This window comes from Pinus tabuliformis, chromosome 5_2 (assembly GCF_031772625.1).
Source record: "Pinus tabuliformis cultivar Carrire ecotype Pingquan chromosome 5_2, CPIR1, whole genome shotgun sequence".
NCBI classification, from domain to species: Eukaryota; Viridiplantae; Streptophyta; class Pinopsida; order Pinales; family Pinaceae; genus Pinus; species Pinus tabuliformis.
This window is the reverse complement of record NC_142306.1, coordinates 325,499,559-325,571,647: the sequence shown is the minus strand read 5'-3', so window position 1 is coordinate 325,571,647 and position 72,089 is coordinate 325,499,559. Positions and strand designations below refer to the sequence as shown.

The 72,089-nt window shown below is 35.2% G+C and overlaps 2 pseudogenes; both read right to left on the bottom strand.

Moving 5' to 3' along the window:
• Positions 1-42,055: 42,055 nt before the first annotated feature.
• On the bottom strand, positions 42,056-43,682 carry LOC149158823 (serine/threonine-protein kinase ppk15-like; annotated as a pseudogene).
• Positions 43,683-43,869: 187 nt separating this feature from the next.
• Positions 43,870-44,532, bottom strand: LOC149158822 (uncharacterized; annotated as a pseudogene).
• Positions 44,533-72,089: the final 27,557 nt, after the last annotated feature.

The window sequence follows — 72,089 nt, the reverse complement described above, 5'->3', positions numbered from 1 at the left end:
CTTTTATTAATAAATTGCCTGAAGTGGTCGCATGTGGATTGTTTCCCTCTTTGAGGGTTTTAACCACATCAAAATACTGGTGTATTGATCTGTGATCTGTTTGTGAGCGGTGTCCTTTGGTGTTCTGTCTGAGGAACTTACCCTGTAAATTCCTACATGGTATCAGAGCTATTTGAGGGTCGTGTTTGTTGGTGATCCAAATCTAAAGCCGGTAGAACTTCATCCGACAACCATTTCCTAGATCTACTGTTTCTGACTGCTTTCGGTCCAAGAGGACTGCTTTTTTGTGTTGGGAGCATATGTTCTAGTGAGGAACCCCTTTTGTTTCACACGAAAAGGTTTCCGGTAGCCCTAGTTGCGTCATTTTTAAGATCTGGAGGTATATAGTGTTTATTTGCAGTTTATAGTCATTTTCTCTTTGTTTATTTCTGTTTCGGTTTATTTAGGCTTTTTTATTACCGGATCTGAACCTTTCATTTCTGCGTATGCTCTTTTCCCCGCGACTCTGTGCGATCTGGGAAAATCAGAAACAGAAAGGAAGGATTTTTCTCATGCGTATGCTCTTTTCCGCTGCACCTTAGTGTGATCTCGGAAAATCAGAAACATTGAGAAAAATATTTAGTTTCTGGCTAAAGCTAACTTCGAGCCGTAAGGTTCTCTCTCTCTTTGGGCAAATCAGAAACAGAAAGGAAGGATTTTTCTCATGCGTATGCTCTTTTCCGCTGCACCTTAGGGTGATCTCGGAAAATCAGAAACATTGAGAAAAATATTTAGTTTCCGGCTAAAGCTAACTTCGAGCCGTAAGGTTCTCTCTCTCTCTCTCTCTCTCTCTCTCTCTCTAAATTTTTGTATAGCTCACTTGGTCCAAAGATAATTTATGAGAGTAGAGGTCTTGGGTTCAAGTCTCCATTTTGTGGGTGCGGATTTTTAATTTCCGCATATTCCCGCACTTCGTCGGCGACTTCATCAAATTTTCTTCAAAAAGCCATAACTTCTTCATCAGGAAGCCATTTTCAGAACCGTTTTTTTTGAAACAGCCTAATTTTTCGAGATGTTTCCATTGCAACACTTAGTTTCAGCATCTATACCTTCAGTTTTTTTTTTTTTTTTAAATGGAAAGTCCATGCCAAGTTATTCTTGACAGCACCAACTACTTCCAATGGTGGTCTTACATTGTGGATTTACTTAGAAGTAAAGGTCTTTACAGAATAGCCACAGGCCAAGAGACCAAACCGAAAGATGAAGACAAGGCAGCTAAATGGGAAAATAGACAAGACCAAGCACATGGGTTGATAGGGATGTCTATTTCTCCAGATCTTAGATTCCATATTGCAGAACTTGATACTCCTGATGAAGCAATGAAACAGATTACTAAAGCCTTTGGAATTAAAAATGAACTTAAAGCCCATCAACTTGAAAATGAATTGCTTACATTGGACCCCAATAATTTTTCTTGCATTGAAGATTTTTTGTCCAAGTTCAAGACCCTTAGACTTTTCTTGGAAGGTGTTAAGGTTAAGAAAGAAGATAGTAGCCTTATCTACTCCATTCTTACTAAGTTGGGACCAGCCTATTCTGTGTTTGTTTCCACCTTCCATTCTACAAGAGAAGCCTTCATTTCTCAAGGACAAACCTACAAGTCCCCTTCCTTCGATTCCTTTTGTGATTCTTTAATAAGAGAACAAGAAAAACTCTTACACCTTGGTCTTATTCATCTTGGGAACTCTTCTAAGAAAGCGTTAGCCACCCAGCAGCAACCAAATCCAAAGAATCCTAAGAAGTTGTATCCTAAAAAGAAAGTTCCTAAACCCAACAAGGGTCCTAAGCAATTTCAGCCTCAAAATGAAAAATCATTTCAACAAAATGATAAGACAAATAAAAACAAAGGGAGGAAGACTGATAGACATTGCAACTTTTGTAATCGAGATGGCCACTTACAATCGAAATGCTTTAAGAAGATGGAAGCCTTGGAAGCAGAAATGAAGAAGCATAACATCCATTTGGAGCACTCTTCAACTTCAACTTCATCTTTAGGAATGGCACTTTCTGCATGTGGTTGTCAAGCATCTCGGTCTGGCTATGCACTAAATGTATCTTCTTCTTCTCATTCTCAGGAGTGGCTCATTGATTCTGGAGCTTCTTATCACATGGCCAAAAACAAAGCCATGTTTTCTTCTTTAAATGATTGTAATACCAAAAATATATATGTTGGTGATGATAGATCTCTTAGTGTTGTAGGGACTGGAACTGTTCATATAGACAATGGTCAGTTTAATGATGTATTATGTGTTCCAACCTTAGCCTGCAACCTTCTATCTGTGTATTAGATAACTCATTCAGGTGAAGGTAAAATCGTTGAATTTTCACCTCACGATGTTGTAATTAAGGACCTAAGAGATCCTAGACAGATTTTAGCTACTGGCATTGCTGATGATTCTACAAGGTTGTATAAGTTTCACAACTTTGGGTCATTAAATCTTCCCTCAGTATTTGTTGCTCATAAGGATGAAGCGAGCAAACTTTGGCATGAGCGATTTTGTCACTTAAACTATCGCTCTCTTTAGAATCTATGTAAAGAAAATATGGTGACGGGTCTTCCAATGGTATCTTGCAAAGATGGTGTTTTTTCCGGATGTGTACTCGAAAAACATCATCGGGATAGTTTTGAAAAACGTGCCTCTTGGCACACCTCAGCCCCTTTACAGCTTGTGCATAGTGATTTATGTCGTCCACTTCTAGTTGCTTCATTCTCTGGCTACAAGTATTTCTTAACTTTCATTGATGATTTCTCCAGACGCACTTGGGTATACTTCTTAAAACTCAAGAGTGAAGTATTTAACTTGTTCTTGGCCTTTAAGGCCTTTGTTGAAAAACAATCTGGACATCAAATTCTTAAGCTAAGATCTCATAATGGCGGAGAATATGTTAAAAACACATTCATCAACTTTTTCACTGAGAATGAAATTCAAATACAACATACAGTTCCATATACTCCATAACAAAATGGTGTAGCTAAAAGGAAGAATCGCACCTTAAAGGAAATGGCTAATTGTATGCTTCAATCTAAATGACTTAGTCTTAATTATTGGGCAGAAGCAATTAATTGTGCAAATTACATAATAAATCGCACTCCTACTAAGGTTTTAAAGAATATCACTCCAGAAGAAGCATGGAGCTCAATTAAACCAGATGTAAGTCACTTTCGTGTTTTTGGAAGTGAAGCATGGGCCCATATTCCAGATGAGAAACATAAAGCTTTAGAACCTAAGAGTGAAAAATGTATTTTTGTTGGATATTCTGAAGATGTCAAAGGATATAGACTTATTCCACTTAAGTCCAAAAATGTTATCATTAGAAGAGATGTAAAGTTTGTTGAAAATATATCGGCCTGCGAGCCTAGTTCGACGGATGTGCCACCTCTCCCTATCTCTTCTACTTTTGAAAATATTTCTTCTTCAAATGATGAAAGCGAGGATGAAACTCCTCCCCCACCTTCTCAGGATCCTCCTTCAGCTCCTCAGCTTTCAAAATGGGTCCGTGCTACTCAGGATGCAGCAGGTGATCTTGCCGGTGATCCTACAGATCAGCGACGAACACGTTCTCAGTTCGATAGAGCCTCTTCTTTACTGGCTCAAGCTTGAATGAATTATGATCCTGACACCTTTGCAGAAGCTTCAGGCCATCCAGATTTGGAAGCAGCTCTTAATGAAGAATATCATTCATTATTGGCAAATGATACATGGGATCTTGTTCCTCTACCAAAGGGAAGAAAACTTGTTAGATGCAAATGGGTTTACAGAACCAAGTATGGACCAGATGGGAAAGTTGATAAACATAAAGCTCGTCTTGTTGCTAAGGGTTTTTCACAAGTTGAAGGCATTGACTACACTGAAACCTTCTCCCCTGTTGCAAAAAGAACTCTATCCTCCTTGTTCTTTCCCTTGCTACTTCTTTCAAATGGGAAGTCCATCAGATGGATGTTAAATCCACCTTCTTGCATGGGGACTTGCATGAAGAAATCTATATCGAACAACCTATTGGCTTTATACAAACAGACTCTAGCCTTGTATGTCGGCTTAAGAAATCCCTTTATGGTCTCAAGCAAGCTCCTCAAGCTTGGTATGCCAAAATGGATAACTTTCTTTTAGAATCTGGCTTCTCTAGGTGTCATTCTGACAATACTGTCTACACCAAGAAAGTGGGCAAGTCTATTATCATTCTTGTTCTTTATGTTGATGATCTTATCCTGACTGGTCGTGATCCCAACCTTATAAACCATGTGAAGTCTAGCCTTAAAAGGAAGTTCGAAATGACAGACTTAGGACACTTACATTATTTTCTCGGTCTTCAAGTCTTGCAATCCAAGGAAGGTATTTCCCTTTCTCAGTCCAAGTATGCCTGTGATATTCTACGCCATTTTCACATGGAAGAATATAAGCCAGCCCCTTCTCCCTTTCAGTCCAGAGTCAAACTTTCAGTCACTTGTAATTATCCTGAAGTTGATGCTACCTTATACCGTCAACTTGTAGGAAAGCTTTTGTATCTAACCCATACTCGTCCTGACCTTTCCTTTGCCGTTGGCCTTGTTGCTCGGTTTATGCAAAACCCACATGAAAGTCATTGGAAAGCAGCTAAAAGAATACTTCATTATGTTCGAGGTACAGTTCAGTTTGGGATTCATTACAGTGCCGAAGCAGCTCCTCTATTGGTTGGTTTCACTGATTCCGATTGGGCTGGTGACCCTGATGATCGGAAGTCTACTGCAGGTTATGCGTTCACTCTTGGTTCAGGACCTATTACATGGGCTTGCAAGAAACAAGGTGCCATTTCTCTTTCTTCAGCAGAAGTAGAGTATCGTGGTGCCGTAGAAGCTAGTAAGGAAGCCTTGTCACTTCTTCAGATCCTGTTAGAGTTTGGCTTTCAGCAGCAGCATCCGACTACACTTTGGTGTGATAATCAAAGCGCCATTCAGCTATGCAAAGATCCAGTCCAACATCAGCACAGTAAACACATTGAACTGCACATGCACTTCATCAAAAAGCTCATTCATGACCATGTTCTTGAAGTGCAATATTGTTCAACAAATGGTCAAGTTGCAGAAATCTTTACAAAGGCTGTCACAGAGGTGAAGTTCACTAAACTTCGATTTATGGTTGGAGTTCAGGAAGTTGCCACTAAGGGGGGATAGGCTCTAGTGCCTCCTTCCTTCTCCTATTGTGTCATATTTGTAAATCCTTCAATCCTATCCCAAGTTGTTCTTAAGGGGGGATGTTAGGATATTCCGACACATAGGAAATAGTTAAGTACAACTTGGTCTAGTATAGAGTTAGGTAAAGTGTGTTTCTTTACTATGTACATTTTGTAACTTACAATCCGACGGTCACAATATGTAGTGATTCGACGGTTCATTCTCTCCTCGGTATTACCGACACTTGATCCGTGGCTTAACACCCGATTGGTCCATGATCTCTATCTAAAGAGCATGGAGGGTCATTTGTAGGGAAATCTGTCTATGAGAGAAGCATATGTAGATTTTCATTCTTTTATTAATAAATTTCCTGAAGTGGCCGCGTTGTCTCAGGCCGTAGACTGTTTCCCTCTTTGAGGGTTTTAACCACGTCAAAATACTGGTGTATTGATCTGTGATCTGTTTGTGAGCGGTGTCCTTTGGTGTTCTGTCTGAGGAACTTACCCTGTAAATTCCTACATTTTTTGGGTCACGTTTTTCAAATTTTTGATGTTTCAATATATATTTTTATTTACTTGTTTTTATTTTTTAAAACTTTTTGTGTTTTTTTTGTTTTTATTTTTTTCAATGTTTTAATATTTTAATTTTTGTTTATTTATATATTTATTTATTATTTTAATTTAATTTTTTTTTCTACAAAGTTCGTGTCGATCCTCGACTAGCAACTCGATCTCATTATGTGTCAATTTGATAGTTGATTTTAAATATTTCGTTATAATGGATTGACACCAACCCCACAATGTGTTAATTTCACTACAATGAGTCACGTTCACTTACATTGCGTGTCAATTTGATGGTTAATTTTTGAATTTTTATTGTAATGTGTCAAGTTGTCTTAGGATAAGATTTTAAAATCACTATATTTTTAGCATTTAAAAAAGAAATTACTCTTGGTATAATGACTCTTCCATTCAAGTGTTCATTTTTAAAGTATTTTTAGTCAGAAAATATTTCCATAATTCCATGGTTGAAATATGTAGAAAAATTAAGGTTTTTTGTAGACAATATCTTCGGCTTTAATTTCATGGTTGAAAAATTGTCAAAATTTTAAGGTTTTTTATAAGTCATGATATTTTAGCTTTAATACTATGGTTTAAAACAATTATAAATACTTTTTATTTAACACCATGGTCGAAAATTGTTGGAATTTTAAGGCTTTTTAGAGACATGATATTTTATCTTTAATGCCATGTCTAAAAATCGTTGCAATTTTAAGGCTTTTCAAAGAGGTGATATCCTGTGTTTAATGCCATGCTTGAAAATCGTTGCAATTTTAAGATTGTTCAGAGTCATGATATTTTATCTTTAACGTCATTACTAAAAAATGTTGAAAATTTACTTGGAAAAAAAGGTGTTATTCCAGCAACAAAACTTTTTGTTTTTGGGATGTTTTCTACACAAAAAAATTGGTTTGCACTTCCATTTTTTAAAAATGTTGAAAATTTACCCTGAAAAATGTTGATTCAACATCAACACATTTCATTTATGGGCTATTTTTCATGATTTTTGCATCTTTTTGGCTAGAGTTCTCGTTTTTAGTTTACAATTCCCATTTGATAGTTTACAATGTGAGGAGCATAATGTCACATCCTTCCACATATATAGCAGTTAAAACAGATCTTACCTTTCAACCTATCAATTTAACCTATCAGATTAAAAACAAACTTTGCTTCTTCTTCATCAAAGTTAGAGTGTGCTTGATCTTCATGACTTTTATTTTATTTGGCTGGTTAGAATGTTTCTTCATTGATCCTTGAGTTGTCCTCCTTTAGTATTAGCTCATATGTTGAGGGAGTTCCATGAAGCATATCGATGGTCAATTTTTCCACTTATATCAATTCTTCAAGGGATGGTAATTTGGGATTGAATCATGATAGAAGAGATCTTAATACCTTTCATATAGTAAATTTATGCTTGACTTCTTCACTAAGACCGGAAATGGAGTTTACAATATTGCGTACATGAAAAAAGTATGAAGCAATCATCATCTTATTCCATATTCAAACATTCAAATTGGCCCTTGATAGATTATAGTCTAACTTCTCTAACTTTTTTATCCCCTTCATAATAAGTTTGGAGCTTATTTCATACCTCATGGGCTGCTTTACATTGCATTAATTTGACAAATTATAAGTCTTCCAATCCACTTAAGATAACATGAATAACTTGGGAATTGTATGTGTAAAGTCTCTTATTAGCTACATTAGTCAAAATAAAATTAGGGACATTATAATCAGTCTCCACAATATCCCAAACATCTACTCCCAAGAAGATGAGATAGGTCTCCATTCTTATCTTCCAAAATAGATATTTGGATCCATTAAACATGGGTGGCTTACACATTTCTCTGGTCATGGAAATATTCCGTTGAATTCATCTCTCTAATAGTTAATTATTACTAAAGGAAGCATACTCTTATATCACTTATTGGACCAAACATCACACTGAGAAAGGGGGTGGAGGCGAATTAATGTGAGAACCATTTTCCCATATCTGAACTTTTCATGAATGAAAAATTAAGTATTAATGGATCATATCCATTTCCATTATATTAATAAAGAGAATAATGCATCATGAAGTTATCATCGCATTAATAATACATCAAGAAACCATCACATTAACACAAGGGGGACAAGATTTTACTTCGAGCTACATAAGAGAGAAAACCACAAATCGTTCTTCCATGTCTTCAATTTATTACATAGATTTTTAGGAACCAACCTACTGGAGGAACCACCCCAAAAATATACATGTTTTTACTTGCGGTAGGCTCAACCTAATTCAAGAACCAACCTCAAAAATGTGCAAGAAGAAACTCACTGTAGGCTACAACCAGATTGAGGCACCAACCTCAATGATGAGAAATCTTTGACTTTCTCTATGCTCCAACCTAATTAACGCACCGACCTCTACGACAAGAAATATTTGGCTTCCTCTAGGCTCCAAATAAGTGAGGCTCCAACCTTGTTGATAAGCAAGATTTCACTTTCTCTAGGATACAATGTGATTGGCACTCCTGCCTCCCTTTTTAACCTCTTATGCACATATTTTCAAAATATTTAAAATTAGATACACTTTGTCTTAAAATATAAATATTCAATTTGAATAACCTAATGTTATCATATCATTGCCAATCTCTAGTCATGCTCTGTCAACACTCTACTTCAACATTCTCATCAATTTGGTCATAAACCTCATCTAGGAACATGTTTCTGCCATATACCTAAACCAAAATGCAGACTATTTGTAAGCCCAAAATCACAAAATAATGATTATGATCATGAAAATTACAACATCTCTTGGTCGAAATGTTAAACAGAGAGGTGGGTGTGAATAAGTGTGAGCTCAGTTTTACAATTTCACAAATTTTCATAATAAAATAATCAATATAGTAATGAATCATAACCATAAGCATCATGTAATAAACTATAACATTGCATCATCAAGCTACCAACATATAAATAGCATATGAATAAGTGATCACAACATAAGAGACACAATATTTCATGGGAAGCCCATACACGAGAAAATTACAGATATTATTCTTATTTGTCTTCAATTCATTATATATATTTTTATGATACAACCTTATTGAGGAAACCACTACCAATATATGCAAGCTACCACTTATGGTAGATTAGAACCTGATTGAGGAACCAACCTCCAAATTATGCAAGAAACTACTCACTGTAGCTTACAATCTAATTGAGGATCCAACCTTGATGATGAGCATAGTCCAACTTGCTCTAAGATCCAACTTGATTGAGGCTCCAATATTAATGGAGGCACCGACCTCCTCCTCCAACTCTCTATGGACCTCTACTTCATATCATTTTCAAACTAGGTCCACTATCATCATATAAGGCTACTAATCACTAAATCATAAAAAATAAAATCAAGCACAACTTGCAATCACTATCAGTCACTACAATTTTTTTTCATATAAACCAATTTTGAAGTCTAAAATGGGCCTCCTAAGGAATATTATAGAATAATAGTAGAAATACTAAAATAAGATTAGATTACCTCATCAAGTTCTGGAGGTAAAAAAGAAAAAACTACTTTTTCAACTTGTATTTTCAACTTATCTCCCTATGATTGTACTCAAATTTCAAGTGGGAGAAATCATTGGGTGTAGAATTTGATTTTTCATATAAAGATTACCCACATGACATACTTTTGATGGTCCCAACTACATGAAAAATGTGCAATACATGAAAAAATTTGATTGCAATCACAATTTTTCATGTATTTCACATTTTTCATGTAATAGGGTCCATCGAAAGTATGCAACATGGGTACTCCTTTGATGCAAAATTAAATTCTTCATACAATGAGTGTTCCTGCTCAAAATTTGAGTACAATAACAGGGAGATAAGTTGAAAATACGAGTTCAAAATGTAGTTTTTTTATTTTTTATTTTTTTATCTTTTTATATTTTAACTTTTTACTCCAAAAATGGTGAATCATCCCTCATGTTTGACATCTCATAATGAATCTTATTGGTTCTTATAAAGTTGATTTTTGTTGTACATTTTTGTTTTGAGGCCCATTTTTTACCTCAAAATTTCTCTAATTCACTGCAGCTAGCTGTCATGCTATTGTCTGCACATGTTCATCAATGTAGTCATACATACCCCTTCTAAGAACATGTATTCATCATGCATTCCGGTCCACTACAACCTTCTCATAGATCTTCAAACAAAAAATTAGGGATTCTAATCATCAAACATTTAAGAAAAAGGATTTCGAAGTCTCTAGAAGCATCCACCTCTATTCCCTAATCACCCATCTTCTTCTCAATTCCAATTTGGACTAATAATGGGGCCAAAAACACATAAAAACCAAATTAGAGCGCATATTAAAGTAAATGCACTACAAATTGTCCCATTCTAGGTGTGACTTTACAAAATATCCAAATTCTCACTCGTGCAACAAAATGGTCACCCCCAGTGAGCTAATCATTCTAAAAATTGAGTCCCACATGATATAAAAAATAGGCACTATCCTAACTACCATCAAGACTCAAACTAAGGTCTCGGTCAATATAACATTAGAATGCACCAACCACGCTATGTGTGGGACTTGTAAGATAAAGCCTTCGAATTTGTAATTACTACAACATGAACCCAAATTGAGGGTATGGATCCTCGTGCCAAAAATTATTACTTCAAGTCATGATGTGCACAGAAGCATGTATTACACTACCTTTTATATAAATGATGATGTATATCGCTCCATGGTTATCAACATTGGTTTATGTGTGTATCATAATAATTAGAGGAAATTTTAACGTAAAAGTGTCAATGAACTTTTCATGTATTTCCATGTAATAATATGTAAACCAATGAAAACCCTTTAAATTTAAGAAGAGATTCACATAAATATTTTGGAGGGAAAAGAAGAAAAACTACATCTTAAATTGTATTTATGGCTTATCTCCTTATAGTTTTACTCGAATTTCAAGTGTAGAAACTTGTTGGATGCATAATTAAATTCCTCATACAATTAGTACCCATTATGCATACTTTTGAGAAGACCCACATTGATCAAAATTGAAGGTACATTAAAAACACATGTTGAACATGTTTTTCTAATGTATCTTCAAATTTTAGCAATGTGGGTCTTCTCAAAATTATGCATAATGGGTACTCGTTGGATGTGGAATTCAATCTTGCATTTATCAAGTGTCTACAATTGAATTTTAGGTAAACCTATAAGGAGATAAGCCAAAAATACATTTTAGAAAAGTAGTTTTCTACTTTTCCCTCTGAAATTCATCTCTTTATTTATTTATTTTTTTTTTCCTTAGGAGGCCACTTTTAGGCTAAATTTTCCTCTAATAGTGTCCATATCAAAGGTAAGTGATATGAGGTTGAATCATGATCATACGAAGAGAATGAAATATCAATCCTTATCACTATTCTTTGCAACCAAACATAACCTCAAAAGATTCACTCTTTTGAGACTAAGTCGACCAATATGTCACTTGATCACTTTTTATTCAAATAAGAAACTTGGGTGCATATTTATAGTGGTTTGTAGTCCCAAGCTTGTCGAGAGCTAACCAAAATGCCCATGGATTTCACCTATACAATATGACTGACATCCGTTAAACTGTAATCTATGTAATGGAGGGCTAGGCCGATCCCTTGCAACTTTAATCCTATGGATTTTGTACAACCGTTTCTTCGGCCATATAACTAAGGATGGTCTAATCATGTGACCTTTACTCTACCATACAATTTTTTCTTCAACAATATGACCGAGGTTTTTCCCACTATGTGACCACAGTCACTATAGTGCTTCAACTTGGCCTCTTAAACTTTGTGACTTGGTTCAATGTGAATAGGTCCTATGACTATATCCCTAGGGTAATTGGTGATTTGCATGATTTTGTCGACATGAAATTATCATATGACATGGAAACCCTTAAGGGGTGTCACATGTCACCCAATTGTTGACGTTTCTGCCAAACAAAATATGCCATTTTCCCCTACCACACAGAAACTCCTAGTTATGCCATGTAAGTATCTTGATTTCATCAAATGACATGTCATTCCATTATTTCATCCATGTTATAATTTTATGCCATGTGTAAGGGCTACCAAATCATCATGTTAAAGTATTCTACATGTGCCACTTCTTAGGCTACTGAGTCATTACTTATCATTAGAGTCATATGGATACACCACTCTAGGCTTATCACATGTCTACCTCATCATCACTTTCATATACTTCGAGCTTGACACATTTCTACCTCATCACTACCATGGGTTACTCCGGGCTCACCATGTGTATGAAATGTGTTAGTTGAATCTTCAACATGAGCCAATCCTAGATTTTCATGTGTCTACCATGTGTAAATACAATTACCAATGTGAGCCACTCTTGGCTTACTATGTGTTCGCCCAATCATCAATTACATGTTATATCTCATTTTGTGGGGCCCCCATGAGGGGTTAGGGGCTTATTAATTGTGTTGTTAGTTTTCATCACATCCACCTTTCAGTCTCTACTTCTGCTCTTAAATGCATTCAATATGCAAAAGATGAATGATCTTTAAAAATGTTAAAAGTCATGCATGTTATATGTAGAGCCACTCTTTACTAAGTTTATGGACAATGGACGTGCCAAAAAGATGCACACTCTTTAACAAAAATGTTTTGGGTTTTGTTCTATAGTCTTTGTACCCTTAAAAACTGTTGAACTTGAAATGTCCATAACATCTCATCCGGGAGGAGTTTTCCAAAGTATTATATACCATTGGAATGGTATCGATGAGAGCTATGTAATAATGGCATTTATGGGATCATTAGGGAACCATAACTCCATAAAAGACTCAAATAAATTTAAACACTTTTAACTTCAGTTGCCTTGATAGATATACCTATCATATTTCTTCATAGAGAGTCATGTTGCTTCATAATTAGCATTGTTGATGTCTATGAAATCGCCTTTGACATCAATGACATCCTTTTGTCATCAATGACAACACAATGTGTAAAAATATTCACCTTTTTCATTGATTACAACACTAATAGACGTTGATTTTCATTTCATGTCAAACCTGCAAAATAAAAATCTCCCTTTGTCTTCACTTCAAATATGCTCCATATTCTTTGTGTCAATGTTTGCAATATCTCCCCTTTTCACATCAATGGAAAATGGTAACCAATGTTTATCAAGCCTACCATGATGTGAACTTCATCCTGTAGTTATAGGTACCTTTTCTAATCCTATGGAATTGACTAAGCCATGTCACCTTATTTATATCATGTTTCCATTTAAATAGAATCTCCCCCTAAGATCATATGCTCTCTATAAACCTAGCTTATGTTTCCTAATTAAAATTATGCTCACAATTCTTCTTAAACCTTCAATGGCTCCCCTTGAGACCATGCTTCCTATCAAATTTTAATTCTCTAATTTCCACTATTATTGTTCAAATGTTGTCCTCAATCTGCTCATTCTAATTTCTTCTTTAGGTTTTGATTCAATATATTATATAGTATTGAAGAAGCCTTCACCATGGAGTTAGATTTGAGAAATATGATATAATTGACTTCCTCATTTACCTCCTCTCCATATTCATGTATTGATAGGAAGTCCCTCTATATTGTACCATATTAGTTTGAGTCTACAATCTTGTGCTATGTGAACCTCATTGCGACATATGTAACATTCAACATTTTACTTCAATAAATGTGGAAATGGCTAAGGAATTATTTTAATTTGGTCCACGTGCCTCTAGCTAGGAACCTAACCATATCCTTTATATGTCACAACATCATAGATCCTACGATCACGTTCTTTGTGACAAAACTTTGTGCTTGAGAAGAAATATCCAAAAAACTTGTTTTGATACCTCGATGTAGAAGGAGTTGTTGATCTTCTCAAGTTATTCCTTGGTGAAGCCATGTTCCTTATTTAAATTTCTTCATTGTTGTTAGTGGGTGATTTGGATGAATCATATTCATTTATTGATTTTCAATGCCCTCATTATTTCTACTTGTGGATCCTTTCTCTTCATTCTAGTTCCTTGTACTTTGTTCTTCATGGAATTATCTTGAGAGTCATTGAAATGTACATGCTTAGCCTAGTTCATCGCTTTCTTTGGATCTTCAAGAGTGATACCATTGGATGATATGAATGTATAATTAAGCCTCTTAGAGTGATCTTCATCTGTTGAGCTTCGGGGGCCATTTTTCTTGGCTATCTCACAATTTTTTTGATAATTGGGACATATCTTAATAAGGGGAGACATTTTCATGCTAAAAATATGATCTAGGGATTTAGATCCATTTTGGAACTTTGATTTGAGTTGCTCCAATTCTTTTCTGGAGAGGACAAATTCATCCTCTAGTCTTTCACATGTTTTTTCCTTATCGTTTAGATACTTAGAAAGAAAGTTATTTATCCCTTTTACTTCTCTCGTTCCACTTTGAGAGAAAGAATATTAATTAATGTTTTTTTATTGAAGCTATTGCATTAGAAAACCTTCCTTATTGCTCAACATATTTATTTCTCTTTGTGTACTTGTAAGTTATCCCTCTTAGTTTACTTTTTCTTTGGGTTCTTTAGCCTCAACAATGAATAATACTTCACCCCTTTCTCTATCGGTTACACTTTCATTGCTTTCATTGTTACTATGTTCTTTTAAATAGATTGTTTTCTTCTTATTTCCATGCCTCTTATTTTGATGCTTGAATTTTAATGTTGACTCATCATCACTATCATTCATCTTCGCATAAGGAAATTTTATATGCATAATTAACTATACTTCCACATTCAAGCACTACTATATATAGGACTAAATTGAAATCACATAGTCCGATGGTGTGGCCCATTATGTTGTGATTGTCAAGAAAAATGTCATTTTTTTAGTTTTGGTGTCTCGGTTTGCCACAATTACGGTGATAAAACTTTTGTGAGTCATAATTGCGACTTATTATTTCTAAGGTATAGTTATTACCACTACAAATGTTGTTCATTGCAAGTTAGATAGACTATGTTTGGAGTCAAAATTGCAATGAATTTAATCTATGGTCACATTTTTTATGACCGATGGTTTTTTGAACCCCAAGGTTAATGAAGAGCTAATGGGTGGAAATTATGTTCTCACTATATGCTTCTCAAAATATAGGAATAATGGGTTTCGTCTTATCAATCAAACTAGATAAGCATTTCAATAAATTAGCAATAATGCTCGTAGTCATGTAGCACCCTTCTATCAATTTGGTGATCATGTTTGAACAAACATCTAGATATAGGATATCATGCTTTGAAGGGCCTACGACAGATTGGAATATTTCAACTTTGTTCTTAAAGGCGTTCAAATATGGCAAACATTTAATCCTAGAGTAGAAGAGCATTTTTCTTGATAAATGCACAAAATAGGCAAAATTTTCCTGGGATAACATCCTTTCGAATATGGAACGTGATTTATTTAAGTATAGTTTTGTACATGAAACTCAAGTTGGAATAATGGTGCTTGCAATGGTATTAATTCTCACTAGTATCCCTTGACATTATATATTAGAAATTAGAGATTATGTAAATGTATAAAACTTGGGCACAAAATACTCTGTTGTTAAACTAACAGTCTGGTTTGTTTCATTTCAATGAGTATGGATAATGGAAATGGCCATGAAGAGGATGTGTTTGGACATATGATGTCACAAATGATAGGTGCCTTGGAATTCTTTAGTGAGTCCATCTATAGGCATACAAATATGATTCTAATGGAATCTTGAGCTCAAAGTGAGCTTATTTCATAAATAATTGGCCTCCTCGAGGCCAAACTAGAATGTTTGTAGTTATCCCATGAAATGTCAAACTTTTAGATAAAGAACAAAGTGCTAGTCGATGATGTTGAAGTAGGTTGGATATATGTCACAGAAAATAAGGATAGCATGGAGATCTAGTGTAATTATGCACAAAATGAAGAATACAATTCTTCTACTAAAGAAGAATAGGGAGTCGCTCCTCCACAACTCTAGCCTGAATAACTGAATAACCAGGCCAACTAGAATATGGAAGAAATTTATAGTCTTTATTAGTATTGGATTAGTTATCATGTTATGTAAATATGTAGTGCTCTTAGGTGTTTTCTGGCGAATCTACAGTGAAAGTAAGTTTAGGATAAAATCTCATAGCTTAGGGAGTAAAAATTTTAATCCAATAGATAATTTTTGGACTATTGTAGAAGACATTAGGGCATATGATGTACAAGCTTTTGGCCTTTGAACCCAATTTTTTTAAGAAATACATAATCATTTTCTTAAAAAAAAATGTTGATGTTTGCCAGCTTTTACCAATATTTTCTCGAATATTTAAGTGAAACTAAGATCTTCGCTACAACTTCTTCATAACAAAATGTTGCCATAATAAACATCAATGACCAATGTAACAAATAACCCTTATATTGATAATGATATTTTCTTTCGTATTAATCACATCATTAAGTTTTGGTCAATGTTTCAAACCAGCTAATGTGCCTTCGAGATGAGCCTCCACCATAGTTTGACAAGGGAAAAGATAGATTATTGTTGTAATATAAAAATAATATTATAATATTACATGTTATTTCTCTATATCTAATCATGTACAAGTAGTTCCTACATATCAATGAATGCAAATGAAAAAGTTTGCATTCAAGGAATGCAACAAGATGAACACCAAAACTCATAATGGAAGAATAATTTTTTTCTTTATTGGCATTAGACATCAATATCCTCTACATGAACGTAAGTGAAGCTCCACTAAACTAGTGTAAGTAACAAATTGAAATAAATATATTATATGGCATAAAACACATAACCACAATGAAAGACTTGCTACAGAGTACTCCAACTGAGAAAAAGTCGATCAAGAAGGGATGACAATAACATTACACATCTACAAGGATACATGCATACCCACTGTGTCTAAAATTTCAAATTCAATTATTTCACCAACAACGAGGACACTTCCTTAACAACACTTGTGTGGTGGCCAAAATTCCCATTTTTCATTGTGACAGGGAAAACGGAATAACTTGCACACCGTGGATATGATACCACATTAAAAAATTGTAAAAAACTAAGTACATTGCATAAGTAAATTCCAATATGAGCCCTACAATTGGATGCATAACACACTAGAAATGAAACAACAACAAAAACGCTGGATTCCAAGGTCAGAGTAGAGAAAACCCCTTATAGGGAAAAATGCATTATCTTACTAATTTGTGAAAAACCATACAAAGGAATGCATTTATAATGTGAGACTCCAAAGTGGTCACTTCAATTCTCATGCAGAGAGGATCCTAAACCATCAAAAGACAATCACTACACAAGCAACTCCCTCATCAATTTTTCACATCCACTTATCCTCACAACATGAAAGAGCTCTCTTTAACACTTTGACAACTTTTCTATTTATTAGAGAAAATATTTAAAATCCCAATCCATAAACCACTAGGAATTACCTTTGGAAATACATTGTTACAAACTTGCAAGCATTTATTGCATATTTCTAACGTAAAAGCTCAAGATCTGATATGTTCAAAGACTATCATCTATGCATTCTTCTCTAAAGAGGAGTAATTACCATAACCTATTTCCTCTTGAGAAAATATATCCACCATGATCTCAAGACCATTGTTACACTTCCTTCCTAACAAGATGTAAAATATAGCTAGCTAGTAAATATCATTTTTTATTCATATATATCTTTTGCCAATTATTGTAGAGGATATTCATTGGACAAATAAAGTAATGAGTGGAAAGTTCATAGTTGAACCAATAAATAGTGTCACTGAGGAAAATACACACATAAAAACAATATATGTACTAATCGAGTGGCTCAATAAAATTATTAAACATTTAGTCAATGGGGCATTTATTCGCTTGTGAGACAAGAGTATTATGCCATCTACTAGAGTGGAAATATTTGATGCAATATACCCCACCCATATATCATGAGTTTCAAATGGATAGTTATGTATGTAAGTCTTGATAATATTGAAAAAAGTAGACACCCCCAAATATTAACAACAAACCAAAATATGTTGTTTGTAGTGGATACTCGTAGGACATATTTTTCCCTTGATTATATATACATATTTTTGAAACTCTAACTCTTAACCAAAATAAATAAAAAGTAATTCCCTTAGAGTGTTAGCGTAAAAGCTCTAGGTCCTATAATTTTAACCGAATATAATACCATATGTAAGATCCATAACCTTCAAACAAGGTATATTACCTAAGTTACCCAAAATAGGTGTTTTTATTTTTAATTAAAAATAAGACTCCTTAAGAGCTTTACTCTTACAACCTTGCATGTGTTATTTTACATATTAGTGCTTGTGAACACATTATAGTTCCAATCATGACAATAAATGAAAGAAATGATGAAAAATAGTTAAATCAAAGAACTTGTTGCTCATTCGATTAGAACCACCAACAAATATATGAAGTTATTATTGCCATAAGGAGCATATTTTCCTAAAGGATAATTAGCGTAGTCACCAAGATCTAGAGTTGATGCATTTCTAGTAGTATACCATACAATCAAGGAAAATAGAATGAATAATAATGTTAAAAATTAAAGGATCATATAAAATATCAAGTCTTAAGAGGCACAAATGTATAAAAGATAATTTAGAGGTTGGAGTGGTTGAGACATGAGGGAATAAGAATTATGACTTGAGGGTACATCAATTGTTACATGAGCGAACAACAGTTGTTAATTAATGGAACAAAAGTTGTTACTTGAGGGAACGACAATAGTAATTCGAGGTAATAATTTTTTTTGTTTCACATGTGATGAACTATGTTTGGGGTCAAAATTGCGACGAACACTAGTACAAAATGGCTAATTGGTTACTAAAAAATTGACTAAAATTTGCATATAAACGACCATTTTTCAGTCGGTGACCAATAAAGGCTAATTTAAAGTATCTTATGACGTGACCAACTTTTAGTCATTAAATGATTGTCTCAAATTTATCATCTAGTATTATATTTAGTCATAAATTTGGTTATTAATTTAGTCATTAATTGCCATAATTAATGACCAAATATACATAAAAAAAATACTATTATATGATCGCCTGATAAAATAAATTAATGACAAAAGAAATATGTCCAAAATATTACTCACATTACAAGATATTGTAAATTAGCTACTAATAGTCATATATATGCAAAATTTGGTCATCATTTGTAATCAAAAATTTATCATTTACAATAGTCATTTATCTTTTTTTTGGTATTTTCATATTCACTATGTAAACGACTTATTTAGTAGTTTATATTTGTTTCATTTACTTTCATTAATAATCATTATAAACGATTAATTTAGTTCACATATATTCATTTTATTTGTGGTCATCTCTAACCAATATAGACTACTAATTTAGTAGTTTTAGAGTGATTCCATGTGTTCATTAGTAATTAACTTAAATTAATTAGTATGATTTTGCGACTAGATTAAAACAATGTCATACAATGTGCATGTTCATCTAATATGAAAACACAAAGTTACATATTTTAATGACAATAATAGATAATATCAAGGATAACTATCAATAATTTCAACCACATAAATTATATTATATGAAATTTCAAGTATTACAATATGAGTTTCCAACTTAATATTGGTTGGACTGTAATTTAAACATGAAATATTATTTTATCACTTCAAAAAATTAACATTGTGTTTCCAAGACATTGCAAGTGAATTCCCCAACTTTAAAGACTTGACCATAAGTCTAGATCTTGTTAGTTCCAGTCTTCGCAGCCTGTCACCAGGGATCAAAATGGGCTCTTACTATGTCTGTTTTTTAGAGATGTTTTTCACATGAGTTTTAGTGCAAATCATATCCTAAGTATGTCCATCAGAAGCATCTCGGAAAAATATTTCCAACGGTATACCACACTCCCGTAACCGGTTTCTGGATCAGAAGATATGATCGAAATGAATGATTGATTATTGGTTATGCATATTTTGAGGTCATTTGCTGCACACAGGGACAAGTTTAGTACAAAATTAGTTTCTAAAGTAATGGACATGAATTTTAGAAAAGTGAAAGAGGTTTTTGTCAAAAACATACCAAGTAACAAAAACCTCCTTCATTTTATGCACATGTGTTACTATGTGGGATATATCTAGTGATATTTGAAGCCTACATTAAAACAAAACAAATTTTGCATTTGTTTTATTGTTTTAGCCATTGTAGTGCAGTGCCATTTTACAACATATGGAAAGTAATTTTGAGAAACCCAAGGAAATTTTTGTTAAAACCAAGCCATATAACAAAAACTTCTTTCAGTTTATTCATAGGTGTTGTGAATTGGAATATTTGACTAAATATTTACAACCTATTTTTACAGATTTAAATATTTAATGATTTCCTGTTTTAGAGATTGTTTTGTGGCACATATTCTGAGCAACTTGAAACAAATTTCCAAACTTTGAGAGAGGTTTTTCTCAAAAATAACCTTATCTACAAAATCGTCTTTCATTTTTGTAATAGGTGTTATGGTTTAAGAGATACGAGTTCATCTTTGACCCCTATTTTCAGAAATTTGGTCCAAATTTAGTGTAACTGGTTCTATCTTTAGGGAGATGGTTAAGCTCAACTCCCTTAGTATAGGGATGAGCTAATTGTATATATTTTAGGAATTTTAGAGTGTAAAGGGTTTGAATTTTTCAGTAGATAAAAGTTGCTTTTGACTGTGTAAGGCTTTTTCTGAATATTATTTTTAATGGAGCAGTTTTTGCCCTTTAGATTTGGGATCCATCACAGTGTTTAATGTTCAACACGTTTTTCTTGTAAATTCATTTCCATGCTTTGTTTTTTCTGCTAATTTCATTACAACATTCTCTAAGGGAAGTGTTAGGAATCCATCCACACACAATGCTCCTTTCACAATGATTATGTTGTTTAAAGTAGTGGTTATCTTTTCAGAATCCATCCTCTGTTAGATGCTTTGTTGAGTAACCCTGTGGTTCTCTTCTTCTAAAGTTGCCACTATAGATACATCCCCTGACTGATGCCTATAGGGAAGTGGTCTTTTTCCTCTTTCCTTCTCTCATTTACATCTTTTATCTGTTTGAACATTGCACTTACTTTGCCCCAAGTTTGATGGCAGAAACTAGCCTCGATTCTGTTAAAATTGAAAACTAGGGCAAAACATCATGTGGGTCATCTTATTCATGGCTGATAATATTTTTATTAGATTCCTCCCATTGATAGGTGTAGGATCAATATAAATATCATTTGATTCCAATAAGTATTCATGGAGATATGAATTTATTTTGATTTTGGAATTATTATCAAGCCGACCTACAACTCATGTAGGCTCAGAAGGCCAACAGTCTCATCCATTCAAACACCAACGTTGTGTATAAATATAGGAGGAATTTTCCTCATTTGGACTCACTCACCTCATCACATCTCTCTCTCTCTACTGCGTAGAAAAGAGTCTCTTCTCTACTTTGCAGAAAAGGGTCTCTCCCTCACACATGTGAAGCCATAAACTGCTGAAACTGAAGCTGCAACAGCAGAAGTAAAGATTGACCTGAGTGGACTATAATATCTCCTCATATGAACTATGTTGTAGATTCATATGAACCTCCTCTGAAAGCCACAACTTTTGGTGTTGGAATCAAGTCAATCCGACAGACGGTTTGCAAGATATCGACTGCCCTAGTTTAAAGCCAGAAATTGCCAAAACTGAAGCTGCAGTTCTGCAGAAGTAAAGTTTGACCTATGTGGACTAGAATATCTCCTCATATAAACTATACTATAGGTTCATCTGAACCTCCTCTAGAAACCGCAACTTTTGGTGGTGGAATCAAGCCGATCTGATGGTCGGTTTGTGAGATATCATCTGCCCTAGATTGATGATGAAGCCGCTAATGCTGATGCTGCTGATCTAGGGTTTGCTACTGTTGATATGAATTAGATTTATTGTACTATTTCTGTCTACTAAAGTATTGAAGGTAAAAGAAGATTTGATCAAAGGGTTTCCCCACACATTGTGGGGTTTGTCCCTGGCTAGCCACCACATCTTGTGTCTCTTGTCTTGGCTTGTTTTCTGTCGATTGTTTAATGTTATATCTACACTTTACATTATGTACATGTGATTGCTAATCTGTGGAATATAATAAGAAAAAGAAGTAAACTGTTATAAGAATAGAATATACCATAACTTAACATGGTATCAAAGCTGAGGTGAAGACAAAGCCCGAGCAAGAGCAAGAACAATCATCGAAGAGAAGATTAACAAGGCTATGCTAAAAGAACTATGGGGTCCTCAACACTCTTTCCTGCCGAGGATAAGCTCCATGAGAAATCTGACTATCACGGATGCAAGATGTTTATTGATCTAACCCTAGAAGATCAAGGAGTGATGGACCATGTAAGAGGCAATATTGTTGAGCCTCCATCAAATGCATCTGTTGCTGCTTGGAACAAATGGAAAAATGGAGAAGTCAAAACAAAGAAGATCATCCGGGACACTATTGACAAGCATTTGGTGGCCTACATCTCTGAACTAGACACCTCTAAGGAAAGCTATGATAGATTGGTGAGTTTATTTAAAGTCAATGATGCAAATCAAGTTTTTTTCCTTAGAAATAAGCTAAGGGAAATCAAGAAGGGTAAAGATGAGAGTATGCAAGCATACTTCTTAAGAATCACCGAGTTCAAGAATGATCTCCTATCTATTGGGGAGAATATTACTAACAGAGAAATGGCACTCATGACTCTTGGAGGATTACCATCCGAATGGTACATGTTCAGGACTACTCTTCTGAACAATAATATAATTCTTGGTTTCGAGGAATTAATGGCTAGATTCATTTAAGAAGAAATAATGGTAGAAGAGCAACAAATACCCATGCCTAAAGGTCCTCCTGCTGCCTTTTCTTCTCATGCTAAGAAAGGAAATAATTCTGGGACTAAATCAAAAGGAAACGCTGGACCTAAGGGTGGAAGAAAAGGACGATGTTAGATCTACGATAAAGTACGTCACTATGCAAGGGAGTGCCTTGATAGAAAGGACTCACACCATGACAATGATCAAAATCCCTCTGATGACAATCAAAGAAATGACAAATTCAATAGAAAAGGTAAGAGGAGAGTTGGGGATCAAGGAAGAGGACAACCATTCAAGAAGGATATAAATTCCAGGATGTATTAAATGCACCTGACCTCAAAAGGAACCTAGTGTCCATCTCGACAATGGAAGACAAAGGATACAAGGTAACCTTCAGCGATGACAAGGTACGTATATGGAAAAATAATGTTAAAGATGCCTTTACTCTTTGGTTTCGTCTTGATTCATTATATCAAGTTGATTGAAGTCCGCTAGGTGTCACGTCTTATGACACATCTCTTTAGTCCAAATTTTTGCATTGGAGGTTTAACCCCCTTCATTATAAATCTCTACTCGGTGTAAGACAAATGGTGATAGGGATGCCCAAACTCTGAGTAGAGAAAGAAGGTATATGTCCAGGATGTGCTGAAGGAAAGCTCAAAAAGGGCACCATTCCTCTCAAGCCAAAGCAAGACCTTCGATATATTATAGTTGGTTCACTCAGGCATATCTAAGGCTGGCATTAAGAGGGAGACTGCTACACCACATACTCCTGAGCAGAATGGTGTGGTGGAAAGGAAGAACCGTACGATTGTGGAAGTTGTCTCTATGGGTAGATGATGTAACAATGCCTGATGTGGAGGAACCCATGGATCCTATTTATCCACCTGAGCCTTCCTCTTCTAGGAAGAGGCCTTCATGGCTTAGGGGGATAGTTGATGATGCTGAAGGACATGCTGCACCCTAAGGAACCTTCCGTGAAAGTGAGAAACATAACAGGTATCAGGGATACCTGACCATCATGAGCACGATCATATAAAATGGGCCTCCATCATTCTCAAATGTTGTCAAGCATCAAGGATGGAAGGATGATATGACCAAAGAATATGAGTCTATTATGGAGAATGATATCTGGGAAGTAGTTCCCAGACTCGAGGACAATACAATTGTCACTTCTAAATGGCTTTACAAGATAAAGCTGCAGCAGATGGAAGTACAGAATAGTATAAGGCTTGTTTTGTTGCTCGTGGTTTCTCCCAGAAGGAAGGTATAGACTATGATGTGATATTTGAACCTGTTGTCAGATATACGACCATCCGGTTGATGATAGCCCTTGTGGCTTCACAAGGATGGAACCTACATCAGATGGATGTCAAGACCGCGTTCTTGCATGGTTCGATCAAAGAAGAGGACTATGTGGAGCAACTCAAAGGATTTGAGATTTATGATTGAAAATCTCATGTATGTAGGTTGAAGAAGGCTCTCTATGGGCTAAAGCAAGCACCCCAAGCATGGTATGAGAGGATCTATAGCTACTTGATGAAGCTGGGATTCACTAGGAGTGAAGCCGATCCTAACCTGTACCTTAAGGTTGAAGATGACAAGCCTCTCATACTGGTGTTGTATGTGGATGACCTCTTTCTAACAGGTGCATACCCTCTCATTCACAAATGTAAGAGGGAGCTGGCTTCTAAATTTGAAATGAAGAACCAAGGACTTGAAGTGTGGCAGAAGCCAAGGGAAATTTTCCTATCTCAAGGAAAATATGTGGTGAAGATTCTAAAAAGATTTTGTATGATGGACTGTAAGCCTGTGACTACCTCGAGGATCTTAACTTTCAAGAAGTTATATGGTAGTGATGTTAGACCAGATTTGGAAAATTCCTCTGAGTTTCAAAAACTCATTCGCATTGATGTTCTTGGTGAACCTCTGTCTGAACATATGTTTTGTAGTTAGCATTATGAGCTCATATTTGGTTGAGCCTCACTAGATTGGTGCAAAGAATCTTCTAATATGTCTTTAGGACACAATCTCTCATGGATTGAGATACACTACTCAAAATATGAAACTGCATGATTATTTGAATGCTGATTAGGTAGGTAGTGTGGAGGATCACTGGAGCACTTTTAGTGTCGTTTCTCTTTGACTTCTGATTAGATATAATGGATGAGAAGGAAGTAGAAATCAGTTTCCATAAGAACCATCGAGACCAGATACATATCTACAAGTATGATCTTGTATGAGGCAGTCTGGTTGCGAAAGCTCTTTAGTAAGCCCGTTTGGATTTACATTGGATACCACTGTGATTCTCTATAACAACCAGAGGTAGGATTTGATTATTCAAGAATCAAATATTTGTCAATTGCTCTAGTATATAGACATCATCTGGGATATGGTAAGTCGATTGTCAAGGAGGCTCCATTGCATTAAGATGATGTACAGGTTGATACACCTTGTCAAAGCCTTAAGGAAAGATCTAATCTGTGATTTTCTCATATGACTTGGAGTCATCAAGAAACCCTTGTACAAGAGTCCTGCATGTTGCATACATTGAGTTCTAGGAACTCTGAGGGCTTGCGGTTATTACTGGAGCAACATACGACCACAAGGTGACTCACCCTCCCCTGGTGGTGTGCACTAGAACAAGATGATTCACTTTCTTGTGGGACAAGATGATTCGCTCTCTTGTGGAACAGGATGATTCACTCTCCTGTGAGGCCTGGATTGATGTGTTCTCCATGGTGATTGTAGCAGGATTGATGTGTTCTCCTGTGAGGCTTGGATTGATGTGTTCTCCATGGTGATTGTAGCAGGATTGATGTGTTCTCCATGGCGATTGTAGTAGGATTGATGTGTTCTTCTGTGAGGCCTAGATTGATGTGTTCTCCATGGCAACTATAGCAGGATTGATGTGTTCCCCTGTGAGGCCTGGATTGATGTGTTCTCCATGGCGACTATAGCAGGATTGATGTGTTCTCCTATGAGGCTTGGATTGATTTGTTGTCCATGCCGACTGTAGAAGGATTGATGTGTTCTCCATGGCTATTGTAGCAGGATTGATGTGTTCTCCTGTGAGGATGTAGGTTTTAACCCTGTACAGAAATTACCTGCATACGAATTCTTAAACAAAGAAAATAAACAATGCGAGAGCATAACCCATAAAACACATATGCAAAGAGATTTTTCCCTGGATCCCAAAACCGGGACTACCAGCTTGATTTTTCATTATGTTCCTTTCAATGTTACAATACATATTTATACATGCTAAAGCATCCAATACCATGGACCGAAAACCATCGCGTCCAAAAAACATGTGCAAAAATCATGCACAAAACCATAGGTGGGTCCGCCCAACCTAACATATGGTCCAAAACCAAAATTTTTCAGGGCGCTGCCCCGGACCCCATAAAGTGGGGTTACGGGTGTTCTTCAAACCTCCTATTAACTACGTGGAAAGAATATAACACAACCCAACAATCTCCCACTTGTTGTTTTCTTTCCACAGGAGAGCTTAGTCATTTTTTCAGCCCTGAGATTCCCATTGCTTCTCTACACCAAGAGAACTTCTCAGAGCTCACAAATTTTGTCAGTGCATCTGCAGTATTCTTCAAAATGTCCACCTTTACCAGCAACACCTTTCTGTCTTCTATCATATCCCTCACAAAGTGATACTGAACATCAATGTGCTTTGTCTTTGAATGATAAGCAGGGTTCTTTGCCAAGAAAATTACACTTTGGCTGTCACAGTCTATTCTTATAGCTCCCTGTACTAACCCCATACTTGAACACAATCTCTGCAACCAAACTGCTTCCTTGCTTGCATGAGTGGCTGCCATGTATTCTGCCTCTGTAGTTGATAGTGCCACTACAGATTGTTTCTTACTCATCCAACTGACTGCACCTCCAAATAGGTTAAACACATACCCACTTGTAGATCTTCTCTGATCCAGATCTTCAGCCCAGTCTGCATCAACAAAGCCATGAATATCCAACACTCTGTCTAATCATGGTCTTCCTTGGTAGCACAAACCATAATCACTAGTGCCACGCAAATACATGAAAACCCGCTTCACTGCTATCCAGTGCTTCTTCCCAGGTTTTGACATAAACCTGCTCAATACTCCCACTGCATGTGCAATGTCTGGTCTAGTACATACCATTGCATACATTAGGCTACCCACTGCACTTGCATATGGAACACGGGACATGTCCTCTTCCTCTTCTTGTGTCTTGGGACACTGTTCAACAGATAACCTCACACCTACAGGAATAGGAACCTTCACCGGTCCTCTGGAGTATTGTCTCGACATACTTCCGCTGGTTTAACCAGAGCTTCCTCTTTGACTGATCTCTTTTAATTTCCATGCCCAAAATATAGTTTGCAGCACCAAGATCTTTCATGTCGAATTTGGAGGAGAATTGGGTCTTCAAATCCTGGATAATTTCTTTGTCATTTCCAACCAGCAACATATCATCCACATACAAGACCAGATAAACAATACGGTGACCAATTAATTTAAAATACAAACAATGATCTGCTTTGCTTCTGGTGAAGCCAAGTCCCCGTATAAATGTATCAAATTTCTGATACCACATTCTTGGTAACTTTTTTAACCCATACAGAGACTTCTTTAACTTGCATACCAGTTCTTTCTTACCCTTCACCGCAAAGCCTTCAGATTGCTTCATGTAGATTTCCTCTTCCAAATCCCTGTGAAGAAATGTTGTCTTCACATCCATCTCTTCTACCTCAAAATCAAAAGCCGTAGCAACAAATAAAAGTAATCTAATAGAAGTTACCTTGGCAACAGGAGAAAAAATATCACCAAAATCAATTCCTGGCACCTGGGAATAACCTTTTGCTACCAACCGAGCTTTGTATTTCTCCACCTTTCCTTCTGCATTTGTCTTCTTCTTGAACACCCATTTACTGCCAATGGGTTTCCTTCCAGCCGGAAACTCCACCAGATCCCAAGCCTCATTTTTGTGCAAAGATTCCATTTCATCGACCATGACCTCTTTCCAGAGTTTTCCATCCTTTGAATCCACTGCTTCCTTCACATTTCTGGGATCATTATCAGTAACAGACAAAGCAAAATTTGAACTGAAAGCAGATGGACTATACCTTTCTGGCTGCCTTCTTTCTTGAACTGATCTTCTCATAGCCGAAGTTTGTGGCTCTTCATCTTCTAATTCCTCCTCTGCTGCAGAGTCTGATTCTTCCTCCTTTGGCTCAAACTCTATCTTCTCAGGTTCCTTTGGTTGGACTTCATGTTGAATAACATCTTTTACCTCTCTGAACAACACATCTCGGTTGTACACAACCTTCCGTGTGACTGGGTTCCAAAGCTTATAACCCTTTAAACCATCCTTATACCCAATAAAGATGCACTTTTCAGATTTACTATCCAACTTGGTTCGTTTCTCCTTTGGAACATGTACATATGCATCACATCCAAATACCCTTAGATGTGAAAGAGAGGGTTTCTTACCAGTTCATACTTCTTGTGGAGTCTTATCCTCCAACGCCGATGAAGGTGATCTGTTGATCAGGTAACATGCAGTATCCACCGCCTCTGCCCAGAATTCCTATCCTAACCCGGCACCACTGAGCATGCTTCTTGCCCTTTCCATCAACGTCTTGTTCATTCTTTCTGCGACTCCATTTTGCTGAGGTGTATATGGAGTAGTCTTCTGCCGTGCTATACCACACTTCTTACAAAATTCTTCAAATTCCTTGCTGCAAAATTCTCCACCATTATCTGTCCTCAGCACCTTTATCTTCTTCTCTGTCTGATTTTCCACCAGAGCCTTAAATTCTTTAAACCTGTCAAAGACTTCAGATTTCTTCTTAAGAAAATATATCCATGTGTTCCTTGAGAAGTCATCTATGAATGATACATAGTACATAGACTTACCCAGTGATGGAACCTCCACAGGTCCAAATACATCACTGTGCACAAGCTCTAATATCTGTTTCGTCCTCTTACCACCAGAGGGGAAACTCACCCGATTCTGCTTCCCATATACACAATTTTCACAGAAATCAAAATCCAGAGAGCTATTATTCATACCTTCTACCATACCTTTACCATGAAGTATTCGAAGGCCCTTCTCTCCAATATGTCCAAGCCTTTGATGCCACAACATGGTCTTCTCTCCAGAGACCACTAGATTCTCTACTCCATTTTCAGGAACCATAGAACTATTGCACCCATCAACAACAGTGCTACCTTGCAGCTTGTAAAGAGTTCCAATCCGAACTCCCCGCATTAATATCAGTGCTCCTCGAACCATCTTGCAAGTATCTTCCTCGAACACCGTCTTTACACCTGCATCATCCAACTTGCTTACAGAAATCAGATTTCTGGCCAATGCAGGAATATGTAGAACACCTGGAGGTGTTCTAACCCTTCCACCTTGCAACTTCAACTTTACTTTTCCCCGACCAATGATTCTAGCCTTCCTATCATCTCCTAATAAGACATCACCACCATCGTATTTCTCATACTCGCAGAACCACTCTCTATGGGGAGTGAAGTGAAAGGATGCACCTGAGTCAATCAACCATGCCTCATGATCTACATGTGTACTTAAAGAAGCCAAGTACACATCCCCACCTTCATCTGAGGTGGTTTTCGCCTCTGCAGAAAGAGCATCATCAGATCCCTTTCCTTTATCAGAAGCTTTAGATTTATAATCCCTTCTGAAGTGCCCTTCCTTTCTGCATTTCCAGCACACCACCTTTGTAGGTTTTCCTGGAGATTTAGATCTCCCTCTAGATTTAGATCTCCCACTCGATGACTTATTTTTGTTTCTGTTCTGGGACCGTCCTCGTACAGACAAGGCATCAACATTCTGGTTGTCCATATTTTTTCGTCTCATCTCCTCCGTCAGCAAGGCTGAGACTATTTCATCAAATTGCAAAGCAGTTGCATTGCTACCTATTAAAATAACCAGACTATCCCACGAATCTGGTAGAGAACACAACAGACTAATGCACTTATCTTCATCTGAAATTTTAATATCAACAGATAATAACTGACTTACCACAGTATTAAACACATTCAGATGCTCTGTCACCAAGTCTCCGTCTTTCATCCTCAGGTTATACAGCTTTTTCCGCAGGAACAGTTTATTCACCAGAGACTTAGATTGGTACAAAGTCCCTAACTTGACCCACAAAGCCTTTGTCGTAGCTTCCCCTGATACATTCAACAATATTGAATCTGAGACACACAATCGTATTGTGCTCTTTGCCTTTCGATCCAACTTCTTCCATTCTTCATCGGTCACTCCCAATGGTTTAGTACCCGGATCTATCGCGATCCACTGATCTTTATCCACCAACAGATCCTACATCTTGAGTTTCCACAACTCAAAATTCTGACCATTGAACTTCTCAATCTCTATCTTTCCACTGCTCGCCATCTTCTTTCACCACTAGAATCGATCTCGCAGATCTCCCACTGAACAGGGTCTACCATAGGCCCAAGCGAAACCCCTCAGCAACAAAGGCATCCCATTGAAGCCAAAATAGCTCTGCTACCAAATGTAGGTTTTAACCCTGTACAGAAATTACCTGCATACGAATTCTTAAACAAAGAAAATAAACAATGCGAGAGAATAACCCATAAAACACATATGCACAGAGATTTTTCCTTGGATCCCAAAACCAGGACTACCAGCTTGATTTTTCATTATGTTCCTTTCAATGTTACAATACATATTTATACATGCCGAAGCATCCAATACCATGGACCGAAAACCATCGTGTCCAATACCATGGACCGAAAACCATCGCGTCCAAAAAACATGTGTGAAAATCATGCACAAAACCATAGGTGGGTCTGCCCAACCTAACATATGGTCCAAAACCCCTTATTAACTACGTGGAAAGAATATAACACAACCCAACAAAGGATAGGATTGATTAGTTCTCCTATCGAGGCATCCTAACCATGCAGTCTGGGACTCATGGGAAGTACCTTTCATCTGATCAATGAGTAGGGAAATGAAGTTAGGGACCATAGTAGTACTGATGGATGCATCGTTGTATCTACCGTACTCCCTATGCTAGGATGACCTCCATTGATCTGGGATCAATGATACTGGTTTGGGACCAGTGGTAGGAGTTGTACCATACTATGACACTGACTTCGGGTCAGTTGAGACTGGTCTGGGACCAGTGGTACATACTTTGAGACTGACTTCGTGTCAGTGGAGTACTGGTCTGGGACCAGTGAGAGTGGTACATACTATGACACTAACTTCGGGTTGGTTGAGATTGGTTTCGGACCAATGGTATGAGTGGTACTTACTATGAAGCTGACTTCGGGTCGGTTGAGGCTGGTTTGGGGCCAGTGGTACACACTCTGAGACTAAATTTGACTCAATGGATGATGATACTGGTCTGGGACTAGTGGAGTTGTACTCACTATGACGTTAACTTCAGGTTGGTTGAGACTGGTCTGGGACCAGTGGTACATACTTTGAGACTGACTTTGAGTCAGTATGATACATCCTCAATCATTTCTTCTTCTTCATAATTCAGACAAAAGCAGAGCAAAACAGAGCAAAGCACAGCAGAACGGAACAAATCAGAGCAGCGCATAACAGAGCAGAGCCATACAGATTAGTACAAGGCAGAACAAGACAAAGCAGAACAGGCATAATAGAGTAGAGCAGGGAAAGGGTCAAGTTGTATAGGGAAATGCATTTGATGGATGAATAGTAACGACCCATAGACAGATTGTAGATGAAGTTCTCCCTACTTGAGAAGGAGTGTTAAAATTGGAAACTAGGGCAGAACTTCATGTGGGTCATATTACTCATGGCTGATAATATTTTTATTAGATTCCTCTTCTCGAGAGGTGTAGGATTGATATAAATATCACCCGATTCTGATAAGTATTCATGGAGATATGAATTTATTTTAATTATGGAATTATTATCAAGCCGACCTACAACTCATGTAGGCTCAGAAGCCCAACAGTCGCATCCATTCAAACACCAATGTTGTGTATAAATAGAGGAGGACTTTTTCTCATTTGCAATCACTCATCTCATCACATCTCTCTCTCTCTCTAATGCACAGAAAAGAGTCTCTTCTCTACTGCGTAGAAAAGGATCTCTCCCTCACACATGTGAAGCTGGAAGCTCCTGAAACTGAAGCTGCAACTACAGAAGTAAAGATTGACCTACATGGACTAGAAGATCTCCTCATCTAAACTATGCTATATGTTCATCTAAACCTCCTCTAAAAGCCGCAACTTTTGGTGCTGGAATCAAGTCAACCCGATGGACGGTTTACAAGATACCGGCTACCCTAGTTTGAAGTCAAAAGCTGCCAAAACTGAATCTGCAACTGTAGAAGTAAAGTTTGACCTACGTGGAGTAGAAGATCTCCTCATCTAAGCTGTGCTATAGGTTCATCTGAACCTTCTCTGGAAGCCACAACTTTTAGTGGTGGAATCAAGTTGATCCAACGGTCGGTTTATGAGATATCGTCTGCCCTAGTTTGATGATGAAGCTACTAATGCTGATGTTGCTGATCTAAGGTTTGCTACTGCTTATATGAATTAGATTTATTGTACTATTTCTGTCTACTGAATTATTGAAGATAAAAGAAGATTTGATCAAAGGGTTTCCCCACACATTGTGGGGTTTTTCCCTGGCTAGCCACCACATCTTGTCTCTCTTGTCTTGGTTTGTTTTCTATTGATCGTTTAATGTTCTATCTACACTTTACTTTATGTACATGTGATTGCTAATATGTGGAAAATAATATGAAAAAGAAGTAAACTATTATAAGAATAGAACATACCATAATTTAACAGATTCTGTAGCCTGATGTTCCCTTCTCCTGTTGTTTTCGACCGACAAATTTCAATCAAGTCCTTGTACTTCATAGCTAGCCTAAGATTCACTTATTGCAGACACGTTTTGTTGGCAAAGAGAGAGCCCCCTCTGGTCTGGTAGGGCTAGATGCCAGATGAAAAGCTTGGTCTGTGGTTACCTCAGAATTGCCTCTTCTCAGCCTTGAGGTTCATTTTGAGTGCTAACAGATCGCATGTGGGATATTGGCTTTAAGGGTAACACTAGACCATATCTCTTCTCTCTCTCTCTCTACATCCGTCACCCCAATGTTATTCTTGTCCTCTTTCTTCAATTCTGACATTTTACCATCAATATTGAGTTTCTCTTCTAAAAATGAAATAAGCTAAAATTCAAATTATAAGGCTAATTATTGATTAATTCCTCTTTTCCACCTTCTGCAACAATAAACAATGTAGGAGTGTAAACCTTTTCTCAACTCCAACGAACCAATGTTATAATGATAACATATAAGGCAAAATGTCCAACCTGAATATATGGAAAGTAGATGTCTCTCGAAATACACTTAAGTTGATCTTCGTTCCAAGAACTTGACTTTGACTTGGATATATCAACCTGTCAACATTCCAAAATAGTACATTATTCATCAAAAATCAATATATTGAATACATATGCGTAAACACCTAAATATCATTGCATTTGATTATGATATTAGTAATTACCATAAGTTGCACATTCTACTTCAATATCATCTTAGATAATTATATATTATCTTTTACAGATTGATATACCAATCATTAGCCATTATGACCTAAATTTGAACTTCTAAAAGTCGCCACCTTGAACAAGGATTCTACTGTAATAGTTACACATCATATTTCAAACTCAAATAGCTACTTACACTCATCATTTTCCAATGACCGCAATATTAATTGTGTAAAAAGGGAATTTCAAAAATCACTAATAGCATTAAGAAATTCTAACATGAAAAGAGCTTTCTAATAATGTTCACCTAGAAGCTGTAAATTTGTACTCAAATCTTCTTTGAAGCTTGATATTTCAACAATAATATAAGCTCATGATTTCTTAGAATATATCATGGTGCCTAATGAAATCTCAAGTTTTCTCCATAAATTACAAACAATAATTGTCAATAAGGTTTAGTAGCTTGGGTTATTGGTAGGAAGAATCACTATTTTCCCCATCTAGGTTTAAATCCCACTTGTGAGATATTCATAATATTCACTCCTCCTGAGCTAATTGTTGAATGGGGATTTTCATGAGCCAAGAGGAATATCTTACTCTTGCTTAGGGTGAGAGACTGAGGAAATTGGTTACATGTTTGAGAAAAAAGAAAGTACAAACAAGAAATTTTCCCACACCATCAGAAGAATTTCCAAGAAAATATATAATTCAAGTGTCTATTATACCACTCAAAATTATTGAATTGAGTCATTGAAATAACTAACTACATGCTATTGAAAATAATAAAAAACTTAATGTAAATTCCAATTATCACTAAACATTTGGGAAGTGAATCTCAATTACATCAAATCGTCATCAAAACGTTAAAATAAGCTAAAGGATGAAGGTAATTTTCCTTCAAATTTTAGACTGCTTACCAAACTAACCATGATACACATTATAATGATTGGACTAAGGATGCCCTTGGTGTTCCAATATCTCATAGTTTTGTTATCATTTGATTCAAATGTTTTATAATTTTTATAGATCAATATACAATTTTGGCATTAATGACATTTCCAAAAATTGTTTCTTCAGTCATCATTTCTTTTTATTCCACTAATTCAGAACCTTAGAAATGATATTATGGTATATAACCACTTGGCCTATGTGAGAGTGTTTCATCGTGAACCTTGAAAATTTGTGAATAATTAAAATGCATTGCAAGTGACTTTATATATAGCAACAAATATCTTATTCTTTTTTACATACTTAGCATATGATTATAAGAAAAATAGTTTTCAAACATTTGGAAAAGCAGATCTAGAACTGCCAATGAAGCTACAACTAAATCACTATAATAAAACTAAATAGTTGCATAATCAAGACAAAAACCACTTCCATAGAATCTTACACAAAGGGCATGAAAACATTAACATACAAACACTTCAAATCGCATACCTTTGTAAAACTCCAATGAGGAGACATTCCAAGTTCTTCCTGTGAGAGATCCCTTATGTTTCTTGTTCTTTGTAAACACACCATTGGTGAACATATAGTAATGTATACTTTAGTCGCATTGACCTAGCAGAATTCAAGCTATTTTGAAAGGGACAAATTAACCCCTTTATTGTATTTATCTAAGAAAAACATGCATATAAGGTTTTAACTTTTCATCCATTGTTGGTAGAATGAGAGATGAAAAATACACACCATCGAGATTTGATTTTCTTTGGATTTTTGCACAAGCATGTCCTTTTTGAGTTTCAACATAACAACTTTTTTTGACATTCTTGTCTTTGATGATATAACCAACCGGACAAACAATTTCTTAAGAAGAATTAAACACTATTGTAACTCAAATCTTGAGTCTAGAGATAATCATCATAATTTCATACAAGAAACTTGCCAATTATAACAATTATAAATATTATAAATTATAAATCTTCATAAGCCCTCCAAAACCGTACATTCCAAAGAATGGCTGCAAAGAAAATATTTTATTAGAGGAAATCTCAAGCAACAAGCCACACATAAAAAAATCATAATTTTTGTTTTTGAAACCACGTAATGTACTTATAAACCAAATAGACTAAGAAAACCAAAATACTTCAACCTTGACACAAATGTTTGAAAGAAAATTACATTTACAGTTTGATCTTAATATATGCTCTTCAGTTAGAATTTAGGATACTCTAATCCAAAATTTATATTAAAATTCCAATGTTTGTTAATTCTTTAGTGAAATTCTACCTTGAAATGTCCAATAGTGATAAGAATGCCTTACCAAGCAACCCCACATAAGGTAATTGGCTCATTTTCATACAAGCTAAATGATTTCATATTTCCTTAGCATGCATAGTTGTATGCACATGAAACTTTTGCATGCACCTACTCAGCTATTAAATATTGTGAATATAAAAATTTGGCTGCCAAATTTACATGATTTTGTTAAAGGCCAACTAGTATAAGCCAAATTGGTAATCAGAGTGGAAAATAAAATGGAAAGTAAAATTAAAAATCTAGTAGCAACATGAAAAATTTATCCTTAAATCGTTCCCAAGTACCAGTAGACACAAATGATGAAAAATAACAATTAGAAACAAAGTATTAGAAACTCAAATTTCATTCAAGATAAGTGGCAGACAAAAAAAATTACACAAATGAGATATAGAGGAATCAAAAGATGTTAGTTTTCTTAAATATGAATGTATTCTAATATTTTACTTCATAATTCTTTCATATTCTAGTTTCCATTGATGGAGGATATCTTCCTCATTTAACTAAAAATGGAGCTGAGAAGGAATTAAAATATTCTAGCAAAGACGAGATACAATTTTTACTGATATTTCTAGTTCAACCACTAAATTATAAATTTTATGATTTAGTGCTCATATAATGTCTTCTACTTAGTACTAAGGACCAAAGGAACTTAGTTTTCTCAACTATGAATAGATTCCAACTCTTTTACTCAATCCTTTCAACTTGTAATTTTCCTTAATGTAAGACATGTTCCTTATTCAACCAAAACTAGATCTCGAAAGGTGAGAGAATGTGCTAACGCAAGTCAAGTACAATGTTTTGTGATATTTCCTATTCCACCCTTAAATGAGAGTTAATGTTTTAAAGGTCATGTTTTGTATTATTCTTGGTACTTTCTTCTTTCATTAGGGGGAAAATACATCCAACACCAGATTAAAAATAAAGTTGAAATCCAAAGACAACCCTAAATTCCCAAGATATGAGAGAAAACCATGCACCCCAAGTTACCAAGAAGAGTTGCACACCATTGAAGTTGTCCTTGAAGCAACCCATAAATTAATCCTGCACCATCTTCCAGCATGATGTAGCAAAACTACATTGGAAGATACTTAGTATTATGAGAATTTAAAGAAGTAAAGTGATTTCAACATTTAATAAACTCACATGTCCTTTCTTCATGGCTGCACTATTCAATGTTGCATTTTTACCATACATCTATCTCTCATAGATATATCGTTATGTATGTATAAATTGTACACATTGAATAATACATCAAATGTATCTCCTCTATCTACAAGTGTTTTTCATATGTGCAAGTGCAATTTTGATATGACAATGATTCCAACCAACATAATCAACATCTAGGAGGCAAAAGCCCTAACTAAGAATTGAGATAAAAACAAGGACCCGAAGTCACTAAGAAGATTTGCACACTAATGAACTTGTCCTTGAAGAAGAACATAATGTAAGTCTCGTATAACCAATCACCAACATGACCTATCAAAACTCCACTCAATAGAGACTGAGTACTTTTGAGTGATGAGAATTTATGAAGTTATTTAAGCATTTAATTCACATTTCTTTTCTTTATGGCTACATTTTCCAGTGGCACTGGTCTCCCTTACATATCTCTCTCATGGATATCTCATTGTGTATTCATAATTAAACATTAAATATTATCTTAAATGTCCCTCCTCTCATTACAAGTGTTTTTTATATGTGCATGTGCAACTTTAATATGGTATTGATGCCAAGCTACAAAATCAACATCTGTCATATAGCTCCTTTTTCAAGTGTTGATCATAAATGTTTAATACAATTCTCTTTTTCTACCACATTTTCTTAAGTGGTATTTTGTAACAATTTTTTTACGACAACATCCTTTATATATTCCAAATTTAACTGGAAGTACACTTTCTAGTGCCAAATGTGGCCAAGGCACAATTCAAATGCTTGGAAGCATCAAAATTTAGTATTAGTTCACTTGGCTTATATTGTTTTGGGCTTCAATTATTTTAGCAGTTAGTAGGAATGCCAAATTAAGTCAGTTCCATGGCTTGGGATCTTGTCACGGCTTGTTACATTGATTTCAAGAAGATTGCAATAGAGTGCCTTAATCTAAAATATCCAAACAATACTTTTATAGTGTAGCAAGAAATTTTTGTCCTAGTGTTAAATGTGAAGTAGCCAAACAATACCTCCGTCGTGTGGCAAGATGTTTCACTTCCAGTATGAAATACGCGTGTTGACTCGAAGTTTGAGTCCAAAACAAAGAAACATAAAACAAAGGTTAGAAGGCATGTTTACATTCAACATATGGTTATCCTTAATAAATAGGTGTAAAATGAAATTTCAATAAAATATCACTCCTTATCTCTAAAAACAAATATCTTATTATTGTTTCATAAACAAGGAGAGTTCTTCAGAATGATCTAGTTAGTTTTGAGAGGTATTTATACCTTGAAATTGAATACCAGTTACACAAGGACATGTAACAATTGCCTCCCATGTAGCATATGCCATAAATACAAAATAACTGGTTTATCTTGCCTAAGGATGCTTAAGATTACTGTGGTTATTTTTTTCAAAGAAATCCATGATAGAAGTTATAGTTATCAATGCCTTGTATAAATAGGAAATGGGTATCATTTTTCAGTCTTACAATCTATACCCCTTCTAATGGATCTAGACAAATTATTGGTTTTTATTCACCCTTGATAAATCTTATTGAAATGGTTCTCTTAGTGTAGCCTTCTAGGAAGCTCTTATGTATGTATATTGAAGCCATTATTTCAAGGGATTGAAGGAAACACCAAAAATGTGGTTCTAAATATGTTCTGTCAAAGTCATACACAAATCTGTTTTCCCTTGTGGAAAGTAAAAGTCTAACCAATCTTTCTAATGTTAGATGATTGTGTTGCAATCTTGGGGTGTGGTTGGGTTCTTATACATTATTTTCCTATAGAAATTTATATTCATAATTTAGACTTCCCAACTATTATAGAATATCATTCAATCTTGTATGTTTCTTCACAACCATGTGAGAACTTTAGCAATTTGCTCGACATTGATTTCTCTCAACCAAGAAGCCCGCTTTTGATTTTTTCCAGCATCATTATTGAAATTTCGAAGACATATAGGTCGATTTTATGCAGACTTGGGCAAAGACTATGCTATTTTTAAAAATTCTAGGGATCCTCATCCAACTGAAAAGCATGACAAATTTCTCTTGTAAATTGTGAAGTCGCATCCTTTCCAAGGATTGGCTCATGTTGGTGTGTATGTGTTGTTAACTCAATGTGTAGAATTTTTGGCCATTTGGGCTTCTCGTGAATAGAGAAACACCTTTTGAATCAAGAATATCAAAGCAATATCCTACTCTAAACTTACTACTTTAATAGTGTTTTTTTTGGTGCACTAATGAAACAAAATTTCTAGTACACATTTAAAGAAATTTTATATTCACCCTTTGGCTATAGTGTGCTTATGATTCATTGTACAAATGTTGTGCAAAATTTAGAGATTGTTTAGAAGAGACTATTACAAAATGAATCTAGAGTGAGGAAAAGTTTCTATCATGGGTCATGGCTACTCAAAGATGGGGGTACTGCTACTTAGTATTCTAATATTCTACTTATTTACCTTGGAAATTGCAGCCCTGATTTTATTTCAGGGCGTATGTTCTTGTACAAAACTGAGCTTCCTGCAAAGGCTTAACCTCACCTTACATCATTGGATATTTTTTCCTCTTATATAAATAGTGGAAGGAGAGAGTCATCTTATACATTATTTCTACCATATTATGTAAGAGATCGGTAGGACATTAGAAATGGCCCTTTTCTTGATACTCTTCATCACTTTATCTTCCTATCCTAGGGTACTAGGTCTTCGAGTAGTTCAAAGTTCCACTAGAGACATTATTTGATACTAAAGGAGATATTCCCATGAGAATCGTGCTCATGTTGATCCTAAAGAAGATAATTAACTGAGTAGGTGTAGTATACAGACAATTAAAACGCTAAAAAAAACCATGCATTCAATAGGATTGAATGTCATAGCTAGACATCTGCAAAATGGTTGTGCGAATGATAATTTTGTAGACATATATAAAAAAATAAACCAAAATTTATTCTCATATAGAAAAAATATAGTATTGTTGATTCTAAACCTGTTTTGGGTGGGAAGAGTACAAAATTTTAGAATACATCTATCTTCATGAGAGAGACTTAGCCAGTTTTGCTACATTTTCTTTCGTAAATCCCATTTTCAAAATGTGCATTAAATAAGGTTCTTTGGTTTTGTTTTGTAATATTTCAACATGCTATAGAGGCTGCATGAATGCACATGTTTTCAATAATTAAGTGAAGATATGGGGTGACACCTTGGTGGATTTAGAGGTGAGATAACATAGCTAATAGAAATGATGATGTCTTCCTCAAAGAGTTCTTTCGAGGAATAAAGAATTTCTAGCTACAAGACTTCCAACAAAAAGAGATGCACCAACTTGTAATCCATCAAAGTTGTTGTTTTATTACTTATATTTCTTCCATTTCAAAATATGCATTAGATAAGATCCTTTAGTTTTGTTTGCAATATTTCAACATGATCCAGAGGCTACATGAGTGCGCGTGTTTTCAAGATTTAAGTGAAGATATGGGTTATCTCCTAGGTGGCTTAAAAAGTGAGATAAAATAAGAGATATAATGATGTCTTCGTCAAAAAGTTATTTCAAGCAACAAACAATTGCTAGCTGCAAGACTTATAACAAAAAGAGATACTCAAGTCGAACATATGGAAGGGAATTTATACCATATCATAGTTTCAACTGATAAATTCAATCTAGTGGAAACTAAAGTAGTGTTCATTAAGTGTCTCAAAAGCTAGTGGTGTTAAAAAAGGTCAAGGATGAATGATTGCTTTCATATGATAACTTGAACAACTTTACTAGTATGTTTCATTTTGATGGCATAAGACTCCGTGTATCAAGTTATATTCTCCTCTTTGTTCGTATTTATCCCATTTGTCTCAATATGTGCCAAGTCATACTCCAAATGCTAAAGAAGTTAGACAACTACATAACTAGAAACCTAGCAATCTGAGGCTATTATACAGTGAGAACATTCTACATATAGAATGCATGGTAAATAGACATGGTTGATAGTCTAATGAACTAAAGATGTGGATTAACACAATTTAAGGGCACCCACTGTGGACACAAGATCCAAGCTATAATTCCTAATGGTAATGCATAGTTTTATGCATTGTAAAGAATCTGAAATATTGATGGAACAAGCTTCGAAGACTACACTTTGTGCATAATATCTAGAAGAAGATTTCTATCTCTATTAATCCTTGGAGTGAAAATATTTTTATCGAGGTACATGAGATACTATTTTATTACAGAGTATGGTTAATAATTAAGGATAAGAAATAATGAAGGTAACAAGAGAAAAAACACCTGAATCCAATCATGAGATGATTGGATGTATGCTTGGATTCTCTACTATTTATAATTTATTCAAAATATAACATCAATGTTGATATCTTCATCCGTTTTTGACCATTAACAATGTCTATTTATGAAGAAACGAGCTTCTCTTCTTAAATAAGTAAGGTGAAATAACCAAACTGCAAGCAAATCATACCAACCGTAGGATCCATGTTCACCTCATCAACTTCCATTATTTGGTGTTTTTGTGTCTATGTGGCTGACGTAGATGTAGATACAACCTGCATTTAGAATGGAATTAGTGGCAACTTAAATCCCTCCATTTATAAAGAGACGAATTCAACCCATAAGCTCAAATTAAGGAAGTCTACTTGACCCTGGAAAATTACATAAGGTGCTATAGATTAATATCAACATTTTTTTAAAAGAGGTCCCATTAAACTATAGAAGCATTGTAATGGACCTGCAATATCAAAGACCATAAGAAACTCACTTTCATGGGTAGGACATGCCCTTGAGTACAAACAATTAATCATGAGCACTTTAGCTAAGTTGTCACAAGAAGGAACCCTAAAATCACCATGTGTTGCACCTAGCACGGACTGATTTTTACGAAAATGTGATAGGGAAGTAAATATAAAATACATTCTCCAGCTAGAAGACTCATTATAGAACAATATCAAGGAATAGCTCAACCTCATTCAATACAAATCAAGCAAAATAACCCACCACCTTGGAATACCTAAATGAAAACAAGCTGCAGTGATTAACGCTTTTTCTTTAGACTTGGTGCCAAGAATGTGACTTCTATACTAATACCTTTCATCACAAAAAATAAATGATAGTATTGATGCCTCAAAGGTTGAAAACATTATTACAATATTCTCTTAGCAATAAAAGTAGCAAAAACTGGAGCATTCAACTATTCTCCTAACCACATCACTAGAACTAACATTTTTTGTGTTAGTAGAATTAGTGCCATCCATCCTTCTCTTTCCTCTCATGGAGGGAAAATTCTATTGATATTAGTACAACATTTAAATAATTTCACAAATGTTTTGGTATATGCTACAAGAATGTCATATATTTCGTAAGAACCTCACTCAATAAGACATTTCCAATACTCATCTTAAGAGATCAAGATGAGATAGGTTCATAGGGGTACAATAACCAAGGGTGTTTTAGTGCCTTGACAATAGAAGGTCATTTATTTGGATTGATTTCAAGAAGGTAAGAAACAAAATCAATAAATCCTTCATCCTGCACTGGAAGCGAGTGTCTCAATGAAGTCTTTTTAGCAATCAAATACTCCAGCCTATTTTCTTCCTGATTCCATTCATAAAGCATGTATTTTTTGGTAAAATATGTATATGTATCATGACCTTTCACAAGCATGTCCCCTCCATTGGTCCAGTTATTCCAATTACTCGAGCTAGCAAGGTTGCATGGGAATCATTTTGAAAGAGAAAATTACCAGAAAAAAATCTCAACAAGAATGCATCCAAGTGACTAGATGTCAATATTTTCATGATAAGGGAGCCCTAATCTAACCTTCAGTGAATGATAAGAATGAGGCTACACATATGATAAAAAATGATCCGTTTGAAAGCAACTACTACGAAGATCTTTCACCTTCACCTCACACCTAATGTAGCTTTTAACCAGGATATTCTCTAGCTTCAAATCACAATGAATGAGACCAAGGCCATGAAAAAACTGTAATTCTTCCAAACATTGAATTGTAATTGATTGTAATCTTGGCATAGTAAAATACACCTCTCCTCTAAACTCTCTATTAAATTTATGAAATTCATACAAGATTTCTTTCAAAAGTTTACACACGATGAATAGATGCTCACTATGGTAAAAATAATCATACAATTGTAGAATGTGGTACCTGTTAGTAGGATCATGCTTGTTTACAAACTTAAAAAGCTTTATTCCATCGATACTTTGGTAAAAAATCCTTGTTGTTCTTCATGATATTCATGCAAACATCCATGCTTGTGTGCAAGTCATGAGCTTGTATAGCTTTGGCAAATGTTGTTGAACCATTATACTCAGTAACATGGTAGCAACAGGTAATGACTGAGTTTAGCACAACATGAAGTTTTTCATCTTCCCTAAAGCTAGTCCTTTTTTCCTATGTACAATGTTTAGCTTGAATGTATCAAACTCATATTCTTGTTCTCTTATTTTTCTTGTTCTTGGAAAACAACAACCTCGTCGTCCTCAATTACTCCCACTTCTTCATCTTCCCTTGGTTCATTCAAATTCTCTTTTGTATCCCTTTTCCTCAATTCTCATTCAACAAGTTCAAAATTGGAATATGTAGATGTAGTAGAGTGTGAAGACCGTGGCACAATAATTAGGTTTTCATCCCTTGAGCTTATAAAAAGTGAAGAATCATTGCTCTTATGCCTCCATAATTCCAAGACATCGTCATGCCCAATTATGTCATTTCCATAGACATTTGTACTCTCATAGGCTATAGTATTCCCTTTGGTTTACCATAGAGATTTCCCATACTCTGTCTTTGATCCCACAATATAACTAGTACTAGAAGGAGATGGAAAAGAGAACCCTCCAAAATCAAGATGACCACTCTCAACATCCCTTGTTTTGACAAGATCTTTGATTGCATTTTAATCTTCAGAGATGCACTCCCCAGCTTGACTATTCCCAAATTTTATCTTATCTTGTGAAAACTCATAACTTCTTCATGTTAAGTTGTCATCATTCTCGACTAGAGCATCATATTTAGCCAAATATTTCCCTGGTAACTCTTTAGTTTTGTCCAACATTTCATGGGTTCTCCTTGACCGATCATGTTTAAATCTCTTAGTACCAGAGATACTAATCTCCCGATCATGGAAGTATTCAACATCTCCTTCGCTTCTCCCTCCAACTAGGTTCTCCCTTAATTCAATGGAAAATTAAAACAAATCACTATGAATTCCTACACTAATAGACCTCACCAGTCCATGTTGATCATCATCAATGCCAAAATCATCTGGTCATGGGTGCTCTAGATCACTCATAACCCTCTCACTCCCTGACATTAAAAGATCATGTTTTTCTGTAACAAAACCTTGCCACACAGGTTCTACTGCCATCAATTTCAACTCCTATTCACCCATCATACTGAGCTATTAAGTCATTTTCATCACTTCTTCCATACATATCAGTTGTAGATTGTCCCACTAGGTCCTCTGAACCAGCTATTTTTTCAATATTCTTGGATGGAAAATATTGTTCACCAAAAAGTATGAATCTTATTCTAAAAAATATTGTTCATAGTCCTTTTCCTTTCCACCATATCTATATTGATGATCTAGAATACAACCATCTTTAGTTCCTTTTTCATTATCACCGGAATAATCTATCTCACAAGCTAGAAACTAGGTCTCATCTTCTATTGGTTTCCTGATGTATCTCAGGTTATCATCATCCTCATATTCATAATAATCACGGTAATTGTTTGGATAATCAATAGAATCACTCAAGCCATCATGAATAGTAGTTTGTCCATAAACAAGTTTAAAATCATCCTCAACAATTCCCTGACTTATGGACAATCAACTGCTTACCATTGTATGCTTTCCACCTGAAGATGTAAATACCTGGCCAAAAAGCACATCCAAAAATTATCCCAATAGAAATGAAGCCTCCAGGTTCATTTTCTTTGCATTAGATCTTGTTTGATATGATTTTCTTCCTTATCAAGCCCTTCCCATGAATATTTTTGGTTCGTCTAGCCAAATTCGCCTTGCTCTTGTTGAAGGATAGATGGAAATATATTTTCTTGTTGATCAATTGGTTAGAAACAATCCAATTTTGTAATAGAAATCATGTTGTAATTATCTCTGTTGTAACTACTCTCTGATCTCTCTCTATTTAAATGAAAACAAAGATCAAAGATAAGGATGGAGAATTGAGGATTCAGAATGGGAGATTCAAGAATGATGATGGATTATTCATGATGGGATAGGATAGAGTAGGAAGAAAATGAGATTTTTGCATTACCATTGTAATTCTCAAAGCTTTTCTTGTTGTAATGATTTCACAATTTGATGATTAATATATGATTTGGGAGTTGTTATTCATTTGCCTTATATGAAGTAGCCCAGCAGTATCCGCTGGCGGCTAAGGGCTAGCCTCTGGTGGATTACGCTGCTGCTGTGTATTATAGCTTTACAATTGGTGCCATGTGATGGTTTAATTTAATTCTTATTCCTTTGAATTGCATTACTTTATAGTTTCATGTTTTTACAGCGTGTTGTTATAGTTTTTTATGAAATTGTTTTATTGCACAAGTTGAGATTGAATCGCGTGGCTGTTATTTTCCATCATAACAGAGATTATTATCCTCTCCAACATATATTGTTATGTTGTTCATTTTAAATGTAAAGCTTCGTTGTTCATTTCAAACTTTGATATTCATTACAGATTGTTGGTTATTTGATTCCATTAATTAGAGTTTGCTGTTCAGATTTATTGAATATGATTCGTTGTTTAATTCCTTTGATTACAGTTTGCTGCCTATTTACTTTGCTGTTCATTTCTAATTAATTGCAAAGAGTTTGCTTTTAAAGAGTTTTCCTAGTTTACTTTCAATAGCAGCTTTAGTTCAATTTCTATTTCCTTTTAATTGCTTTAAAGCTGGACTGTCAACTGTAGAGAACGTTGGTTATTGCTTCCTTGTTCCCAGATTGATTGTCTTGTTCTAGTTTGATTTCAATTGCATCAATCTCTAGAGGAATGAGTTATTGCTACTGTATCCTTGATTGATGGTTGTTTGAGTGAATGATTTAGTTCAGAACATTTCAGCTTTTTACTGTTCCAATTAGGTTTCGTTTCCAGCATTCATATACTTTGGATTTTAAGCACTATACTACAAAACATTACTCTTGAGTAAATAGCCGCCTCAGACTGAGTACACTCTTGAAATAAAAAGTCGTCCTTGGGTTGACAATTAATGTGAAGATAATTAGGAGTTAAAAAGACACCTTTTTATCACTCGACAAGGTGTATGACCCATAATATTCATCCAAGTAGTTCCATGAGCCCACAATTCCTTTGGTAATCTATTTGCCCAATATTTCGTATGAAGGTTAACTATTTTGGTAAGAATGGACCCGATCACTTTATTATTAGATTCTACCTATCCATTTGCCTACGGGCGATACAATGTTGATTTCCTGTGTCGAATTTTGTATTTATCTATGATACCTTTTACCAGATTAGAAAGAAACTCAGGCCCATTGTTAATAAAAATTTATCTCGGAACACCAAATCTAGTAAAAATATTATTAAATAAAAAATCAACAACAAATTTTTCAGTAGCAAAAGGAACAACTCTAGCTTCTACCCATTTTATTACAAAATATATACTAACCAAGATATGTCTTTTGTTTAAATATGTTGGAGCTATAGTTCCTACAAAATATATAGTCCATTATTCAAAGGGTTCTATCATGACTTTAGGACACAAAGGAATTTCATCAGCTTGACCAGGTTGGCCCATTCAATGACAACTGTCACAATGCTTGACATATTATTTGTCACCCTTAAACAAGGAGGGCCAAAAATAGCCACTGCGAAGAATTTTATATCTTGTTCTTTTATCAACAAAATCCCCCCCACAAGGTTCATCATGGGAAACTTTCAAGATATCAACACATCTTCCTCTCTCACACATCTACAAATAATAAGATCAGGTCATGTGTAAAAGTGGTCTCCCTCAATCGATGAATATGAAGCCCTTTTCTGAATAATTTTCCACCTCTCTTGGGTGGATAGGTGAGGTGGTGTTTTACTTGTAACTAAATAATTGTTTATATCAACAAACCATGGAGAATTTTCTGACACAGAAAAAGGATGTTTGTTAGGAAATGAATCATCTACAGGGATTATTTCACCAAGATTATTTAATATAGAAATATAATTAGCTACAACATTTCATTTCCCTATCCTATCAATTATTGTAACATTAAATTTGCACAGTAAAAGTAACCATCTAGTCACCCTACCACCAGTCAAAGGTTTGTTCATTAAATATTTTATGGCAGAATGATCTGTATGTATGAGCACTTCATAACCCATAATGTAGTGTCTAACTTTGTTAATAGAAAATATCACGACTAGAAACTCTTTCTCAGTTACTGTGTAATTCAGTTCAATAGGCGACAAGTTTTTACTAATGAAGTAGATGGCATAAGATTGTTGGTTTTCTTCCTTTCCTAAGGTTGCACCAATAGAAGTATCTGTGGCATGAGAGGAAATATGGAATGGAAGGGACCAATTAGGTCCCCTCAAGGTTGGTGCATGTACTAGATTTTACTTCAACTGCTCAATATCCTATTTGCAAGCTTCAGTCCAAAAGAAATCGTTATCCTTAGCTAATAACAGAAAAAGAGGGGTAGCTATCCTAGAAAACATTTCATCGAATCTTTGGTAATAGTCCACATGTCCAAGGAATTATCTCACCTCCCTTTATGTTTTAGGTGTAGGAAGACATAAAATAACTTCTATTTTGGACAGGTCTACTTGGATAACATTGTTATATATAAGATGGCCAAGCACCACCCCCACATTGCACATCAATCTACATTTCTTATCACTCAGACCAAGGCAAGATTCTTCGTATCGAAAAAACACTTTTTCTAAATTTTTAAGGGCTTCCTGAAAAGAATCTCCAAATACTGAAAAATCATCCATGTAAACCTCTACACACTCGAGGTCAGTAAAAATAGCCAAGACTGCCCTTTGGAAGGTAGTTGGTGCATTAAAAAGTCCAAAAGGAAGCACTCAATAAGCGAATGTTCCCCATGGACAAGTAAAAGTGGTCTTGTCCTGATCCTCAGGTGCGATTCGTATTTAGTTATAACCATTAGAGTCATCTAAAAATGAAAAGTACTTTTTTCCAAGAAGGGTATCTACCACCTGATCGATGAAGTGCGGGAGAAAATAATCCTTGAGAGTGGCTTTGTTTAATTCTCTATAATAAAAAAATATGCCATCTCCAATCTTTCTTTGGAACTATCTCCAATGGGGAGACCCAAAAACTATTAGATATAGGATAGATAGAACCAACATCTAAGAGATTTTGTAATTCTTCTTTAGAAATCTCTCGTAGTGTAGGGCTCATATGCTTTTGGTGTTGTCAAACATGTCAGGCTCCTTCCTGAATATAAATGTGATGAGTGCAAGTTTCAGGAGGGATGGTTTTCATGTCGTCGTAACTCCATGCAAATGCACCAAGATGGTATTGTAACAATATCGCAAGCTACTCTTGTTGGGATAGGTCTAGGTTTGAGCTAATATATAACAATTTTCCTAGACTAATCTCAACAAGAGTGGCTTTGGACTCAAGAACTCCAGTAGATGCTACTAAACTATGTAGTGGGAAAGGATAGGGACCAGGGTTTTCCTGAAAATCTAGGCTAAATATTTGATAAAGTGAGTAAAAATTTGGCATTGGGTTGAGGTTATTTAAGAAATCCTAGGTCACACATTCCTTGATCAAATTGCCATACTGATGAATCAAAGAAACAGATCGAGTCACCTGATCACTATTATCACAGTCTAGACATAAGGTATCTCAGAGCTCCTAGATAGATGTAGTAGGTGGGTACAAGGTGAATTTTTTCCTAACATCTCCATGGGAAATATACATATCACCTTAGCGACATCCTATATAATCATTTGTCGTAGCAAGCCATGGTCGTCCAAAAATAAAGGGATGTCCCCCAATAGGATTTTTTGGCTGTAGCACAATAAAATCCATGAGATATTCCCAAGAATCAATTGAGACAACCACATCATCCAACACACCATCTGGCTTGATTTTAGATCTATCAGCAAGTTCAAGCACAGTAGGGGTAGGACGGATGTGAACCAACCAAAGTTGTTCCATGGTCTGCCTAGTCATAACATTAATGGTTGCTCCCAGGTCTATCAATACATTGGGGACAAGGAAATCACCTATATGAACATAAACAATTGGTTTATAGGATCGACATATTTCTCCATTTTAACACATCTTGGCATTAACTTAGTTGCTCTTCTAGCAAACTGTGTAATGTGAGGCTTACTCTTTTCCTCCGTGGGTTTTTAAGGCATAGTTCCTTAACAATTTTAGTACATATGGGGATCTCTTTAATAGCCTGAAGTAAAGGGAATGTATACAAATAGTGCTAAGATTGGAAGCCAAGTTAGACTCAAGAGTGGGGTCATCTTCCTCCATAACGAGCCTCTCTGGAAAGGGAGGTTGGCTTGAAGAAGAAGGTAAGGGATATGAGTGTGTGGGAATAGGTTGAATGGTGACATCTTCCTTTGAATGATCATAGGTTTCCTCCTCACTTTTCTCCTCGATGATCACCATTGGTTGCTTTTGCTTTTTATTTTCAAGATTTACTACCCTTCCCTACCTTAGTTGATGGTCATTAACCCCAACTAGCATGGTTTGATAAATAGGGAAAGGAAGTGGTCCAATAGAATGGATCATTTGCAAAACTTCGTTATTTGGGTTTGGTAATGGTTGTACAGGCAATTGAGGTGGTCGAAAGGGTGGTGGTAATGGTAATGATGTCATAGGTTGAGCCTGTTGAGGTAAGGCCATTGATAATGTAGGCGATGCCATGGGCTAAGGTGCGTAAGAAGTGGGATATGACTGTGTTTGTGCAGGATATGAATAATGAAAGTGTGGTGGTCCCCTCCATCCTTGTTTCCAAAGAGGAGGTGATTTTCCATATTGAAAATGATGTCCGTGCTGCCAAGGTTGAGAGTAATTTACATTTTTATAGGAATATTGTCGTGCATTATAACCAAAAAAATATGGTGCATGTTCATAAACCATACATGTACCAACCCAAGACCATGATTTATATGCTCCCATACCATGTAATGTCTCAGGCTCGTGATTCTCTCCTTCAAATGTTGCTCTTAATCCCGGTATAGAAGGGCATTCTCCAGTAGGGTGTTTTCTTGTACATATCACACAATTATTAGCACTCTTACCATTCATGTAAAATATGTTTTTTTATACATTTTAGACAATAAATGGACAATGTCTCTTGCTCTTCTGCTAATTTTTTCTAAAATTTTAAATAATATTTTTTTTACTAACAATATTCATAATATCAGTTTTCATAGTGTCCATTTTATTTTCCAAACCAATAATCATAACATATGTGGATCCAAATTTGTTATGTTATGTCCCTATACTACTAGTGTAGTCCCTTATTGTTATTAGTGCAACCCCCTTATTGTATTGTTGTGCCCCATAGAAGCCCACTATTGTTATTGTTGTGTCCTTACATTACTATTGTTATGTGAACTCTGATTATATTGTGACCCCTTAGACTCTTATATATAGAAAGGAGGTATTGTAATTTGTATCATCCAAGAATTGTTCATTTGTGTAATGTAAAGGAGGTTTCCCCCTCAGAGAAGCTGAATTTGAAGTCATTGATCTATCTTTTCTTCTATTTTGTGAGTTGGTTTCATAACATTTGGTATCAGAGCTTTGGATTCTAGGGTTTCACTGCTTCAACTAGGTCATCGTGGGATTTTCACCATAACATTTTTTTATAGAAAGTTTTAGAAGCTTAAACTAAAACCCATTTGATTTGAAATATTTATGAACATTGTGTCCGGATTTCAAATCTTGGTTCACTACATTTTCAGAGATATAAGTTGAGGAATTTGGGGTTTTTGCAGGCTCCAGAATTCCATCTCAAACAAGCTCATCATGGAATTTTCACTATAAATAGTTTCCTACAACATTTCAAAAGCTGACATTAAAACCCATTTTAGCAGAAGTTGTTGTGAACTATGTGTACAAATTTCATATCTGTTGTCACTACATTTTCAGAGATATGATCCGAGGAAGTTAGGGTTTTTGCAAGTTCTGAATTCTATCTCAAACAAGAGAACTTGGGGAAATCGTAAAAAAATTGGCTCTAAGAATCAGATTCAAATTTAGTAAAAAAAAAAAAAAAAAGGGATAGATTGTAATGTTTTGTGTATCATTTCAGAGCCTAAGGTCAAAACAAGGACACCTGGAGCTTCGTACAAGTTCTCTATACTAAACTAGTCTATAGTCAAGTCATTGTGGAAGATTGGGCATAACTCTTTCTTGAAGAATACAATCTTAATCATACATGTGGCATTGGAAAGAGGATTTAGAGGGATACCACAAGAAGACATTTTAAACCTTAGAGATATGAAATTACATATTTATAGTCATTTCAATATTGAGCTCCCAAAAGCAAGAATAAGAATGACCCGAATCAAGAAAATAGAAACACCTAGTAAGAAAAATTTGAGGGATGATTTGAAGAATTGGATCGAAGCTAAGATAAATGGTTTTATCTATGGCATGGAAGAAGAATTGAAAGGAAACATGGAAGACTTAAAGAAATATATAAAAGGTTTGAAATAAGGTTGGATAAAGTTGCTACAAGAAAGGCTTCCTAATGATGAAAAGGTAGTAGAGGAAACTCATGATGAGAAAAAAAGAAATGTTAATCATGATTTCATAGAATCTAATGTTGGATTGAATACCCACCATATTGCAAAGATATATATGGGGAAGTTTTATGGCAAGGATCCGGTAACTTGGATACTACAGATGGAGCAATATTTTGATCTACATAATGTGCAACCATTACAAAAGGTATGTATTGCATCTTTATATTTAGACCAAATCAATTTGTATGGTATAAGTGGATTTCTTCTCATAAACCACTTTTCACCTGGTCAATTTTCATGGAGGAAATGATAACACATTATGAGGATATAAAGAGAAACACCTTATTTAGCCAATTGATAAATCTCAAACAAAAGGGTTCAATGGTAGAGCACATTGAGGACTTCCAAAAATTGAATATAATGGTAAATGATATTCTAGAAAAGCATAGGATTGAAGCCTCAATAGGGACTTTAAAGAATAACAACCAACATTAGGTTCTCCTTTGTGAACTTGATTCATTGGAGAAGGAATTCAGATTGGCAAGAAAAATTGAAAGCAAAATTTTGGCAACAAGGAATCCTACCACTGAAAACTATAAAGATGGAAGTGTTGTTGCTCCTAACCATAGAAAACCTACAAGGTTGGCACCACAATAATTGGAAGAAGAAAGAGAAAAAGGGCTTTGTTATAATTGTGATAGAAAATACACTGAAGGTCATAAGTAAGCTCTGAAGAAATTATTCTACATAAATTGTGAAGAGGAGGAAGAAAAGGATCAAGAAACATCAAAATAAGAGGATATACACCAGGAACCAACCCAAGAGATAGAAGAAATGAATATGACCTTATCTTGTAATGCATTGGTAGGAATTACCACTCCTCAAACTCTCAAGATAAGACATATCAAGAAGAAAAATGAATGATTTTCTTGTCTTGGTACTCAATTATCTCATAGCTCATCTTATCCTCTTCAATCTGATGGAAAAATGAAGAGAGTGAAAAAATATTTGGAAGGATATCTTTGTTTCTTTGTATCTGATAAACAAACACAATGGGCCATGTGGTTACCTCTGGCTAAATGGTGCTATAAAAATTCCTTCCATACTGCAACAAACATAACCCCATTTATGACACTTAATGGATATCATACACCATCCATCACATCATCTTTAAGAGGAAATTCTAAGCTTCAAGCAGTGGAAGATCACATTGAGCATCAACAACAATTTCTCCAACTCTTAAGGGATAACCTCACTTTAGCGCGGAATTGAATGAAGCGACATGTAGATCAACATCGCAACGAAACACGTTTTGATGTAAGTAACTATGTGTTTTTACTGCTACAAACATACAAACAAATGTCCCTCAAGCAAGCTATGAAGGATAATAAATTATTACCAAAGTACTATTGAACTTACAAGATTTTGCAAAATATTGGTACTATGGCATACAACTTGGAGCTTCATGCATCTCGTTGAGTGCACCCAGTTTTCCATGCTTCATGCTTAAATAAGGTTACAAGTGACAAGCTCTAAGTTCAAACAATATTGTCGGAATTTTGACGAAGAAGGAAAACTCATATTGGAACCTAATGCAGTCACGGAAACAAGAACTTGATAGCTATTAAATCGATCAATTTTAGAGTATCTCATCAAGTGGAATAACCTACCTACTAAAGATTCCACATTGGAGGATGATAATTTTATGTTGAAGCATCCAGAGCTACTTAAGCATTGAGGACAACACTTTTTGAAGGAGAGGAGCATGTTAGGTCCCTATATTACTAATGTATTCCCTTATTGTTATTAGTGCAACCCCCTTATTTTATTGTTGTGCCCCATAGAAGCGCACTATTGTTATTTTTGTGCCCTTACATTACTATTGTTATGCCGGATCTGATTATATTGGGACCCCTTAGACTCCTATATATAAAAAGATGTCTTGTCATTTGTATCATCCAAGAATTGTTCATTGTGTAATGTAAAGGATGTGTCCCTCCCGAAGAGGATAATTTTGAAGTTTTTGATCTATCTTTTCTTCTATTGTGTGAGTTGGTTTCATAACAAGGTATTTCTAGAATTACTTTAGATTCCTCTATAAGATCTAGATTGATTCTGTGAGAACTTCTTGCACAAGTCACAAATCTGATCAAAATTCTTTTGAGCAATATCCCCTTGTCCTAGCAAGCTCAAATTATTTCTAGCATCATCAGTAAGTCCTCGTAAAAACAAGGTTCTAATAGGACTTAGATCAAATTTATGTTTTGACTTTTGAAGGATATATAAAAATATTTCTAAATAATCTTCCAAGGCCTCTTCACCTTATGCAATAGTTAGAATATCATCCTTCATCTCCCTTGTTTTGCATTATTTCTCATATTTAGTTCAAAGAACTCTCTTCATCTATTCCCAAGAAGCCATAGTATTTCCTCCTAGTTGCATGAACTAGCGTAAAGCTCAATCCTTAAGAGTTGCTAGAAATAGTTTTAAGTTTTGGGCATATGAAGAATAATCATAACTCATACATAGTATATCAAATTCAAATAAAAAAGAATATAAATCTTCATGTACCTTACCATGGAAATGGGGAAGAACAGATGATGGAATATTCTTCATTTGAACTATTGCATCTGGATCCACAATTGGGAACCCAAAGGTGGATTGTTCCTCCATTGGCTAATTCTCACCAATCCCCTCAGCATGGTCCTCATGATCTTCCATTTTTCTTCCTCCGATTAGACCACTCCCAATAAAATGTGAAAGTTGACTATGGTTCAGATTGATCATTTAGGTCCCAGTAGTGTCCTTCTTTCCTCCCGTCTGTTGTGAAACTCCTGAACTACTCGTCTATAGTCCAGATGAACAGTACCTGCGTGGTGGGTCTCTATATTCTTGGAGTCATTTATTGCAATAGAAGGCCCAACGTGATAATTTTTTTTTGATTTATCACTATTTCTTCGACCCTTATTGGGCTTTAGACCCCTACCTCTCCTAGCCATACATTTTAAAGAAAATCAACCAAAAATAACAAAAATGATTTTTTTTTGACGAAACAATTCAATCAAATGTTGTAGTAAAGGGAAAAAACAACACGCAAATTAATTCGAATAGAATTCCTTCCAACAATAGAAGCACACTACGCTGGAAAAAATAAAAGAAAACTTACCCCTATTGCAGAAAATCAAAAGTTTTACCAAATTTCTTTCAACGCCTCTCCGAGAACGACGCCAAAATGTTGGGTGCCAGAATTACAATTTAATTGAACTCCTTAAACACTTAATTTTTCAAACCATGGCTATGTAAGCCTTGTGGCATAGTACAAGAAATTCCAAATATTTTGGTCTTAACTTCTGCAAATCCTACTTCTAATCTACTGACTAAATTGTGTAGAATCAACAAGAAATAAATCGCAAAGAAAACCTTTCAGCAAAACTACACCATGTCACTATGGGTACTAGATTCATTCAAGAAAAATATGTTGAAAATTGGCAACAAGAAATTGCTAAAAATAGAAGTGCTAAAAATAGCACTGCTAGAAATAGCAGTTTGGGCATCAGTGCTGGATTGGGCAACAGGGAATGAAAAATGGAAGTGCTAAAAATAGAAATTCTATTTTTAGCAGTTCAATTGGGATTACTAATTTTAGACAGGCCCTGGTCTAAAATAGGAAGTAAAATTCGAATTTGGTCTTACCAGTAGTTTGAATATTCATTAATTAATTATCCATGAGTTAATTAGTTAAGGAAAATCAAACTTGAAGTCTTTGTGAAAACATGCAATAATTTCTCCACTGATTGGGGAATGTGTCCTCGATTTTCTCCACTGATTGAGGAATTAAGGATGAGTTCTATATTGAGAGGATTGGTTGACTTAGTTTAACTTAGTCAAGCTCAGTTAGATTAATTTAACAAATTTTTAAATTAATGAGATACAGTTTGTTGATGCTTGCATGCATGTGACAACTGTTATTTTCAGATAACTGTGTATTCACTCATGGATAACTAATGCATGTCAGTTCTGTCAGAGACCCAGTTGAGATCAGATGTGGGACATTGTACTATCAATTGGATGAATATTTTTCCTATAAAGGAGGCTCATCCATGATGAGGATTTATCTCCTTCAGGGTTGTGCAGTTAGATCAAAGGTTAGTCAGTGTGTGAAGAGGCCAATTCACACATGTGACATCACTGGACCCCAAGGAAACTGCACAAGGAAATTGGAGGCTTGGAGGGCAGAGGAGAAGGTTTGTGAGAAGCCTTTGACTGTCTATGAGTAGCAGAGGGATTGTATTGAGTGCTGGATAGCTTCAGAGCTAAGGCTTTGTGTAATCCGGACTATATTTCCACTTGTATGATAATACAGAGATGGGGTTTTAGGCAGGTGCTTTCCCCGGGTAAATTCTTCTTTGTTATGTGTGATTGATTCTTTCTTATCAGTTATATGTGTTCTTATTGATGTTGCTCATGGTTGATTAAACTTCTGCTAAATTGTTTGTAGAAGTAGATCAAGTGTTTTTCTTTAGTACATTGCATTACCAGGTTGATCTATAGGTGGGAAATTTCTACATGGTATCGGAGCTAGCTGATTTGTAGAAAAAGTTCTACATGGTATCAAAGCTAGCTGATTTGTAGGAAAAATTATACAAAATTCTACATGGTATCAGAGCTAGCTGATCTGTAGAAAAAGTTCTACATGGTATCAAAACTAGTTGATTTGTAGGAAAAATTGTACAAAATATTAACAAAAACCTTTGAAAAAAAATAAAGCATGCCTTGCTGTGAAACTCAAAATGAAATCAAAGAACAAAATTATGTCCTGTGATCAAATTCTAATGCTTAAGAAAATAGAAAGGAATGATATTATATCATACTCTTAAGTCTACTTCTTGTACTAGAAATATCTTATTCCTGCATTAGAACAATTTCATTTATGTACTAGAATGAACTCGTTCTTGCACCAGAATACTATGCTCATGTACTGGAACACTTTGTTCTTGTACTGGAAAGTTTTTTTCCTATACTGGAACACTCTGTTCTTGTACTGGAATGTTATGTTCTAGTACTTAAAACACTCTATCCCTATACTACGACCAATTCATGCTTGATGACCCTTCATTCATAAATGGATGTGCTATAACCAGTAAGCAAGAAATTAACAAATGCAGAAGGAAAAATTTAACTTGAGCATCAATGAAAAGAATCCCAAATCGAATACAAACTTCCAGTAAAAGACAAATTGCAAAAATTCAAGGAAATTCCAACACTTACATGAATGACAAACTCTTGCATTGTAATAAGAAATCGCTATTTAAAAGATCCAAACTCAAACCCTTTCTGAATGTCTTTCACAGTGCGACATATACTCTGCATAAGCACAGATTTAATCTAATCATATGAAGCCTTTAAATTTGGAAAAGTATTATTAATGATTCCTGTACTTAGTAGTGTTTGATTCATGGTCATTCAAAGGACATCGTTATAACTTAAGGTTATATGCAGAGAAACCATCACATAGTTACAACTTATGTTTCAACCAGAGTGTGCTCACCATAAAAGGAAATAAACCTTCAAACAAATCTTAAAGCATCAAAACCTACAACCCCAACTAACTTTCAGAAATGATTCAAGAAAACTATCTAAGAAAAGAACAAACATATTATGATGCTTCAGGAAAAGAATGAAAATACTTGAACTGAAATAAAACCACTTCACGCACACAAATATCCTTAGATTTGAGATCACACACAAACAAAATACACCGAGAATAACTTCATCAAACCTGAATGCTCAAGAATAAATAAATCACCCTTCTTAACAAATGTTATTTTACCAAATCAGACCATCATAAAATGGGGAGAATGAGTTGGGTTGGTTGCGCTCTAGCGAACCGGCTCGTTTCCCTTTTTAACAAAAATATGAGCTTAAATGAATGGATATATAATTTTAAATGATAACGGGAACAATGGATAAAAACTGACATTAACTCCTTTTTATTCAAATATCTCTACAAATATACATGACGAAATGATAGATCTAGCCCCAAAGGGTTAAGGCGATATAGTATCACAAAATTACACAAAATAATACTAAATTTCCTTCATGGCATCGCCAATCAAACCTATTTAAGAACCCTAATTTATACATTATTATTCAACATTTGGCTGCAACATTGATCGACCTCCATCTTTGACATTTTCGTAATGGTCCAAGCTCGATACATGAAGTGGAACAAATCTCTAGCAATAGGTGCACGCCATTCCTATTAACAACTGTGATATTTTTGAAGGCAATCTGTAGTGAATCATATAGTTTTCCATCTGGTACAGGAACTATGGTGAGTATAGGAATATCAGATCCTACACCAACCACCTTAAGTTCGATTAATGACAAATATTCATCAAGCCTTAAGGAAATGTAAAATAGATAAGTTACAAGGAAATACAAACCTATTTAACCTCTTTAATAATTAATAAGCATATGTAATCCATATCCAATAAAATCATTAAAAGGAACAAGGAATCATATGTAGAAAGGCTTAATTTAATTGTAAAACAAGGGTTAAGGTAGCATGATTTAGGATAAAGGTAGGGAAAAAGAAGAAAATTATGGCAACCAACAAAGCTGAACTATCGGGTCACCCCTAAGCTAGGATGACAAATCCAAAGGAAATGGTAACCAAAGTTATCCATGCATCTATGGCCAAGTTTCCAACCCAACATTCATGTCGCACTATGGCTCGAGGTACCTCCCAGGCCATAAACTGACACTGTGTTCCCAGTAGAATTCCATGGGTTCCAAGTCATAAAGAGGGCCAACAAAGCCTTAGAGCGGCCAGCTCCCCGAGACAACACAAGGGCTCAGATTATAAACTAGATGCATCCATATGGCATGGTTAACTTAATAGTTTCACCCTGGCGAGTCGAGAGTCCAACCCCAAGACTCACTAGCCATTAGTCAATCTCAAATTCCACCCCCACGAGCTCCCTTAACTAATTTCTAACCCCCTAAAGGATTAACTCTGTGAATAATTATCCAATACAAACTATGCCTTTATTTATATATACATGATCCTAACTCTCCATATGGCACTCTCTAGAACCCATTTGGGCCCTAGGTGCAACTTTCTCCAAAAATACCCTAGCAATGCCTTTTTTCATGGACTTTATAACCCCCATACTCTTTATGTAGAGTGGAATCCATAACAAGCCTTATTTTATTAATATATAAGGATATGTGCATTTAGAATATTTACATCATTGCTTCTTTGCCCACTTAGCCAAAAACTATCATATCAACATCTATGCAACTACATGGGCACGTAGGCCAATAAGATATTTCCAGCTCAACAACCTAATATAAAATGTATATGTATTTAGATCCTCAAAACAGGTGGGGGTATTACATTCCTCACCCCTTTATTTTATGCACTATCATCATTGCATCATATATACAAATATAAAAACATATACAATATTTTAGTCAAAATAGTGAGGATATTTTTCCATCATGGCTTCTTCTTTCTCCTAGGTCGCATCTTCAGGACCGAGCATGGTCCATTGTACCTTTACCATGCATGCCTATGGCTCAATTTTGAAGCACCTTCACTTTACTGTCTAAAATCCACACCGATTGAACCTAGAAATCTCCCTTGGGTTCCACCTGAATTGTTTTATAATCAGTAACATGATTAGTGTTAGGTACACATTTCTTAAGCAACAAAACATGAAATATGTCATGTAGAGATGCAAGAAACACAAACCTATATGCAACAAAGCCGATTTTGTCCAAAATCCTAAGTGGCCCATAATAACTTGTTGCCAACATGGCATAATTTCCTAGTTATAACAAACCCTTTTTCACTTTTACTTTCAAAAATACATGATCCGTGACATTAAATTTCTTACTTATATTTTCTCAGTCAACATAACATTTCCTCCTCTCTTAGGAAGCTTTTTAAATTCTTCTTTTTTTAATCATTTTATCTTCCATGTATTTGAGCAATTCCGGACCCACCATAATTTTATCCATCGGGTTACACCAACTCACCGAAGTACTACTTTTTCTATCGTACAAATCCTCAAATAGGCTCATTTTTAATGATGTGTGGTACCTATTATTATACATAAATTCCACAATATGGGGGTAGTCCTCCCATTTGGAAGGTTCATACATTGCATACATTCACAATATATCTTCCATTTTTTTTTACCCAATGATTCTACCCATCAAAATCAAGATGATATGTTGTCCTAATATTTAAATTGTTGTTGGGCCTCATAATTGTTATAATTTCCCTACCTATTTCCTAGTTCTTATAATATTTTTTTGAGTCTTTCTTGAATTTAGGACATGATAATCTATGTAACATGGATTTTATAAGTATTTAATATATTTCTATTATCTTATTTCCTTTATGAACTGACTCGATCACAAAATCATTATTTACTCACGGTTGGATCCTTGTTTTGAACAAGAATCTATTGATGAGATGACACCTTATGATTTTCCTTGGATTAATCATAGAAGATAAGATAGATTGATGTTGTTGATACCTTGTTTGGAGAAAATCAGTTAAGGACAAGCTTCTACGACGTTGGTCCAAAAATATTAATATCTTTTGTAACTTAAAATTACCATCTTGAAAATCTTTGGATTCTTAGGATTTCTCTTTATCAAAAATAGTTTTCTAGTTCTATAGTCATAGTATAAACACTAGGAATTGATCCTTGAGAGAGGTTGTTCAACTATAATATTTTTGACATAAGTCATGAACTTGGGAGGACATTGATTGTAATTGATTCTGTATAATTCAATGAAAGCTTCTATTATCCATAGTCAATTTGTTGTGTTGATTTCTTTTACAAGATAGTTTGATTCCAACGATTTGGGCCCAATCCTAAAAGCAATGTTGTCTTCATTTGTATCATCAAAACCATGTCTTTTTCTTTCACTTCAGTTATTTATTTTCTTAGTTGTTTTCAATTTATAATTTCCAGTTGTTTAAGAAATTGTCAAATTGCAGGTTTTGTTTTAAACAAGAATTACAATTGATTATTGCAGAGTGGATTTACTTTAGCTAATTCTGTTTGAATTGTTGTTACTTTATTGTTGTTTCTTGGAGATCTTCATAGGAACATTATTTTCGTTGCTTAAATACCTTTCTATAGTACTGTTCTCTTGATTTATATTTTTTGTTCTTTAGGTAACAACTGAATGTTTGATAGTCTTTCTTTGATGTTTCCTACAAAATGTATTTAGGATGATTCTTTGAATGGTTTGTTTTGGTTAGAAGTAGAACTTCTTAAAATTTTTATGGGTTGCCTACTTTATCATTGAAGTTTCATTTTATGTTAGGATAGTAATGATTAGTCATACCAGCATTTCTCTTGCATAAAATAGGTGGATAACCTTGAAACAGAAAGAGGAGACCTCGAGTTGACAATCTAATGTGTAGTAGCTATTTGGTCCTTTAGGAACAATTAATTGGCTTAACATTTTGGCATCATTTTCAGGGAGATTGTCAAAGGGATTGTTGGTTGTCTATCTCAGGGTTTGGTGTTAAAGGTGAAAGGTAAGAACCTGCACATGCACCCTAGTGAAAAACAAGGCTTGTGGCGGTGCCTGCCATTGGTTGATATGTTTAGGTTGTTTAATCTGTATGACTAGAAAGAAGCCTAGGACTAGGAATTAGGTAGATATAGATAAAAAGTATACACCAAAAAATAAGAGGAACCAAGGTCAAGTCGGCCTTGGAATAAAAACCTTCATAGATGAAATCATTCATCGGTAGGTCCCCGGACAGTATATGGGAATGCCTCTACTATTATTTCCCCTCAAGTAGCAGAGTCATATGTTGCATATAACATTGAGATTCATGATAAAAATTTAGGATCTGAACAAACTTCCAAGATATATATTATAGCTATTTTAGTCCTTTTAGCAAGGGTTAGGGGCACTCTTTCAATCTAAGGGAAGGAAGATGTGAGTCAAGTGAATCATATTCTCAACCTTCTGAGCAAGAATCTCCTGTGACACCCGTAGTGGGAAGATAAACTTAAATTCCTGACTTGAGCAGTGCTGTATGATCTATTTAAGGCCTATAACCCCAATAATATACCAATTTTTTTTCATCTAGTACCCCTTGACTATGGGATTCTTGAAGGTTATTGGAAGATCTTTGATCAAATGGAAAAAAAAGTAACATGGACACAAACCTTGACCATAGAATATGCCATTATTGATCAACATGCTAATGCACCAATCAAGGTTATCATGGATCAAAACCTCGCAAATTTTCATGGGATGACCTTTGAATATCACGATGCATTTTTGTTTCAATTTGACGTTTTGTGGTGGGGATATGATTACATAACTAACTCCCAAAAATTAAAACTATTTCCCTCTACTTTAAAGGGAGAAGCATTACTATGATTTATTGGAATGAGGGGTAGTAATATCAATTCATGGGATAAAATGAAACAATACTTCCTTACTAAATACTAGGATCATTGTTGATCCAGAGATTTAAGGGATGAAATATTCAAGATGACATCAAAAGAAGATGAAAACTTAGAAGAATATATTAAAAGATTTCAGTACAATTTTGATAATTTTATTTCTGACTTTTTCCTTTGTAGGTGGATGATGTTGAAGTTTTGGAAATCTTCACTTTTGACTTTTGCTTGGATTATATTGGCAATAGAGTTTCAGTAAACAGCTAGGAATAGTGACTTATTGCATATGATAAATATAAAATTACATAAATGAATAAAATTATTACATCTCTCTTTTTGAAGTAAAATTACAATCTGAAAAGAAACTTTTACTTTTCGAATGAAATTAGAGATCTCGCAACCATAGTTACATGTTGCAAATCCTCTTTTGAATGAAAAAGGATATTATTTCTTTCACTCTCATTCTTTTTCTGGACTTATGCAGTGAAATGGTGTTTTATTGGACCTTGAGAAAATAAAACCTAGAGGCCTAATGAAAACCTTGAGTGAGGGAATTTCACGTAGACTTCAATGACATAAGACATGATGAAATGAGATTTTAAAATGAATGTATGCTCAGTAAGACACTGGAAGGTGGGCCAACAATTTTTTTTTTTTTTTTTTTTTTTTTTGTTTTGAGGGAGAGTGGGATTTTGACATGGGCTACCATCAATGAGTAAATTTTTTGCACCAAGACCTAGGTGGAATGATAAAAAATTCAACATGGGACAATAATATGATATAAAAGAGGAGTTTTGATCACTAATGGTAGTATGCAAATACTGACTCTAATGGGCCTTATGGCCAAAAATCTAACAATAATAACATAAACCATTAAACAAAATTGTATAACTAAAAGATGATCCTCTTCTTTATTGTCCAAGTTGTTGCATAGATCTATCTAATTTTCTCCTACAAATGGATGCCACATGTCCAAATTGGTGACAGTTGAAACACTAAATCTCGTTCATAAAAGGGGAAAATGAGTTTTTATTTCTCCTATGAACTCTGCTACTAGCAACTCTAGGATTGTATGGATTTCTTGACATATAAGCTCCTTTTCAATCTCTTCTTTGTTGTTGATGATGAATTTGTTACCTCTTTTCTCCAAAATTCCCATGGCCAGTCACAACCTTCATTGTATTCTTCTTAGTTTCTTTTATGTTGATCTTTCTTGCATCCAAACTTATCTCTCCTATTTGAATGTTAGAGCTAAATCTATTCATTACTATCCTACTCTTAATCTTTTCAAGTTGCTGGTTCTTTTCTTCAAGTTGTTTCCTCAATTTATCTATGCCATTTTTGAGTGTTTCTACATAGTCTTTCTTTTCCTTTTGTTTGTTTCACATTACTCCTTCGATTCTTTTTTATTTCACCAATTGGGTACTCAAGGTAGTGAGATCCTCCTTAATATTTTTCTCCTTATTATCATAAATCTGCAATAGTTTCTCATAATCCCTACATGCATCTGTTAGTCTATCCACTTGAGTAGCTAATTATTTGATTACAACCATTTCTGATTCATATTCAACCTTAACATGAGAAACATTATTTTATTCTTCACTATGCAACTCAAAAGAATCATCAGAATCATAATTCAAAAATTCTTTCAACATGTTACCTTATGACATATCTTCTTTGGCTGAGATTTCAAAATATGCTCCTTCATTTGCAACAGACCAAATATTTTCCTCTTCAAACCCTTTGTCTTTTGAGACATCATATTCTTTCTTCTGGCCATGATTCATGATCTACTCCCCAAGCGGTCAAGCCTCACTGAATATCACCCTCTCTAATACAAATTGTTGGAAACTAGATCATTACTAAGGGGGAGGGTGAATCAGTAGTGATGGCCTTTATATAAATCTTAAAACTTTTTACCATAATATCAAATATCCACACACATCCACCATACTATTTCATCAAAATATGAAAGCAAAAATAACTCATAAAATAATAATCATGAGAAACATCAACACAAGTATGCACATATAAGAACACAGGTATTTCTAGTGGAAGCCATTTTGGGAGAAAACCTCCCTGATGCTATTACATTTCTCAATTCTTTTATTAATATGATGAATTTTTTTTGCATGGATTAGCTTACACCCATGATCTAGAAGATTCAACTTCCTTCACAATGTGTTGACACCTATCAGACATTAAATTTGTTTCTCTCATGGATATATGGGCTCCCATCTACTAGAAGTTCCCATGACTAACAATCCTCACCCAGCTACCATTGGACTATCCAACCTCTATTGGATTGAGAAATTTATTCCTTCTAAAATATCTTCCAAATCACTGTCTAATTCTAAGGCCTCCACACCTTCATTTTCTCCATGTGAACCATGCTTCAAAATATTTCACATTGGGTTCCCAATTTGCTCAACATTAGAAACCCAACAACACCATCATTCTACACATAATGTTTGAATCAAAAATATTTCCAAAAGGAGGGGAATTCTTCACTTCTTATTACACCAAAACATTACTCTCAAGCACACCACAAGCTGCCAATTTTTTCCACAAGCAACACATAAATTTTGAATCTTCTTCTCAACTCTCTCTTTGATTTCTGCATATAATAATCTGATAAAACAATACAAAACTATGTGAGAAACTATTGTAATGTATACTCACTAACAATTCCCTCACAATGGAATTCTCTCGCACTCTCTATACAACCAACCAAATAGCCTCAAAGCCTTCCTCTATTTATCATTTTTCTATGATGATTAACTCAATAAATGCTAGAGATTATGGAGTTGTCAACATTTCTTTTCACACCTCTGAATTTTCTTAAATCGCACTCCTTATCTTGATCAAGCCACTCTCTCCACTACTTGATGGATATTTTGAATTTTAACCAACTTCTAGAACCTTCGTTACCTTTTCCTACCATATGCTAAAAAGTTTTGATCAAGAAACTCACCACAATACAATAATTAGCTCAATTGTGCGAGGAATGAAAATAATTTTGCATGAAAATGATCTGTCACACGTACATCACTGGAAAAACTCTACTATATCTCCTTAGTTTCTCACACAAGCCTTTCTCCCAATGACTGGAGACTTTCAGTCACTCTCATGTTCCATGCTCCATGTAGCTGGGGAAGAGGATGGTCAAAATCATCTTTCTTCATCTCAAAACTTTCCCAAACTTCTTCCAGAGCTTGACAAGGCTTTGTAAGACCTCTAGAAGACACAAACACATTTACAACACTTTAGCAAGTCACTACCACATCACTATGATCATCATAATTCAAACTAAGTTGACTTAGATGCCAACCAACAAACATACTAGCACCTAGGCCATCAAACTCCTCGACGTCAACTTTGACATTAATATGCAGCTCTAGAACATGTGAAACATCCTCCAATACTTGTACAACCATCTCAAACATTGATTGAAACTTTTAGATCCTCTCCAAGCTCAATGTATAACCTCATAAACATGAGTGACCTAATCCAAGACATGGAGACCTAATCATCAAGACTCCTCAACTCTAACTCTTGTGGTAGCCACCAACACCTATATGCAACAACATGATGAGGAAGATCATCAAATCTCCAAGATCTTCCAGGCTATTAGATATGCCAAGGACCATCTACACATCATCCATACAGAAGCCACCTGCAACCACACATGAACATGCATGGCCAAGTCACCTACAACACAAGTAACCAGGGTGAAATTGTTGCCAACCAGCAACACATCTGCAACACTACAACACATATCAATGCAAACAATCTATCCCTTTGGCATTGATGGAAAGCCCAACCAAAATAATAATTACATCGTAAGGTGTTTCCCTATGAAAACAACTCCCTAACCATCATCGTGTCAATTAGTAAACCGTTGATTCTATATGTTAGACGATTAGAACGTTTTCAGCCTTTAGATGATGTTAGGTGGAAGTTATTATCTGATAACTAATCTCCAGAATCGAAAGGGTTCATATGTTTGACATGCCATCACAGCAACTCTGCAAATTTACTCCTTCCATCGATTTTCCTCTTCGCGCAAAGGCACCTAAATCTGGAGCGCAAACGCAAATAGCACTGTCAGAAAAAAGGCCAGGGTCGGTTCACAGGTAGTTGTATAAACTCATTCAATTTTTTTCTATTGTAGACTTAACAATGAAGCTCTGAGATTCTTGAGATTCTTGAATTATGAGAGTTTACCATCTACCCCCAAGTCTGAAAGGGAGATCCTCTCTTCATCAAATTTGAAGGTTTTTGCTTTCAATGAGCTCAGAAGTGCAACAAGAAATTTCCGTCCAGAAAGCCTTTTGGGTGAGGGTGGATTTGGGTCGGTGTTCAAGGGCTGGATTGGTGAGGAACATGTATGCCAGAATTACAGTTACCAGGTAGATTGCAAATCCCTCTAGCTCCATTTCTAGATTCAATACCTCTTATTTGCAGCCTTACTAGATTCATAATCATTACCTCTAACTTCCATTCTCGAGGTAGTTCTGACTACAAGAGGCCTCATGACCAAATCTCTATTACAAGGTCAGTCAGGCAGTGCAGACGCTAGAGCACCCAACTTATTGTCAACAGGAATATTATTACCAACTTCTTCTTGCTTTTGGGTGTTGGAGATCTGCTAATTGATGGCATTTTCGGTTAAAGCTTTCTCCCTAGGTACTCTGGACACTATTGCCCCTGACTTATTGTGACAAAACTAAAAATTTAGTGCTTTCTTATTTTGTGGTTATGTGATTCTAGTAAAGTACATTTTAAATTGATTCCAATTTTTAGGACAACCTTACAACATTGAAACTATGCACACCCCATAACAATACATTATTTTCAGCTGGTTTCTCACTTATTTTATCCATATCTCTCACTTATTTTATCCAGTTAGGTCTGGATGTCATTACTTTTGGATTAAATATGCTCTTTTTTGGACTGTTTTTTTCTTTTTAAGTTTTGGTACTAGTTGTCTGCTGCAGAATGATTCGGATTCCTTTATGGCATCATGTTTCTATTTTTCTTACAGACCAATAAGATAGATATTGATGTCAAGTTTTCATTTTCAGGTGAGACTATTTCTTACTGAAGATGCCCCATTGCAGTCTGGCCTGGCTAACCAAGACGATCTACAGGCAAAACAATCTCGGTTGTGGCATGCATATGGCTCTGGATTTGAAGGTAATCAGTTGCAGGGCGTTGGAAACAATTATACAAAGTAGAATATACAGGAATATTCCATTGTACTTGTGACCACCTGGTGCTGCTCCCCTAGGGTATACAAACATAATTTCTTGCTCTTATATGGGATTTGGAACTATCACTCATATATTATGTTATGCAGCAATAAATGGTTAATCATATGTGTGGAATAAATTTTAAGACATTCAAAATGCATAAAGCAGATTAAAACAATGTCAATTATGAAGATTCCTAGATGTATATCAAGTACATTTTATACAGTCATGTGAATGTTTCTTCTTAATAAGGTCATTCGATTAGGATTGGTCTTCTCAAATATTTTCTTTCCATTAGAGATCTTATCACTAGCCTTTTTTTAAATGTTTGTGTAGTTTTTCATTAGTCCTTCATGATGAGTAGTTGTTGGGGATGAAAGTTTAGAAGTTAAAGTATAGTGTGAACGAGAAGTCAGGAATTTGGAGGCCATATACCCACGCCCATCTTCTATTCCACCAAGGTAGCTGCATTTTTTGATGTTTTTAGGCCTTTTATGTTTTTGGGTTGGACAACTATGAATGAAATGTTCTATGAGACTTGCAATGAATTACTTGCAGCCCCATAGAGCCACTGGAAGTTAAAGTATAGTGTGAACGAGAAGTCAGGAATTTGGAGGCCATATACCCACGCCCATCTTCTATTCCACCAAGGTAGCTGCATTTTTTGATGTTTTTAGGCCTTTTATGTTTTTGGGTTGGACAGCTATGAACGAAATTTTCTATGAGACTTGCAATCAATTACTTGCAGCCCCATAAAGCCACTGGAAGTTAAAGTACAGTGTGAACGAGAAGTCAGGAATTTGGAGGCCATATACATGTCCATCTTCTATTCCACCAAGGTGACTGCATTTTTTGATGTTTTTAGGCCTTTTAGGTTTTTGGGTTGGATAGCTATGAATGAAATGTTCTATGAGACTTGCAATGAATTACTTGCAGCCCCATAGAGCCACTGGAAGTTAAAGTACAGTGTGAACGATAAGTCAGGAATTTGGAGGTCATATAGCCACGCCCATCTTCTATTCCACCAAGGTAGCTACATTTTTTGATGTTTTTAGGCCTTTTATGTTTTTGGGTTGGACAACTATGAATGAAATGTTCTATGAGACTTGCAATGAATTACTTGTAGCCCCATAGAGCCACTGGAGCCACAGGAGGATGGGTGCGATTCTGATACACCTATGATTCCATTGAATCCCATAGAAGAAGATGAAACTGGAGAGTTGAATGAAGTGCCTCCTTTGCAAGATTTTCAAGAGCTGGGTAGGTGATGCTAGTCATCTCACTTCTATTTGATTATTGCTCTAGGGATTATAGTTGTCGTAGATCTAATTCTTGCCTGAGATGATTAAGCTGTTATGAAAATGCTACCTTTTTCTAATTTAAATTCTTTATTTTACTTATAAAATCACAGGGTAGCTAAGGAAGAATTGATTGGCAACCTTAACATGAATAGATTTATATGATTCTATCAGGATTATGCACAATATGAGAGAAATGCAACCAAATTCTACAGGAATATCATCCCAAGGTGGCGAATCTGTCTCTATGGTCCCTCCTATTGTTGATCAACAAAAATAGGAGTCCTTATCCATATCTAAACCTACAGCAGAACCTGACATAACTGCAACTGCAACAGATGTTGTTGCTTTTGTTGCAATAGCAAAATCAAATGAAAAGGGAAACATGATTGATCATGATATGGTGCTAAAAATACTCAGGATTCCACAAATAATTGAAACATTGACACCTTTACACAGAAGAAATAATAATATTCAAATGGACTTGATGCCTAATTTGCAGGAAATTGACACTAAGCATGATGCACCTAAAAATCCTTGCAATGTTGCCGAAGATCAAAGCCCATTGATAATTTTCAGACAGGAATCTGTTGGCATGAATAATATTGGATGCATTTACACTTGGGGTATTACATTTTATTAAGTAGATGGCACTGGATGTTATCATTATGATCATGGAGTGTTTGATTACTTTTGGCTCTTTTGCTGGAAAAATTAATGTTATAGAACTCTCCATTTTTGTGTACATGATATTGCAAGTTTAGAAATGTTTTTGTTTTAACTAGTGGGTCAAACTTAGTAAGGAAAAATCATGGTTACATTGGCAGGCTTGACATTATATGACTTTTAAAGTTACATTTTCTGATTTGATTCTGCCATCAGTGAATGTGTTTAAAGTATTCATAGACAAGAAATGTGTATTTAGTGAAAGTTAAGTGTTCTTGGACATGAATTGTGAATTTAGTCCAAGGGTTGATAAAATGCATGAGACTTTGTCTTCTTATTATCATCTCTACTAAAAATATAAATGTCAATTTTTCACAGAGAGGTTTTGCCAATACTTTGTTTTGGAAGCCATCCAAGTCTCTGAATCTAAAATGCCCATTGTCACAGAGAGTTCTGCTCGTACTTTGTTTTTGAAGCCATCTATGTCAAAAAGGTATTTATCTTCAACTTGTCTCCCTTGATAAATACACAAGGGTGAAATCATTAATGTCTACAAATATAATAATCTTTTTCATGCCAGAAGATAACAAAAGACTTTAAAGGGTTATCCACTGAAACTGTACAAGTCATCATCCTTTTCATACCTGAAGATATAAAACACTTTGAAGTGTTACCCACTGAAACTGTACAAGTCCTTTGCTTCCAGAGGGGTTCTGGCATTTTATTACTGGAAAATGATTTTTATACTTGATCCATGTTTGTTCATAAATTTAAACTAGTGAAATCACTATGGTATACCACTATATTGGTCACACATGGAAGTCTGAAAAACATGCAAAAATTACAAGATGTCTATATTTTTTGAAAAGTTGAATCTATTTGGTAGAATGGAAGAGAAAAGGGAAATATTGATGTTTATCAACTGACAAAAATTTCAGACTCCATGTGGGTATATGTATCTTAGAGATTCCTTTTACTCTTTGAAATGCAATTTCAAAACAAAGAGCTTATAATCTATATAGACATTCAGGGTGAAAAGGACCTTTCTGATATATAGGAGAAGACCTCCTTAGTAGAGGGAGATTCGAGGTATCCCCAATTTTTATGCAAGGCATTTAGAACCAAACAAGTATGTCTAGGATGGCATACAGTCTGGACACTATTGGCCCTGACTTATTGTGACAAAACTAAAAACTTAGTGCTTCCTTATTTTGTGGTTATGCGATTCTAGTAAAGTACATTTTAGATTGATTCCAATTTTTAGGACAACCTTACGGCATTGAAACTATGCACACCCCATAACAATACACTATTTTCAGTTGGTTTCTCACTTATTTTAGCCATATCTCTCACTTATTTTATCCAGTTAGGTCTGGATGTCATTACTTTTGGATTAAATATGTTGTTTTTTGGACTGTTTTTTTCTTTTTTAAGTTTTCGTACTATTGTCTGCTGCAGAATGATTCAGGTTCCTTTATGGCATTAGCTCTCTATTTTTCTTACAGACCAATAAGATAGATATTGATGTCAAGTTTTCATTTTCAGGTGAGACTGTTTCTTGCTGAAGATGCCCCATTGCAGTCTGGCCTGGCTGACCAAGACCATCTACAGGCAAAACAATCTCGGTTGTGGCATGAATATGGCTCTGGATTTGAATGTAATCAGTTGCAGGGCGTTATAAACAATTATACAAAGCAGAATATACAAGAATATTCCATTGTCATCTCACTTCTATTTGATTATTTCTCTAGGGATTATAGTTGTTGTAGATCTAATTCTTGCCTAAGATGATTAAGCTGTTATAAAAATGCTACCTTTTTCTGATTTAAATTCTTTATTTTATTATAAAATCACAGGGTAGCTAACGAAGAATTGATTGACAACCTTAACAGGAATATATTTATATGATTCTATCGGGATTATGCACAATATAAGAGCAATGCAACCAAATTCTACAGGAATATCATCCCAAGGTGGTGACTCTGTCTCTATGGTCCCTCCTAGTGTTGATCAGAAAAATTAGCAGTGCTTATCCATATCTAAACCTGTAGCAGAACCTGACATAACTGCAGCTGCAGCAGATGCTGCTGCTTTTGTTGCAATAGCAAAATCAAATGAAAAGGGAAACATGATTGATCATGATATGGTGCTAAAAATACTCAGTAATCCACAAATAATTGAAACATTGACATCTTTACACAGAAGAAATAATAATATTCAAATGGACTTGATGCCTAATTTGCAGGCAATTGATAGTAAGCATCACGCACCTAAAAATCCTTGCAATGTTGCCCAAGATCAGAGCCCATTAATAATTTCCAGACAGGAATCTGCTGGCACGAATAATATTGGATGAATTTACACTTGGGGTATTACATTTTATTAAGTAGATGGCACTGGATGTTATCATTATGATCATGGAGTATTTGATTACTTTTGGGTCTTTTGCTGGAAAAATTAATGCTATAGAACTCTCCATTTTTGTGTACATGATATTGCAAGTTTAGAAATGTTTCCATTTTAACCAGTGGGTCAAACTTAGAAATGTAAAATCATGGCTAGATTGGCAGGCTTGACATTATATGACTTGTAAAATTACATTTTGTGATTTGATTCTGCCATCAGTGAATGTGTTTAAAGTATTCGTAGACAAGAAATATGTATTTAGTGAAAGTTAAGTGTTATTGGACATGAATTGTGAATTTAGTCCAAGGGTTGATAAACTGCATGAGACTTTTTCTTCTTATTATCATCTCTGCTGAAAATATAAATGTCGATTTTTCACAGAGAGGTTTTGCCAATACTTTGTTTTGGAAGCCATCCATGTCTCTGAATCTGAAATGCCCATTGTCATAGAGAGTTTTGCGCGTACTTTCTTTTTGAACCAATCTATGTCGAAAAGGTATTTATCTTCAACTTGTCTTCGTTGATAAATACACACGGGTGAAATCATTAATGTCTACAAATATAATAATGTTTTTCATGCCAGAAGATAACAAAAGAATTTAAAGTGTTATCCACTGAAATTGTACAAGTCATCATCCTTTTCATACCTGAAGATATAAAACACTTTGAAGGGTTACCCACT